This window comes from Macadamia integrifolia, chromosome 13 (genome assembly GCF_013358625.1).
Source record: "Macadamia integrifolia cultivar HAES 741 chromosome 13, SCU_Mint_v3, whole genome shotgun sequence".
NCBI lineage: Eukaryota > Viridiplantae > Streptophyta > Magnoliopsida > Proteales > Proteaceae > Macadamia > Macadamia integrifolia.
The window spans coordinates 3,555,655-3,617,333 of record NC_056569.1 but is presented as its reverse complement, the minus strand read 5'-3'; the positions used below and the strand labels follow the sequence as shown (position 1 = coordinate 3,617,333).

The 61,679-nt window shown below is 38.6% G+C and overlaps 3 protein-coding genes and 1 long non-coding RNA gene across 4 annotated transcripts; 1 reads left to right on the top strand and 3 right to left on the bottom strand.

Annotated features, from left to right (window-relative positions):
* Positions 1 to 7,467: 7,467 nt before the first annotated feature.
* On the bottom strand, positions 7,468 to 23,944 carry LOC122059488 (3-oxoacyl-[acyl-carrier-protein] synthase I, chloroplastic-like). The gene is made up of 7 exons (XM_042622274.1): positions 23,297 to 23,944; positions 21,855 to 22,286; positions 18,052 to 18,225; positions 8,408 to 8,521; positions 8,218 to 8,319; positions 7,891 to 7,957; positions 7,468 to 7,776 (listed from the first exon to the last, which is right to left on the bottom strand). The coding sequence occupies exons 1-7, from the start codon at positions 23,759 to 23,761 to the stop codon at positions 7,709 to 7,711; spliced, it is 1,422 nt and encodes a 473-aa protein (XP_042478208.1). The 5' UTR covers positions 23,762 to 23,944; the 3' UTR covers positions 7,468 to 7,708.
* A 1,070-nt stretch (positions 23,945 to 25,014) lies between these two features.
* On the top strand, positions 25,015 to 25,897 carry LOC122059486. The gene is made up of 3 exons (XR_006134065.1): positions 25,015 to 25,306; positions 25,402 to 25,625; positions 25,725 to 25,897. It is a non-coding gene; the product is annotated as an uncharacterized LOC122059486 (long non-coding RNA).
* Positions 25,898 to 28,284: 2,387 nt separating this feature from the next.
* LOC122059485 (3-oxoacyl-[acyl-carrier-protein] synthase I, chloroplastic-like) lies at positions 28,285 to 37,603 on the bottom strand. Its single transcript, XM_042622273.1, has 7 exons — positions 37,027 to 37,603; positions 34,861 to 35,292; positions 33,915 to 34,088; positions 29,174 to 29,287; positions 28,920 to 29,021; positions 28,734 to 28,800; positions 28,285 to 28,612 (listed from the first exon to the last, which is right to left on the bottom strand). The coding sequence occupies exons 1-7, from the start codon at positions 37,498 to 37,500 to the stop codon at positions 28,545 to 28,547; spliced, it is 1,431 nt and encodes a 476-aa protein (XP_042478207.1). The 5' UTR covers positions 37,501 to 37,603; the 3' UTR covers positions 28,285 to 28,544.
* A 5,068-nt stretch (positions 37,604 to 42,671) lies between these two features.
* On the bottom strand, positions 42,672 to 54,938 carry LOC122058942 (Golgi SNAP receptor complex member 1-1). Its single transcript, XM_042621655.1, has 5 exons — positions 54,668 to 54,938; positions 53,840 to 54,067; positions 53,535 to 53,702; positions 43,069 to 43,182; positions 42,672 to 42,948 (listed from the first exon to the last, which is right to left on the bottom strand). Exons 1-5 carry the CDS (start codon positions 54,704 to 54,706, stop codon positions 42,835 to 42,837), a joined length of 663 nt encoding a protein of 220 aa, XP_042477589.1. The 5' UTR covers positions 54,707 to 54,938; the 3' UTR covers positions 42,672 to 42,834.
* Between the last annotated feature and the right edge of the window lie 6,741 nt (positions 54,939 to 61,679).

Below are 61,679 nucleotides of genomic sequence, written 5' to 3'. Positions count from 1 at the left end.
TCAGTACTTGACAAAGAACAAAAATAGAATGGGAAGGAGAAAGAGAAAGTAAGGAAGTGAGTGGGAACGATGGGGTTTGGGAAATTGATTGGAGGAAGGAATTGGATCCTTGACTCTGATACCATTTGATGGTGGAGGGCCTTAGGGAAGAAAAAAATCTTTGAGAGAAATCAGAGTTGGAAGGAGAAGAGAAGAATCACACAAAGGGGAAGGGGGAAGAAGGTCTCACGACCAAGCAAACCACAAGGTTTCAACCAATTAATTAAATCATCATTCAAAATCTGTCTAATACCTTGAGTTACAGGCTTTTATATGATAAACTGAAATTAAAATTTGCCTAAATAAAATCTAAAACTAAATTAACAACTCTTAATTTGCTTCCTAAATTCTAACTAATGAAATTAGAAACAAAATAAACTCAAACTAGTAACTCCCTAATTGACTGAGAACTACCTAAAAATAAAATATTACATATATTTTCAAATAAAATAACTCATTATTTCCTAAATAAAGTAAATCCTAAGATATTCTACTAATCCCAAAAGTAAAATTGGATCCGATTCGTCTCGATTGGAATTGCCCGAAAGGTCAACCCGGTTCTGCCTCAATTTTGCATCAACATCATTGAGGGTTATTGATGGTGGGCTCTTCATACATCTTTTTCTTACTCCATTGTGCAGAAATCATTGGACTAAACAACCACAAATCAAATCCATGTCAAAGATACTTGAAACCTAAGATTTTGTTTTTACTCCTCCACCTTTGACTTCAATAAATTACTTTCCTATATTAGAATAAATTTGAGGATTCTAAACCTTTTGTATCACTTGAGACAGCATTATTTCTCGTTTTTTTTTTTTTTTGTTCAGCAGTGTTTCATATTCTTGGTTGATCATTGTATTCTAACTTATTGAATTAAGAATACTTGTTCATTTCAAACCCTCCCAATAAACAATTAAATAATAAGATAAATTCCAAGAATGGCTTGATGCAAAAGTTATTACCATGTATTTCTGGCCTTCTGTGATAAAGGAATTTAGTTGCAACTGAGATTTATGTACACCCTATGACAGTAGGTGCTTTTGTGCCAAGTCCTTCCAGGACAATGCGTATGATCTGTAGGGGCACCAATCCAGTGAAGAGCAAGTGAATTCTGGATCTCTTTGAACATAGGCCTCAAGGTTAAAAACCTTCTTACAGGAATTGGACACTCGTGAACTTGCTACAAGTGGGAGAAGCCATCAAGCACATGATGGCTTAGAATTTGTCAAGGTCTTGGATAACCTTTTTATAAACAAATCTTTTGCATATATCCTGATTGTGAAATTACCTGTTATCCTTTTTCTTTCTTTTTTAGAATTCGGGGAGCATGACAGGTCACTTCAGCTATTTTCTAGGGAATTAGAATAAACACATAAAGACTGATGTACCGGATGCTCTGATTTAGTCAATATTTGAATAGTTTTATTATCTAGCTCCATTTAATTGGGATAGGGCTGAGTTGTTGACTAGAGTTTATTCCAATCAGGTAAGGCAGTTTTTCTTTTCACAGGACTGCTACCTTTAATCCATGAATACTGTTTGATGATAAACTGATGTTGCTTACATATCACAGTTATTAAAGCTTCGAGACCTGCAGGTCTCAATTTATTTATTTATTACAATGATCTCCATGGATTTTCTTCTTCTTTAAACCCTGGATAACTTGTAATAGAAAACCTTCATATTTTAAACCAAAAACCCTGGATACCTAATACTAGAAAACCTTCATATTTTAAAACTGATATAATCTACATAAGCAAAAATACCACTTCTCCTTTTTCTTCTTAGTAGCCAATCATCATAGAACTAGAGAAGAATATCTGAGTGACAACTCACTTGCTCACTTGCACTTAATGCTGCCCAATTGTGGAGTCTTTTGTAATTACTTATTCTTTTTGGGATTTCCAGTAAAAATATAGTTTAGCAGGAGAGTTAGGTAATTACTTTCTATATGAGTAGATTGTGGTATTTCTGACTGGTATGTAACATGTGACACTACGTTCACTGATCTGCATAGTTGGAGGACTGCGTTGTCAGTGGGAGGCCAAGTGACAGTATCTTCATCGCCACGTGTGGTTTGTAATATCACACGCTTCAATCATCTTGTTTCCACGTTCAGTCGTTCACTCCCTATTTTAACCTCAGCTGCATTACTTGTCCATTCAGTTGGGATGAGCCAACCTCCTTGCCCGTAAATACCTCTTTCTTCTTTACTCCCAGGATCATTCGAGGGAGTCTGAATGAGAAAATGGGGTCGATGATACATGCTCCAAATAGCTCAACAAGGATATGGTCTGGATCTTATGATGCTCCAGAAAAGGCAGCTAGAGCATATGATGCTGCACTATATTGCAGAAATCAAGGCAATTGCAGCGAGGTTCACCTCCACTGGTTGTGCTTCAGCACCAATATCTTCTACCACTCTTGCATCACCAGATGCGCCAGCCATTATGTCAAGAGTTCAAAATTTTTAAATATAATGAGGGGAAGGAATAATGTGGCTACCAGAAAGAATCAATGGAACTTCTGTGATCTTTAATTAGAAATTTTTGGAGAAACTATTTTGTATTAATTGTACTCTTTTGTTAAGGTTCTTAATTCATGAGAAACAATCACATTAAAGGGCCAGCTAGGAATTACCATTGGTCTATATAACCTTCTCTACAAGATCCTTAGATTTATTAGTCTTTGCCTTGATGGCTAGCTGGTGGGCGATTGAGACCATACTTCTACATTGTTACTACAGAGGCTGAAGGAATAAAGTGTCTACAAACTTTAGAAATGTCTGATAAAAAATGTAAACGAACTCCAGGGCCATTGATCTTCCCATGACTGGATGATATGTACCAATTCTTCACAATCAGTCCAGAGGGCGATGGAGAAGAATTGCATTCAGGGTCAGCAATGATAGATTCATAAGATTTGAGACACATTTTTTCAGTTTTAGCACTCCAGCCTGTTAAGTTTGTCTCGAATTTTTGACCCGTTTTGAAGATTGACCCGATCCGACATATTTTGGTGGCAACCCGAATGGAAAATTTTCTGAGATCTATGATGGAAGCAGAGAGCTTGGAGTATATATATAATGTACTGTTGTTTGTTGAGAAAGTCATTGTATTCTAGGGTTTTCACGTAGCTAGGGTTTTAGGGTGAGTTTTTTCTCGCTGCTGCTAGGGTGTAATCTCTCTTCTGCATAGTGAATCATCTTCTTCTTCGCCCGAGGACGTAGCACACCACCCTGGTGTGTGAACCTCGTTAAATCTCTGTCGTGCGGATCTATTATCTCTTTATTATTCGTGTTTCTTGGTGTTTGATCTAACACAACCTATTTTCAATACTCTGCTTAACCTTGGAAATCTGTAGTCGGCAGCGGTACCTTCAATGGCTTCCATCCTAACATGTTCTACCTGCTATTTTTCTTCTTCTTCTTCTTCTTCATCACCCTAGTAAAATCAAGGTGCAACAGAGAAGCAGCCATGGTCACAGTACTTAGAAAAGAAATTATGTTTGTTCTTTGGAGGAGTTGGTGATAATGAACCATCAGGTCTACCTGGTGGGGCATTTGTTTGATTGGAATCCGTAGCTGCGGTAGAGGATCTTGCAGTAACCTCGTTTTTAAAATGAAAATTGAGGCTGAAAAAAACTGGTTTAAACTTCAATTTAAGTACCAAACAATATATTTTACTCAGAAGAAAATTGAAAAGCTATGCCAAACACTACATTAATGTAGTTTCAAAATAGTTAGTAAATGAATTCTACCAAAAAAAATAAAAAATAAATAGTTAGTAAATGAGCGTTTTTTTTGCCGTATCCGAACTTTTAGCTGTCGAATCTGTTTTTTAATGTATAAAATGTCATATACGGAAAAATACACCACCCCTGCAATGCCCTGTGCTTCTGCTCCTGCGCATCACATGCCCTGCCCCTGCTGGAAGCCAGCCTCCGTGTTTCTCCATCTTTGGATTTGGTCAATGAAGTTACCCTTTTTCTTGGGCTTAAATCGATAAATAAGGAAGCTAAAAGACGAGAATGACTAATCTCGCACGTCTCAAGCTAATCAAAATGGGAAACATTTTTTTAATAATAGTGGAATTTATAAGGTTTGTTTCAGATTTAAAGAGTAAGCAGATCACAATTCTAGGATGTTCAAACAAATAGAAGACTAACCCTATCTATTATTCATTTATTTAATTATCAAAACGCTATACAACGCCTCTCCGCCCAACCCCATCCCAAGCACCCCTGCGACCCAAAATCATCACCCTGTCCCTTACCCACCCCCATCTTGAATTTGGAGGATTGAAAAAATGGAGAAGTCGCAAGGTGGTTGCGATTGTGGGTAGCTTGCAACGCCGATGCTCTCACTAGGTTGATGATCCTTCTTATGACCTGAACCTTGCCAATTTGAAAGAAAAAAAAAAAGAGGTAGTAACGGAATACTCAGTTACGATTTTGCTCCACAAATTGAGATGGAATATATATATATATATATATGGTCGGGCCAATATAAGACTATCTTTCCATAATTTAGCCCATTTTTTCAAAAACATCATACTACGGGAAATTTACCCAGTAGCTATATTTTTCTGTCTTCTGTACCCTTTTTTCAATCATTAGGGGGTTCCCTAGAGATGTGCGTAAGGTCTAGTGGGGAGGTGTTAGATCACTCCCCACTTAGGCATCGAAGGTTTGAATCTTTTCCAGTGGTTTAGGCAAGAACTGTATTTGCAGGTAGAGTCATCCTTTCCTTCATCACGACAGTAGACTATCACAATCCAGAAGTCATTGGTGCTAACAACATTTTATGTGAGACTTATTACAAAGTTCAAATTTAACAGGATTAGAACACGGATACAACATTCAATCTATACCTATTTAACCTAATTTTGCTAATGATGGCTTTACATTCATCTGTTTTGGAATCTGACACATTTGGGTTGTTATCAAAAGCTTGTTATGTGAATCCAAAATCTTCTCATAGCCCTCAGTTCTTCTTAGCAGTTACATTGGTAACGATGCTGGTCCCAGTTGGAGTGATGCAAATGAGCTTCAGTAACCAACCTCTTGACTGAAGACCGGGTTTTTACTGTCATCCTCGTCACCTCTCCCACAGTCCCCAAATCTCAAACCAAGCCAAGGATTCACCTAAAGACAGTAATTGAACCGTCCATATGCAAAGGGTTTGCAGACAGTGATCATAATCTTCGCTTTCTTCCTCTCTTTTATTAGTCTAATAATTTAGTTTTCTTTGATTGGGTCAGGAGAGAGGAAACGATGGATTCATAGGTACAAAAGCAAGAATAATCAGAAATTTCAACAAAGAAAATAAAGGTAAGGAATACGATAGTGAAAGGACAGAAACCCGAAAGAACTGGAAGCCCATTTCATAGTTTAGCCAAAATAAAAATGGAATTAAAAAAAAAAGTCCTAGTTTTAATCAATATGTATGAAGATGGGTTTTTTTTATGTCTAGTATCTTCTTCGCTTCCTCCTTGATTTCTCACGATACTAATTATATTGATTTTTGCTCATGCATGTTAGAATTCTTATTGATCGGATTCAATATAATATGAGTTCGATCAAACGAATGGAGTTCCCTCTTGCGTTGATCGCTCCAGGGACTTTGATTAAGACAAGATCAAGCCCGAAAAACAAGTCAAGGAAATTGAACCTCAAAGAAAAGCAGTTTATTTCTGAGATAGATTCTAGGGAACAAACACAAGAGTCCACAATAGGGGAAACTCGTGGAGAACTACACCAAGTAATAAGTAACAGAGTCCTAAATTGAGTCTTAAACCATGAAAGAAATAGTATTGATAAAGAATTGTATTGTTGATGAGTTTGGGTTGTTGTTGATCCCCTCTTGGCCGAAATCCACTTCTTTAAATAGCGTCTTTCAAGTTTAAATCAGTTGGGTTACCGTTCCCACTAACTTGTTCCTTGCTATTTAAATGACATCTGTCAAAAGACCTCATTTTTCCTCAGCACGTCTTTGTGCTCTCTACGCACGAGTGGCATGTAACCACTTGCAAAGGGTTTTCAAAGTCTACCGCCAACACATGTCTTTGTGTCCTCTACGTATGGGTGCCACGTAATCTTTTGTACATGGATTTCAAAATTTACAGCCAACGATATAAAACCAATGCTCCATCACCACATTTTACACACTTCTTTTTGCAGGGTTGGCTGGGGCAGGGGAGGGTGGGGTAGGGTTGCAGGTCAAGGGTTAAGTGAGGGTGAGAGAGGGGGTTGGGGGGGGGGGGGAGGAGGGAACTAGGGGGGCGGGATTTGCCTTCCGTTGTGTTTGCAAATAGTAGTAGGAGGATGAGGAGAGAGAAAATTAATTAAAAAAAAAAAAAATTGAACTCTGTTGAAGAACCCATTATTTTATTTTTTTTTTTTTTTGAAAAAGAAGGATAGTCTAGACTCTAGACACTTAAAAACAAGGGGTAGGAGATGTGAAAGTTTAAATATAGTGGAGTGAAAAAAGAGAGAAAAAAAGGTTGAGGTGAAGAATTTTTTATAAATGTAGGTTAAGTGTGGGAGTGATAGTAATTAGCCCTTATTATAGTGTGTCAATCGATACAGATTTCTGAACTTTCTTTTTGTCTATTTAAGTTTGTTAAAGATTGAGAGAGTGACAAATTTCATGGTGAAATTGTACTTCTTTCTGTTTACAATCGGTAATTTGAAATAGAAGAAGTTTCTTAACATCATCACAATAGCTATAGGCTTTGCTTAGAAGCAGCAAATTGAGAGTTTTATTAAAAAAAATGTTTTTCACTTTGCCAATTTGTTTCTCCCATTTGAATATTAAGGATATTTCTCCCAAAAAGCCTTTTCTTGTGTGGACCAAGTTTTCCTTCGCCCATGATAAAGAGAAACTTTGCTTGGACCAATGAAAGGGGGAGCCGAGTTGATAGGAGACCTTTGCTTTAGGAAGCGTGTGATTTTAATTTCGGCTCCTCTTACCTCCTTAGGGGCAACTCACATGGGGTGTTTAGTGCTCTTCACTGCTTTCAATGAAAGTTGAATAGTTCTCATTCAATCCCAGTATAACCCGATCTATGTGATTATGGGGTCAGTATGGGATCCGTGGGACTAGTTGAATACCTGTCGTAAGGAAAATATATATATATATATATATATATTTCAGATCTTCATCAATCGGAGATAGGAGTTCATAATGAGATTTATTATTTTGGAAGTCCAATCATAGCACTAAATCACCATGGACGAAGAGATTCAAAAACTCACCTTCTTACATAATAAAAAATCTCAAAAACAGCAGCAAGAAGAGTGTCAAAATCTACCAGAGCATTATCCACCTTATTCCATTCTTGTATACGCATGAGCAAAGAGAAGCGTTCTAATATACAAATGATAATTTCTTTTGCTTCCAATAAGAACCAAAAACTAGAAGACTACCAAAAACTGTGCGGCTAATCTCTTAATTTCAAGGGAATTCCAACAAAACTATGGCAGGTAGTTGAGCCTCAGTTACATCACAACCTACAGAAATGCATCATAAGAAAACAAAAACCTACTCAAAGAACATTTGTAGGATTCCAAATATATAAGAAAAGAAAAAAAATGGCATTTAAGAAATAAAATAAGGAATAAGAATCAATGTTATCCTCCCAAAATTGAAAACTATAGGTTGGTATCAAGGCTTGAATGCTGAAAAAACCACAACAGAGTTGTGTCCTCCAAAGCCAAATGAATTTGAAATAGCTGCAATTAGTAGTGAAAAAAAAGAGTATATGATTATGGTCAAATGGAAAAAGTAACTTTTTGATCATGATTCCACTTCAAACCAAATATCAAATGCCAAGTTCAGTAACTCACCGACATTCACTTCATGATGTTTCTTTACATTTGGAACTGTATCAAACTCAACAGAAGGTTCTGGATTCTGCAATTACGCAAGGAACCTTGAGATTATAAAAATTCGGATGATGAGGAATGGAATGCAGATAAGATTTTCTCAAATAACCCCAAGGGGGTTGCTCAATTGGCAAAGACCAACACCTCAAAATTAAGAGGTCATGTGTTCAACTTTCCTTGGGGTCTATCCAAAAAAAAAAAAAAAAAAAATTCTCAAATGAAAATACTAGAAAAGTTAACTGCAACATTCTTTGTCCTTTTTCTCTTAAATCAATAGATAATACGTACAAACTGGTTTATCGTAGGATGCAGCCAACCGGTAGTTATGGCTTTCACTGTAGCAATGGCTTCCAGCCCCCCAGCTGCGCCAAGGCAATGCCCTATCATGGACTGTAGGCAACCAAAAGTAATAAATCATAAGTTGATAAATATCAGCAAAATATAATTCAAAACTTTCAAACATGCAGAGAGAGATTACCTTGGTTGCATTCATTTTGATCTCTGAAATGTTCCCGAATACCTTTTTAATAGCATTCACCTCAGCCAGATCACCAACAAGTGTGGAAGTTGCATGTGCATTTATGTAATTAACCTGGAATTAATACAGCCATGTGATTTGTTTATTCCTCAACCGACAATTTTGGAGTGAACTCAGTTCCCATTGGCTATAAAAGCTAATCAGAGAAAAAAAAAAAAATAACAAATAAATAAAACCATATCCATCCAGATTTTTTTTTTGGGGGGCGGAGAGGGGGTTAGAAATCCATGCAGTTAACATGTATTAGAATTTAAAAGTCAATGGGTCATTACTATCAAGGATTTAAGAATGGTATGGGAGATCAGATCTGTGAATGCCAAACACAATCTAGACTAGATTATCCAATCCATCCTGATCTCTGACCAATTTTCACAAGTATTGGCTAGTATCAGCTGCGTGACTAGTGACTACAGGTCCTGATCTGGATTGGGGCAATCCAGACGAATGGGAGACTAGATCGGCAGATGCCAAACCCAATCAGGATCTCATCCAATCCAGCCTGATATCTGACCAATTTCCACAAGTATTGGCTAGTGTCAGATGGTCAGCGACCACCGGTCCTCATCTGGATCAGGCAGCCCGCCCGATCCAATCTCAAAATCCTTGAATGTCTGTCTATTCACAATCCCAGGTCACAGGAAAAACTGTAAGGTTTTATGCCCAATGAAACCTAAGAAGAGAAACTATCTCGGAGAATCAATTTGGTTTTATGCTAAGTAAATAAAAAACAAAAGCTATTAATCTACTCAGGAGGCTCATAAAAGATTTAGAGTTTGCAAGAAGAATCTCCATATGATCTTTATTGACCTAGAAAAATATTATAACAAAGTTCGTAGAGAGTTAATCTAGCATATACTAGAGAAGAGAAGGGTGTCGAGTAAATATGTGACTAGTGTGAGAATCGTAGGAGGTCAAAGTAGTGAATTCCCAATTACAATTAGGTTACATCAAGGATAAAATTTAAACCTTTTCTTGTTTGCGCTTATCATGAATAATTTAACCAAGAACATTCAAGATGAGGTTTTGTGGTGTATGTTTTTTGCTGATGATATTGTTTTGGTGGATGAAATAATAGTAGGGATTGACGCTAAGTTGGAGTTATGAAATCAAGAGGTTTTAATACCAGTAGAACGAAGATGGAGTATATGGTGTGTAACTTTAGTCACACTAAGACGGATAACGAAACTGTGAAACTGAGAGAGATACTGTAAAGTGATTATTTTAGATATCTGGGGTCAGCATAAACAAGAACGGTGATATAGAGGATGATGTTCCTCAGAGAATTAAAGGAGAATGAATGAAGTGGAGAGGTGCATCTAGAGTGTTGTGTGACTGACGTATTCCTGTAAAGCTTCAAAGGAAAATTCTATAGGACAGTCATAAGACCGGAATGATGTATAAAGCGAAATGTTTGATAGTCAACAAGCGTAAAATAGATAAACTGGGTGTAGCAGAGATGACGATGTTGAGATGGATGTGTGGCAAAACTAGGAGGGACAAAGGAATGACCGTATTAGAGTTCATTTAAGAGTTTCCCCAACCTAGGACAAGCTCGAAAAAAGTCGTTTGAGGTGGTATGGCTATGTTCAACGAAGGCATTGGGATGCACCAGTGTTTAAATTCAAATTCAAATGGATAAAGCTAAAAAAGCTACGGAAAATCCTAAAATGACCATAGGAGAAGTATGAGAAACGACATGCAGTGTTTAGATCTTGGCTCTAGTATGACCTCAAATAGAGTTGTTTCGAGTGCAAGGATCCATGTAGTCGACCCCATTTAGGTGGGATTCTTCTGAGGTGTTGTTGTGTTCCTTCCTTTTACGTTTCTTATTATTATTTTATTCTCTCACGGATCCATATAGCCGACCCCCATTTAGTTGGGAAAAGGCTTGAGTTGTTATAAGAGTAAAAAGAGTAAAAGAAAGGAACACAACAACACCTCAGAAGAATCCCAAACTATTATCTCGAGGGCAAGGATAGGAAACACAATGCTTGATCATCTTTTCAACTTTCTTTCACCTATTACCGTCTTCCAAACTATTATCCACCAATAGGTTTACAGATAAATTAAATTAGATAATGTTTAACTTTGATGCTTCATAACCTCATTACCTTGAGGACAAGCATAGCCTCATCCAGAATTAAACCCATGATCAATACCCAAATTTGTCACCAAGGCCAACGCAATTTTTATTCCAGTTTAATGTCCTGATTGCAGCTGGTCTTCTTGTTCTACAGGCACTGCCCTAAGCCATCTACACAGGCTGTGGATCCTTCCTCCAATATTGCCCTCTACACAGCCTGAATCTTCGACTGGGATCCTTCGCATCCTTTTGCAACCACTGATTTACCTGTAGACCTTTAGAAAGGTACTAACTCATGTACTCACTTGTGTTCTAAAAATCCTTGGTTACTTATCCTATTGTTCAGTTTGTTTCAATTTCCCATTTCCATCTTCACTTCGTACTCATGCTTTGTCCTTGTCTGAGCACTCTGTTCTTAAAACTTATCATGAAGTGTCCTCTCACCCTGGGTGAAAATCGGCTATGGATGTAGAGATGGATGCCCTGCGTTATTGCCTAACATGGACACTGTTTGATTTACCTCTAAGATAATCACAGAATTATATGACTTGTACTAATAGTTTCAATTCAATTAGATTTGAATCACAGAATTACAACAGCGGAACCACTAGCCATCGCCACTTCCATAGAAGAAGAAAGCTCGGAACCATAGTTGTCATTTGTCAAGGCGTAGGCCACTGGCCACCACCACTTCCAGGAGCTTTGGTTGCCTTGCATTTGGACCCCCTCCAAGGCCTGGGGTTGCCTAGATGCCATGACAACTATGCTCAGGAGAATAATAAAATAATAAATAAATAAAAAATAAAAAATGAAAAGAAGAAGAACGGGGGAAAAAGTTACCGTAACAGAGAAGAAGATTCGAATCGCAGAATTACAACAAAAACAGTAGCCACTGGCTACCACCACTGCCATAGAAGAAGGAGAAGGAGGAAAATTAGAGAGAAGGGGAAAAGAAGTTACTGAAAGAAGGAAGAAACTTATCGGGGATGCAGTTGCAGTTTGTTGCCAAAGCCGGAGTTGCAAGGGAGTGCCAACAACCAATATTGAAGAGGTAGTAGAGACTCAAGGGTTTCATTCTTGGCAACTCAGAGTCACAACCCTCGTTTCTTTTCTGTTCTTATCATTTTTTTTTTCTTTTTTTTAATCATGATTCCATATAATTCTATGTTATGCAGTGTATGATAACAAATTACACAAGAGAATGAAATTATTACAAAACGAATAAAAAGTAAAAAAGACGCCTTATGCTACTAAGCAAGAGCACACCTTGAACCACAAAGCCTCCTTGTCTCCCAGGCAACGCCTTTACAACTATGTTGTCTAGTACTGTTGTGTGAAATCCTTCAAGTATAACCTTGTTGATTCTATTGATCACCTTAATCATATTTGTGTTCTTATTTCCCTAACTGTTAATCTAGATGGCCCTGTTTTAGTTTGATATCAAAAATGCCTTTTGTATGGTGACTTACTCGAAGAAATCTATATAGAGCAACCACCTGGGTATGTTGCTCAAGGGGAGAATGCACATGACGTGTTTAAGCTTTACAAATCCATTCATGGCTTGAAGTAGTCCCCAAGAGCAGGTTTGAAAAATTAAGCGAAAGTGTTACTATGGATTCACACAATGCTACTCCAATCATTCTGTTTTTGTTCATCGCAAGGGTTGTTTATGTTGATAACATCATCTCTTGTAGTGACTTAGCAGGTATTGCAGATGTCAAAGCTTACTTCTAGAGGTATTTTTAGATGAAAGACTTAGGTGGCCTCAGATATTTCATGGGGATTGCATTTATTCAGAGGAATTAGAGCAACAAGATCCTATCTCAGAGGAAGTATGTTCTCGATCTTCTTTCTAAGATTGGCATGTTAGGTTCGAATGTAGATACACCTATGGATTCTCATCATAAATTTGGAGCCTACAGACAATTTTTTAGTACACTCATTTATCTTACTGTCACCATACCTAAAATATATTTTGGTGTTGTTATAAGTTAGGTCATGGATAAATAAACCTAAGCAATCTCATTGGGAGGAAGCGTATATTGAGATATCTTAAATGTGCTCCAGGAAAAGGTCTTATTAATAATCTCACGGTCATACTGACATTATTGGCCATTCTGGTGCTGATTTGGCTGGTGCAAGTGATAAAAAATCCATTATTGGTTACTGTACATTTGTGGTAGTAACTTAGTTACTTGGAGGAGTAATAAACAAACTACATTGGCCAGATCTAATGTTGAAGCGGAGTATAGAGCTATGGATCATACCACAACATTTAGTTGATGAAGTTAAAGTCACTTTTTCATCAGCTTGGTTTTCCGATTATCAAGCCTGTGAATATATACATGTATTATGATAATCAGGCAGCTATTTATATTGCTAGCAATCCAGGTTTTCATGAACGGACCAAGCATATTCAAGTTGATTTTCATTTGTATAGGATACAATGTACAAGGTTTAAGATCTCGCTCTCGCCACCCATCTCGCTAATCCGAAAAAGAGAGATCTCACCAGATCTCACGAGATCTTTCCCAGTTGACCTGGTAGTTGGTACCTATTTTTAGGTCTTCGAAACACAATGGAAACATCAGTTTTTTAAAAATCAAACATAAAATTGTACTTTGACTTTGTACCCTATGTAAGTAGTCTCCGACTCTTCAGACCTTAGGCTAGTATGCTCTATTCTACAATCCACATTCCACAATCAACACATGACACAACATAATCATAAGAATTTAAAAGACATCATATATAGAAAAGTAACTCCAAATGTAGATAAGGAGGTAATATTCTCTACCCTTCAAGCTTCAATGAGTGTAGGAATGGAGATCCTCAAGCAAAAGCACCAAAATCCCTGCTCCTTGGTGTTTTTTCTTCAAAAAAGTAGAGGCAAGATTTGGCGAGATCTCGGTCGAGTTTTTGTACAATTTATATCTTGCCATGCATCTCGTCTCGCCTTTTTGAAAAAAATGAGATATTAGCGAGATCTCGCTGAGATCTTGAACCATGGCAGTATACGGAAGTTGATTTCTACTCCTTCTATTAGCTTCACAAATCAATTTGGTGACATGTTCACTAATGCCTTGTTTTGGCTAGCCATTATTCATGGGTGTTCCAAGCTAGGTATGAGTGATTTTTATACCCTAACTTGAGGGGGAGTGTTGAAGTATTACTATAGGGGGTATTTTGGGAATGTTTCTCCATATGAAGGGCTTATGGATAGTTATCTTGTAAGTAAGGAAGATATTATATTTCTTTATATTTTAAGTTTTATAGATACACATTGTAGCTGTGGTTAGGGATTTCAGGCTCCAACCTTATTGCCCTCTTCTCTTCTCTTCGCTCTTCCTTATTCTGTCTTCTTTTTCTTCTTCTCTTGGTCTAGGCAGGTGCTGATTGTATTGTTCTAGTATTATCACAGTTGACTCACAAAAGAACATTATAGAGCAAAAAAATAAGCTACTTGATTCCCTCACACCACAGATCTGAGTTCCGGTGTACTGACATGTGGAGAAAACATCAATTTCATGACGAATGTGTAAAACTAAGGCCTAATCTCCTTTTTAACAAATAGCAACCTAACCCATGGCATAAGGCGAATCTAGAAAAACAACAAACATCTCAACTCCTCTTATTTATGACCATAAACCCAGTGCATATTCCTTTGCAGCTCATGGCCAACATAGCAGCAGGAGGACAACAGCTCTAGAGTAGATTGCTGATTGGATTCCCTAATTAATACCCAAAGGATAGGACAAAATAAAAAATTAAGAAACAAGAAGATAAGATCAATTAAAATAATTCTAGTAGAGGAGAAACCAACTCGCCCTGATTTTCCAAGTCGAGACCAAAGGTCTGTTTTGCAGGTTATTTTCAACCATGCCAACCTGGTTCAATCTACTTTTGTCCTAAAAAAAATTAAATTCCTACTCAGGTAGAGGAAACAGGCTGTAGATAACCTTTGATGCCTTTTTAATACCAAAAGACAGAGAATCCTATATGGTAGTGCTTCTTAGCTTTACAACTTAAACAGAACCACTTACGCTAAACATCACCAAGACTTGCTAACTGTCACCACATGCCAAAAATAACCATGACTAGAATTCCAACAAGCTTCCAATTCAGGTATGATATACATTGATGAAAGTCTACCCACATAAAAACTGTGACATACCAATGAATAAAAACCATGTCTAGGTCTGGTTCCATATCTTGGCAGCAGAACTCGATTCCAGTGCCAATTATCATGCCAAACATAGGTACCTGTACCATCCTGAACTTGAAGAAGCTTCTTCATTAAGTACCTGCTCTATGAAATTCAGTTCCAATGCAGGAAAAATTAGTGGGAGAAGCAATTTCCCAGAAGCTTCCCCCTACGATCCGGAATTTACAAACCAAGCCATCCAAAGAGCATGAATTGCAACTTCCCAGTCCTGCTTGCAAATCCCTACTTAATTTAGGAATTCCACTCGATGCAAACCTACTCCCCTTCTTAGGGTGTGCATACATTTTGCCAGGAAACTTGAGGAGCCTTAATCAGAAAAAACAAGATCCAAAACCTGCGCAAAATTGCCTTCAAATAATGAACTTGTTCATCAAATTGATCTAGTTGTGGCAAGGGATCCTTGGTCCAGCCCTTAAGTCAGCAGGATTGACCCCCCAACCCTTTATTTATTTATTTTTCTTTTTTTTTGGGGGGGGGGGTGGTGGGAGGGGAAGGTTTATTGAAATTTAGGCATTCACAATCAACTAATTAAAGAAGAAGATAGTGCAGTTGAAGTGACACAGGACAACCATGGACACACCAAACTAGATGCAGGACAAGGGTTTCACGACATTAGTAATACCCAAAGAATGAAATAACTCAGCAATTTGTCAAATTAAGTAATTCACTAGGTTTAAAAACTAAGAAACAAATATTACTATGGAAATTCGAAGTAGCAACATTAGGTGGAACTAGAGTATATTTTCATAGGTCATATGGTGATAAGAGAGGAAAATATGATATAGAAGAAGAAAATCCAAGTTATATCTGATGTGCTTCTGTTTGTTGGGGAAAGGCCCACACTTGGTTTTGATGATAACAAACAGTAAGCAATTTAACAATTGTCTTCAAATAGTGTATTGTAGAGACTTGAAGCAAAGAGCCAAATTGATGAATGGAACACCTATTGAAGTCAGCAAATGTGGAGGATTAGAAGTCTAAGAAGTGATGAAGAATAAAGTCTTAAGATTGGAGAATGAAGACAAAAAAATGAAGAATTGTACTTAAGCACTTAGGCTAGTACACTTCATGTCATATTTGTATCTTGCATATCATTGGCATCACCATTTCTCCTATGAATTAAATGGACCTTAGGAGATGCTCAATGACCATTCAAATAGACTTAACTAATATTGGAAGGCTGTTAGGAAAAGCCCGGAAAGTACAAAGCTTAAATAGCTAAAAGTCAAGTAATGTGGTACATCATGTCAGTTGCTGCAGTTCATGTTCGGGGCATTTTGGTCATTTCAAATGGCAGTTTCAGAATGGGTTATTCTAGAAAGTAGTAGATCATCGAGTCGTGGATCCAACACAACTGGAATTGTCTTGATCCAAGTCTGAGTGAGAGGGTTATGCCCATTTCTATACAGTAGCTCTGAATTGGCAAAAGTGTTCAATCCAGCCTTTTCACCAATCGGCCGAAGTAGGGACTAGCCGCTATGCATCTAGTTGAACTCAGACACAAATTCTAAAGAGCTACCGGCAACAGCCGATAAGTCAAGAGTGAACCAGTTCATCAAACAGCTGATATACCGGCTAGCCGGTATGAGTCCGGTTAGTTCAGCATGTCTTGCAACGGCTACTTTAAGTGGCTAAACGATTGGACAAAAATATGCCTGAAAACAGATTTTTAGACCTCCAATTAAGCTTATATAAGGAGTCATTGTTCTTAGTTAAACATGACACAACCACTACTATTAAGATCATTTAATTGGGCCTTCAATTCAAGTCAAGTGAAGGTAGAGAAATCAAGAGCATCTAACTCAAGCTATATAAGTGATCTCAAGTTCGGCACTCCACAGATGCTCACCAAGTCTTCATCTTCAAGAGAAGTGATCAAGGAATTTTTCAAGTGCATCATTCATATCATATTACACTCACAAGGAACACTTGACACACTCTTCAATTGAGTAATATCATTCTTTACCACTTTTATTGGAATTATATTTTGCTCTTGTGTTGAGCAAGCCGATTCATGATTAGCTCCGAAAAAGCCGTTTGAGATGGTATGGTCATGTTCAACAGAGGCATGAGGATGCACTAGTAAGGAGGAATGATCTAATTTAGATTGAAGGAGCCAAAAGAGCTAGGAGCAATCCTAAAATGACCATAGGAGAAGTATAGAGGATAGACATGCATAGTTAGGTCTTGTCCCAAGTATGACCTCAAATAGATCTGATTGGAGGGCAAGAATCCATGTAGCTGACGCCATTTAGGTGAGATTTTATTAATTTGTTGTGTTTGTGTTCTTCCCCTTTTACTTCTAAATTTCCTTTCGCTGTCTTTGATCGGATCCATGTAGCTGACCTCACTAAGTTGGGATATGGCTGAGTTGTTGTTGTTGAGAATTGCATAGTCTACATTGTACTTAGACTAATGCAAGGACCCTTTCATCCTTTAAAGAGATTTTTGTAAAGGATCCTCTTATCCTTAAAAAGATTTGTAAAAGTAAATTTTCCCACCTATTGTATTGCAATGGAAATATAAGTGGAACTCTCAAGGTGTTCTTGAGGGAGTGGATGTAGACTCAAGGAGTTAAACCACTATAAATCTTGTGTTTCTATATTGTGTATACTTATTATTGTGAATTGATTATACTTATAATTCCTCATCATTTAGAAATTCACTGAACATTTTAAGAAATCGAAAAAGAGGCAATTCCACTAGTGATATCCAACACTTTCCCCCTAGAAGATTCCACTCTCCAAGGAGTTTGATGGTATAAGTTCAGAATTCATAAGTTAATAAGATAAAAGTTACTGAGACTAATGGGAATGTTTTTAAAAGGAATGTTTAGGTTGGAAGTTCAGAATTCATAAGATAAAGCTATTAATGAGACTAATGAGATGTTTTTAAAAGGGACTTTCATTAGACTCTTGTGTACTAGTTCAGACTGTCTTCTGATGGGTCCTCTTGCATGCTCAAAGGCATCAAATGCCTCCACTCTTCATTGCTTGTAGTAATCTGGGAGAGAAGGTTGGAGCATTTATTTATTCATTTTTCAACTGAATCTAAAACATTGCTGCTCTAATTTGTTATCAGGGGATACAGATAATAACAACAAAGGCATAGGAATTTGAGAAAAAAATATGTAGAATTGTAGACACAGTTTATTTTAAAGTACAACAAGATGAGTCAAACTATAATAAAAGAAAGAAAGCTCAGAACAATATTTCCATGCAAATATTATTGATACGACATGACTGTCAGCAGTAACCAAGCCAACAAAGAATGTACCTCCTCTGGTGTCACACCAGCATCCTCAAGGCTTCCTTCAATGCATGATGAAACACCAAGTCCATCAGCTCTGGGATCGGTCATATGATAAGCATCACAAGTTACTGCACCTCCCAAGTATTCAGCAATAATAGGTGCATCACGTTTCATTGCATGTTCCAAGCTCTCCATTACCTATCAAGACAATGACCAAACATTAAGAGAGAGAGAGAGAGACCATGTAGGATAAGGTATTAAAAAGGAATTGAGGTGAAACATTGCAATAAGCATTTTAAAAAAAAAAAAAAAAATCTAATATACCTTTTTTTTGGGGGGGTGGGGGGTGGGGGAGGGGATATTAGAATCACAAAGGTATGTGACATAATCAAGAGAGGTTCCAGCACAAGTATTCACATAGGAACAAGCACAAATCCTAGTCTAATGTCTAATAGGTTATATGGGTCATAGGCTGGGAACTTTTATGTTTTCTACTGTAATGGGCCTATTTTGGAAGCACATATATGAGGGATAAGTGGCCCTTATGATTCAACTAGTTAGTTGTATTTAGTGTGAAGTCTTGGGGATGTCAATAAGTTAGTTTCATTGTTAGTTGTGAGAGACCTTGAAAATGTAAACTTCATTAAATATCTTGAAAAATCCCAATGAGGGTCTAGAACCCTCCTAGCCCATCAATAAAAAGAGTTGCTTGCAAGAATTTTGAAGCAAGTTTATAAGTTGAATGAAATATCTGATTTTATGCCAATAGCTATGAGATGCAATGGAGCCTATTGAGATGCTTGGTTGCTTGGTGATGCCTTGTTTTGGCTTGTGAGATGCAAACCTTGGCTTTGGTCAGAATCCTTGGTCATATTCCTCTTATCTCTTACTTCTTCCTTCATTATAACAATTGCTCAATTCTGGTTGTATTCTCAATCTCACCTCCCTACAATCCCTATTGAGCATCTGATTCTACTGTAAGGACTAAACCCTGATTCCATTAGTATGTGTTCTCCCAAAAACTCATAAGACAACATTTACCATAAATTAAAGAAGACATGGGACATGGCTGGGAATATAGGGGCCCAGTGGTCATTTCACTACATGAGATTGGATATGAATTTTAAATGCTTGTACATATTAGAATTCATTCAATGTCATAGAAGAAGGGTTAAAAAGTAATTTGATACTCAGTTTAAGTACCACCCATGCAGATGAAGCAATTGAGGATTATTTACTTGCGAAAGAGAGTAAGGGTCTGTATTGTAACGTTCTGAAAAATCCATTCTTGTGTTTTTTGGTTTTTTTGGAATAGAAATAGGTGAAAGCTGTATGGTATGCCTGGTTCATTTTTCTATTTTTTTGAAATGAACCGGACACTTTTCATGCTTTAGAGCCCTTTTTTTGGCACAAGTTTTTGCAGCTTTTCAATCTCAAAATCGATTCTGAGCAAGAGGCGCAGATATGAATATATCACTTAAGTGGACAGGGGTATTTATGGAATTAGCCATCAAAACATAACAATCAAAACTAAGAGGGTATCACTACCCATTTGAGACTTCAACCACTGTAACGCTCAGCCCTGTGAATCCTCCAACCTCTCTGCTCACGGTGGGTGTTCATTATCTGTGGCCATCGTTGCTCATGCTTGGAACTCCATGTATTGACCACTGTGAAAGTTTTCCCCAGTCACCACTGCTCACAAATGTAAGGTAGATTGACCGCTTTCGCCTTGAGCCCATTAATGGACTTCAATTTCACTTGAAAGCGAAGAAATTAGGGATATGGGGGGGTGGGTAGAATGCTCAAATAAATACTATCACATCACTTTCTAGATGTCAAAGAAGTACGGTTATGTCTATTTCGTCAATTCTAGGTTTGTTCCCGAACCTTAATTTTCCAGAAGCTTGATTGCTGCTATCTCGTTTCATTGAGGGTTGGTGATTCAACTCTCTGACTTATGGGTTTCATCTGAAATTTGTTCTTTCCTTGATCTTCGTGTTCACTTCTGGGTATAATTTCTTCTTTGAGATCTGTTTCTTATTGATATGTGTGTTTTAGTTCGCTTGATGAGCTACTGAGAAAGAATCATGGAGTAGGTTTGGTGGAAGAAACTCAGGGCTTTGGTGATGGATAAACCCCAATTAACAAGTTGTCTCTTTCTAATCCTATTTAACCCTCATGATGAATTCAAGATGCTGAATTTGATTGCTATACGTCTCCATGGTGAATATATGTTACAGGGAGTTATAAGATATTAATACTTTAGCTTCGAATTATTGGGGTCAATAGATTGGTTCTAGTTCCTGAATTTTCTGGGTATCCAGCAGCCATTGGACCACCTTGCTGGCCCAACATGTAATACCGATCTATAGGTCTTATGTATTTGGCCCTTCTGCCCATTTGTGAGTTTCATTAATCACCGCCAGTTTCCAATAGCTGTGGCTTCCCGTTACTGTGCCTGGAGTACTGGACTTTAGAACTCCATTGAACTGGATTCCTTGTTCAACAGTTGGGGCAAAGGGGTTTAATTGTAATCATGAACTTTGATTACACAAGCTTTTAAGCACTCAATTCGCTTGAATTCTAAATTCATTCACTATGAATTGAGAACCAGGTCAGGTATACCTATTTTTAATCCATTGAATTCATTATTTCCTATGGTGGTAAGTGGCATTTTACGTAAATATTTGTTTCACAACAGAAACGATTTTGTCAAGTGTGAACCATACATGTTTCTATTTCTTCTTAATTACAGAAACGACTTTTTTTCAACGTTACCATACAACATTTAAGGCACAAAATCCCTCCAAAAATATAGAAATGCAAAAAAGTGTGCCAGACCCAGAATCAAGTTTAAAAAACAGAATCGTTACAGTACAGAGCCTAAATCTCTCAGTTTTCTGCAGGATTTAAACCTCTGTTCTCTCCTCCTAAGTTCTCATCTATGGGGGTGCTAACTTCAGCAAGCATGCAGCAATCAAGATGTGTCCATAATGATGCTCTATCTCAGCAGCAATGGTGGCAAAGATGAAACCCCAGAGAATCTTTTTGAGTTCTATTCAAAGAGTTGCAATGGTGTCAAAGACTGCAATCGCACCTGAAAGCTGAACCCGAATGTTCCGAATCAAATAGCTAGGATCCCGTCCATCTTCCACTATGTGTGCCACCTCCATTCCCAACTCTTCCAACATTCACACCACTGTTGCCAGTTGAAAGCAATTTAAATTCACAAATGTTTTCCCATGGTGATTACTATATCCCCCAAGTGCTCTTCGCCTTTGAGCATGATTTTGAAGGCGATAGAATCAAGGCCAACTTGGGTTCAATGAATTCCAGCTGGGCCTTCTCAAGCTGAAATACTATTTCTGGCCGCTTGGATATGTTTTCGCAGCCTTCTTCTTGTGTGAACAAATAACATTTGTTACGCCTCATTCAAATTGCCATAACAAATCTCAGAGGGGATGATATAGGAATTTGAAATCCAGGAAACACATAAATGGTTGTGACCTCAGAACAAACTCTTTTTTTCTAAATTAAATGTAATCAGGATTTGCTTTTGGTTATTACTGGGTGATGCAAATCAGAACCAAAAGGAGAAAACTCTATAATTACAGTTCGTGTCAATCAGGGCATAGTAGTCAGTGTATTCTGCCTTATGCTTATGCCATGCATTAAAGCTAAAACCATGTGAACATAACCAATTCAATACACAGATGCACTTAGTCTACAGTCTCACGGTCACCCTTGAAACAAAGGCACAATAAGAAGTTATAAGAGATCAAAAAATTGCATCTCAAGAACTTGCAAAAGACTCTAGAACATACCAACACTCCAGCACCTTCACCCATCACGAAGCCATCTCGATCTTTGTCCCATGGCCTTGAAGCAGTTTTTGGATCATCATTTCTCTGTGACAGAGCTCTACATGCAACAAAGCCTCCTAAGCCAATGGGAACAATTGCAGCTTCAGTTCCACCGGCAATCATTAAATCAGCCTCACCTTGTCGGATATGGTTGGCAGCAGCATAGAAGCAGTAATTGGACGTAGCACAGGCAGTTGAAATTGAATAATTTGGACCCATGAAACCAAGTTCTATTGCAAGCAAGGCAGACCCCATGTTTGTTATGGTGTAAGGAATGAAAAATGGAGTTATTTTCCTAGGACCTTTCTCAATGAGACTTTGAACACTATCAGAAAACACTGATAGACCACCCATGCCTGATCCTACAAGCACACCAGCTCGTTCCTTGTCAATCTGCCAAAAAGAACAATGGTAAGAAACAAGACATAGTTTCAGGGGAGGGTTCAGCAAAGCATGAGAGGCATGCAACTAAAACCCACAGCGACAACATATGTAATTTCAGACTTTTCTGTTTATTGGTGAAAATTTCAAAAATAATAAGGCTGAAATGCTTGAGGTAATGATACTAATTCAGCTTACATACTCCTACGCCTATAAAGTTGCACTGATGTGGCAACACAAATTAATGGAAAAGGAATAGATTCAGAACCAAAAGATTGTTGAGATTATTTGATTTTTGATTCAGTTCTTAGGTTTCCAAACAAAGAGGAAAAATCACTCCTGCAACTGAAAGACCACTGTACAGGTAAGTCACTCAGACTGGTTCCTGGCCTACACACATTTTGTTGGTATTCGTATTTGGTAATTTACTAGAATACTGAGAGGCGGAATTGCCCATGGTTTTGTGTAATTTTCAGAAGCATACCCGCTGAAGTGTGGGCTTCCCGTTGTCATTGAGGCCCGGGACTTCTTTGTTGATCGGGAAAATTGTTCGAATTGATTGGATATCCAACATCAGTTGTTTGGTTGATAACAAGCATCATCAGTCATTGTTTTTCTACTCCTCATATGAAACTAGAACAGTCCATAAATCCAAATAACTGCATTTGTGAAGCAGAACATATATTCATTAATTTTCCAAACCAAAATCAGGTCGAAATCACCGTAATCACTCGCTATCCCCCCCCCCCCCCTCCCCACAACACCCAAATGAATCGAGCATTTGTCAACATGAATTCACATAAAGAACGCGAGAAAGAATCTCTTCTTCAAACCATTATTCACACTCAAAAGCAGAACCACATTCTTAGATTTGTAACACATCAACTGGTCTCTCTCTCCCCTCATGAAACAAATGAGAAATGAGACGAGCCCATAATTAATATCCAACATGCATAGACACTAGCGTATTCATTCGGATCGAAGAGGGGGAAAAAAAAAAAAAAACCAAAAAAAGCTCATACCTTGGAGAGGCTATCGCCACCAAGGGCAGCATCCTCAATGGCCTTCTTGCCAGCAACAAGACAGTATCTCAGACAGTCATCAAGACGACGGTCGTTCTTGCCATCAATGTAACCATCAGAACTGAACTCACGAATCTGGCCACCGAAACGAGTAGGGAACTTGGAGGCATCAAATCGAGCGATGGGTCCGATACCACTCTCACCAGAAAGCAAGCGATCATAGTAGACATCAACATCGTTGCCAAATACAGAAACAAGGCCCATTCCAGTAATAACCACTCGCTTCTTTGGGTCTTTCTCTCTCTTAGGAGCAGAAGATGTTGTCGAAGAAGCAGAGATGGGCTTCAACATCCATGGAAGCTTTTTCTTGGAGTTACTTCTGGAACTGGCTCTGCCTGAATTGGAATTACTGCGGAGTGGTTCGAAGGGAGAGATGCGAAGGGCTGGTGACTGAAGCGCCTGCATTTTCTGCTCCTTTGCCCGCCGGTGACAAGTGATGGGGTGATGGTCGTGGTGACTGGTAACGCAGCTCACCTTATTGACTTGTTCTACTGTTCAGTCTTTAGAGTTTAAATGTCGGGGGAGGTTCGATAACACGGCCATATTAGCCTGTTAGGTTTGCGTGATGTCGTTGACACCCACTAGATTTCGTCAAAGGTGGATTGATTGTTTAAGTAATTAAGAAAAGGGGGAAGGTTCCTTGAAAGGGAACGTGGCTTCTGTCACCAACGTAGGGATCAATGGTTTTTTTTGCCTTTCTTTGTACGGGGCAAGGAGGTCATTTTGTCTTCCCATATGTCTTGGTGTATTCTTGCAAACACCACATCTTATCACCCAGAAGAGTGTAGCAATGATGAATCAAGAACTCCCTTGAGACGCAAAGTGATCTTGTATTTATGGTCAAGGTTTTTTCTTAGCCATAAATAATAAGCTTTTGTTTACATAGTGTCATAGGATGGTTAATTAATTGAGCATAATTATTTTTAAATAGGCATGATTTTTTTTTTTTTTTTTTTTTTTTTTTTTTTTTTTTTTTTTGTAACAATGGCATATGACTTTTGACACACTTAAAACTGAGTAAAACCACCTAAGAAATCATAGATTGGTCTCCAAAATTGAGCTAAAAATCCAATTGGACTAAACCCACTAAGTCAACTCAAGCTAGGCTCATATTGAATCATGCCAGCACCAAGTGCACTCTGGCCGACGCTATTTGCATCCCAGTTTGACATTGGCCAAATTAAAAATTGTGCCGACCCTATATTTTGTAGGGATTTTGCATATCTTCAGTCAAATCTCGTAATTCCCCCCCCCCACACATTAAGACATTTGTGACACCTAAAAGATTCTAGAAAAAACTATGTGACAAGTGTGAGCATTTGTCCACGCTTTGGGAGAAATTTACTTTCCATAAATAGACATAAAATCTTTCTCCAATGAGGAAAGAGATCACCTCACACATGAAAGCATTCCACACTTGCCTTGCTTGACCAAGAGACCTTCAAACTATAAACTAGGGGTGTCAATTCTGAGTCCGCACCGGTAGGGCCGATCGAGCTGACTCACTTAAGGCCCGACTTGAATTGGCCAATTTATTAAACGGGCGTTCATGGCATAGGCTACTAGTCCGTTGGGTGCCCGTCTGACCCGACTCACTTAAGAAGCCCGCTAGAATCGACTCATTTAATCCGACCAACCCGACCCCCTTACAAAAATGCCTAAATACCTATTTTACCACTAATACTATAAAATATGAGTAAAGAATATATAGTAAATGGTAAATTCCTGTGAAAAAAAACCCTAAAGGCCTAATTGCCTAAAGAACTACGGGTAGTAAACTCATCCCTCTTCGGCTCTTCCTTCTAGTCGCCGCCGGTTGCCGGTGCTTTCTTCCCTCTAGTCGCCGCTGCTAGAAGAAATCAGAAGAGCCTCAAGAGATCATCCTCAAAGTTTACATGCATTGCGAGGCTTGTGCAAGGAAGATTGTCAAAGCCCTCAAAGGATTTGACGGTTTCCTCCCCTTTTACTTAATTTCTCTCTCTCTCTCTCTCTCTCTCTCGCTAATCTTTCTCTCTCTAAAGGTATTGGTTAATTGATCTTGACAGGGGTTGAGGAAGTGGTGACAGACTACAAGTGTGATAAGGTGGTAGTAAAGGGAAAGACAACTGCCCTTCTTAAATTGTAAGGACTCTGATCATTTTTTTCTGTTTCTCCACATCATACTTGTAGACCTTGGGACTTGAGATTTGTACCGATACCATGGTTGGAGATCAAACGTTGAGAGGTATATCCGGAGGACAAAGAAAGCGTGTCACAAGACTCACAACAGGTGGAATAAAACTTTTAATTATATCATCTGATTCAATATTCTTCTTCACTTATTATGGCATTCTGATTCTTCTAAAATTCTTTACTGTCTATGATGCAGGGGAGATGCTGGTTGGACCAACAAGGGCACTTTTCATGCATGAGATATCAACCGGTTCGGACAGTTCAACAACTTTTCAAATTCTGACTTCACTTAGGCAATACATTCACATTTTAAATGGGACATTCAACGGTTAAAAATAATGTAATTCTTGTAACTTAGATTATATTTTAAAGACATGATTCCCTTGGATATGGTTTCGGAATTGTGAATGTTATCCTGTAGTAGTTTTAAAGCCAATAGTTTAATCCCCTTAAAAAAGAATTTTAGGGTAGGCACGTTTAAAGCCCGTTTAGAATTAAATAGGTCCATAACCCATTTAAGGCCCGTATAAGACCGTTTAAGGTAGCCCGATTAAAGCCCGACATCGACCGGCCTGATTGCAAACCGTACCATGCCACCCAAACCTAGGCCCGTTTAAGTAAACGGGTGTTCATAGTGCAAGGATTTCACACCCTCAAGCCTGGTTAGGCCCAATCGAGACCGGCCTAACCCGATTGATTGACACCCCTACTATAAATACTAGAACCCTTCTACGTTTTGGAGGATCCCGCGTAGTTCAAGCCACGATTATCAACAAGATTTGTGCACTGGAATCACGCATAAGAGTTGTTTTGTTGTACTTGGCATTAGTTATGCGTCACGGTTTACACTTACAATACGAGCCCATGCCCTTCCAGCCATTAAACACCTTTCACAGAATTTGTAGAGGGAATAAGTTTTATTTTATTTCCATTTTATGGCATTGCATTCCAAGTTTTATGCATTCAATTATCATACTTTTACTAAGCATAATTGTTAAACCCCTACCCAAAAACCTGAGATTGAAACCACTGGGGACCTATGAATTGCTATGATCTATTGCTCGAAAGGAAAGAATGTCCCTTGTTGTCAATGCAAGTAGTGTTGATCGAATCAGAGGAGGTTCAGACAGTATAAACCTTAGTGGTAAGTGTTCTTGATCCCATGCACACAAAGACCTCTGTGGAAACCACACCACATCTGAACATAGGCACCAAAAGAAGATAGGGTGAACCACCAGAATCAGGTTATTTGACTGTGGGGCTTGGGGTTTCGTACCCATGTACTGCAAAAGCCTTTAAGGTTTGACTCACCATCTATGATTGGTAATTAAGCTTTATAGTCCTTAAGAGGATGGGCCCACACAGGTTTAATTCATTTATTGGAAAATGCATTATTTAGCCAAGCATGCTTTAGTGTGATAGCTTATGTCTATAATGTACAATTCTAATTCATTTCCTCATTCAACAACTTAACAAAGGAGGAGAGGAAAAAAGAAGAAAAACAAAAAAGGAGAAGAAGGAGAAGGAATAGGGAGCTAAGGAATCAACCATGGCCTCCAAGAATTATTAAAGTACCAAAGAAAATTAAAGGAATGAAATTTATTAAATTTCATTTTACTTTGCATTCAAAACCCGTTGCTATAAAATGTAAAATAAATATTACATATAAATATATCATTACTAAATATGATAAAAAAAAAAAAAAATTAACTCGTTCATACAATCACAGGGGATCATATAAGTAATGATTACAAAAAGTTTTCTTTTTAAGTTTAAAAATTTTACTTTCCTTCCCTTTAATTTTTTTTTTGCAATTAAGTATAACCTTCAAAAATTATTTATTGTATCAAAAAAAAAATTCAAGAATTATTTAGACTTTAAAATTTTCAATCGCATGCATTTTCCACCAAGTGATAATATACATCACCGGTCAAACTTTATGAATATGTCCACATCATCACTTAGTTGTATATATTTTGATATTTAATGCAATCCGACATTACTAGTCAGACACTAGAATAATGCATTGAAATTGATCTAAACAGTGATTATTAAAGAAACAAAAGAAAATGTCTCATACATGCTAATACAATCTGCTATTAAAAATCATCAGTTAACCTGGAGGCTCTGTTTGATTGTAAGGTGGAGGCTCTGTCTGATTGTAAGGTGGGGTAATGATTATAAAAGTTTCATTTTTCAAGTTTGAAAATTTCACTTTTATTCCCTTTAAATTTCCATTGCAATCAAGTAAAATCCTTTAAATTTTCCTTGCAATCAAACATAACTGTAAATAATAGGCAAATGCTGCAATGATCTACCGTCTACGTTTCTGTTTCTTTTTCATTCTAATAAATAATTAACTAATAAAATTTCAATTCTTTCCAACATGGCCCGGATAGGAAGGCTTTCATTTACGGCCTTTCACATGTCAAGTTTCAATCTAATTGGTGTTCAACAACCTGACAAGATACAACAATAACAATCCACCAGGAAAAGGCATATCTTGGAAACCAATAGAAATCGAATGACAATTGAAAAGTACATCAGAAAATGTCAATAAATGGAAGAGCATAAGATTGAATTTGACTTTGGAAATTGAAAGATGAGCGATGCAGACAACATCCCCATTCAACAGTTAGAGTTGCCACATCAGCTTTTCATGTAGCACAATTAGGTGGACTGCGAAGATTTTACCTTGGACTTATATTAAAAAAAAAAAATGAAAATTTTAGAACTGAACAAAATGCTTCTTCTACTGACTTCTTAATTTTTTTTTTTTTTTTTAATTTCACCCAAAAAAAAAATCCTCAAAAATTCTAATACAAAAATGGCAGGTAGCCAAATCTAAGTTCCATTACAACTTATAGAACTGCATCGTAAGAGAAGAAAAACCCTAATCAAAGAACATGTGTAGGATTCCAGGAACAAGAAATGAAGAAGAAAAAGATTGTAGAACCCAACAAAGGAATTAGAAGTGAGCCATACTATCCTTCCAAAATTTCTAAATGTTGACTGATCAAGGCTTGAATGCTGAAAAAGCCACAACAGAGTTGTGCCCTCCAAAGCCGAAAGAATTTGAAATGGCTGCAATTAGTAGTGAAAGAAAATGTCAGTTTATTCTTAGTATTCAAAAGATGGGAGTTGTCTTTGTGCTTTATAATTCCACTTCAAACCAAATCTCAAAAGCTAAGTTCCAGTTACTCACCAACATGCACTTCATGTTGTTTCTTTACATTTGCAACTGTATCGAACTCAACAGAAGGTTCTGGATTCTGCAAGTGCACAAGGGATCTTATGAGTTTAAAGATCCAGATAATAAGAACATTTAAAAGCTTTCTCCAACTGCAATTTTCTCTATCCTTTGCTCTCAAAATCAATAGATAATACATACAAACTGGTTTATTGTGGGATGCAGCCACCCAGAAGTTATGGCTTTCACTGTAGCTACGGCTTCCAGACCCCCAGCAGCCCCAAGGCAATGCCCTATCATAGACTGTTGATGACCAAAAGAAAATATCTTAAGTCAAAGACAAACAAGAACAAGATATACAAAGCGAATAGAATATCAAATGAATCAACCTGGAAGGAGAAGTAGAGATCAAAGATACAACTAAGATAAATCAATGGACAGAAGCACACTTTTACCTTGGTTCCATTCATTTTGATCTCTGAAGTGTTCTTGAAAACCTTCTTTAACGCATTCACCTCAGCCAGGTCACCGACAGACGTCGAAGTTGCATGTGCATTTATGTAATTAACCTGAAATTAGGATACACCCATATAATTTTCATGGTCATGAATCGATATATTTAGATGAACTGAATTCCCATTAGCTATAAAAGCCAACTGGAGAAACAGACAGGACCCATAAATAAATAAAACAATAGGCACACATGAAAGAATGAATAAGAATTGAACGGTCAGAAGACCATTGCAACAAATTTGAAATTTATTCACAATCCCAGGCCACTCAATAAATTGTGACGATCATCACTGAACAACTAAGAGTTCTAAACGGCGGTAGGGATTTGATATTCCTTGTAACATCAAATGCATAAGATTTTGGTCTAAGACATCTATCAAACAGAAGATTAATGATGATGGGACTGTAGACCGAGAAGAAATCTTTCAACCGGTCAACTAATGAACAGTTTTTCAAAAGATGTACAATCATTTCTTCACTTCATGTACGAAATGTAAAGCTGTCAATAACTTGGGTTGGTTCCCAAATCTGACACTGACATAGACATGACAAGACCATTCAAATCCTACAAGTTTGTGATTGTAAGGCACAGGACTAGATCTTACAGAATAAATTATTACTATTTCGTTGCCACAAATTTTAAGACAACTCCCGGTTCAGCAAAATAAAGACTTCATAGCAATCAAATTTTACATATTATCTGGCCCAAAATTTAGTGTTTTGGCTAAGACGGCACGGGAATTAAAACTATTTAGTCATTTGAGATTTTTGGAAAATCCATATATCGGAATCAAAGGAATGACACAGGAAACAAGAAATACACTTAAAAAGAAATGGGTACAGATGGATGGAAAATGAAGCCTTTGCTGCTTAAACTACAGCAAGAGAATTACAAGACCAGAGGAGAAAAAACTGATCTTAAGCCTATTAATAGAATAGACACTTCAATCCAAAAAACATATCAACACCATAAAGAAAAATTGCTGAAAAACTAAAACGTGCTTTTAAATAATCTGTTTATGTGTTTCTTATACCACTAGAACAGACACAAGCAAAGAAAAGACATTCACTTGAATCCAACCTCCTTTGGAAAAAAAATATACTGAACCCTATTGGAAGTAATCCTCTGTGTTGATTTTTTTTTTCAGTCTTCATCTATTTCTCAAAGAAGCCGAGAAATGCAATTGAACTGAGGAATACCATCTGTTATCCATACCACTGTAGCATAATCAATTCCACCTCCACTCTGAGCCTAGAATATACATGTTGTGCCTTTGGTGCAATTAGTTTTCATAATGTAATAAGCCTAGAATTTAGGGTAGAAGCTAAGACTACGAGTAGGATTAGTTCAGTCCAAATTTCTGGGGTTATTTTAGACCTTTAATGTTAGTAGTTAGCCAAGGTGGTCAAGGGTCGAAACAGCCTCTCGACATTCTTGGGGTAAGGCAGCGTAGTTCTCACCCAAGTACACCCTTTATTTTTACTGTTAGAAATTAGCTAAGTTAAGTCCCAGAATTATTAGGGATTTGAGTCCAGATTTCATTCCAAGTTTGATATATTTTAAGAGTCTTCCTGTGAGTAGGAGTGTCAAATTCTAGTATATTTTGACTATTCCAAGCCATAATTTGAATTCCAAATCAATTTACGACTGTTAGAGAATCAGTTTATGAAATTTAAATATAAATGTAGTGGCCTATGGATTCACCCATGAAATTATGATTGCTATTGTTGGAGATTTCTTCAAGTATTCTGGATTCAATTCTGTTTTTTTGAGTGGATTCTCCAGTTCAACTTGGAGGATTCCAAGGGGTACCTTTCGGTAGATTCCAAAACCGCAAAAGGTAGATTCCTGCCCTGTTATCTATTCTACTTTCAATCTTAATCTCTTACAAACTACAGGTCAGATTATTCTACTCTTATAGCACCTGTGATACCCAGTTTTCTTCTGATTTTCAGATTGCATTCTTCTTCAATTACTCTCTAGCTACTGGTATGAATTTCTCAAATTAGTATATCAATTTCCGGTATATTTCTCTCAGGAATTCAGGCATCAAATTCTGATTCCAGCAACTAGAATTCTTGATCCAGAATGCATTCCTGTTTTCCTGGTGCCACTAGGAATTTTCTGTTTTCAGAGATAACTTGTAGAGTTATTTTACAAGTTCAGATCAACATCCCACCTGATTTTGTAATCCATTCTGAATTATCTGTACTGAGATATACACTTTCTCCCTCTGCTGTTCTGTTTCTTTTCTATTTTGTGATCCTCTGAACTAGTCTCTTGCTGAATTTTCTGGTTCGGAATTAGTGTACATTACCTAGTTGAGGAAGGATCCCCACGTCTTCAGCGCTTAAATCAGTCACTATATTGAACAGAAGAAAGTCATTCCAAGATGAGGTAAATTCAATGGATTTCACAGTAACTTCAAGCCCAATCTATGGGCATATTTGAGGTAGAGGGCAGGGAAAAAGAGCATCACCAGCAAGCTACATGTTTATCCTCAATCTCATGGTAGAACAATTCTATCTGCATTCCTTCGTCGGATACAGAGTCTGAATTCTATAGCTTCTTTAGGTGGCAAGACCTATCATAAAAAGAGAGGAAGGTACACGATGTGTTTTCCAAGATGGAGAGTGCAGAAAATACAGTACTGGGGAAGATAAGTTGCTACGAATCAGAGACTTGATTATGTGCTGTTGTTACCTGTTAGAATGATGGAAGAAAAAAAGGATAATATGTTCCTACTTTTAGAATACAACAATGTATATATATATATATATATATACATTGTATGTATATGGTACATTGATGTAAAGAAGCATGAACTTCAAGTAGGCAGAGTAATGCATTATCCATGTAAGCTGCATTTGACAGGAAGAGGAAGTTCTCATTTGTTTGCATAACCAAAGAGTAAAGCCTTGAATGCATGCTGGTTCCCCTTTTCAGCTTTGTTCCTTTGACAATGCTATCCACATGCCATGCAGATTGAAGAGGTAAACTGTTCAGTGGAGTTTCTCATGGGAAACATGGAGGTATCCAAGCAACCTCATAGAGGTATTTTTTCAAGTTCATGAGAAGCACTGAATTGATCATCAATGGAATCAGATTTAATGTGCTTGCGATGTAACAGATAGAGTCATAATTCATCTCACGCCCTGGCTGAAAGGTCATACTGGTGCAAACAGAGTTGTCTAGGTGTTTCCTAGGCATCCATGCAGTTTTCTTGGGGTTTAGGCAACTGTCGTCTTAGTGCAAGGTGCCTTGAACTATCGGACAAGGTTTGGTCCTTATTTATACCAAATATCGTTTAAGTAAACAATCTACTGACGATATTATTCATTATTCATTAATATGCAAACAGCCCCCTTTTTTAATCCAATAAAAATAGTTTAAAACTCAAATTCCAAAAGGATAAAAGTCAACTCCCCACCCTCCAATTCAAGAACAAAAACTGGATTTTAGTTGTAGGGGCAATCTTCAACTTTAAATGCTAGGTTTTTCCCAAATCTGAAAATTCCATTATCATGGTAAAACATTGCTAAAAAACAAAGTGCGGTAAAATAATTTCTTGTTTTGATGTTCATAACTTTATTTTCATTCAACAGATTTTTAACAGCATTCACACACCATAAAATAAGTTTGACTGAAAGATAAATTTGTCAATACAACTTGGGTTTAAGCAAATCCTGGATTTGTTGAAAAGCTGGTTTTTGTGCTCGAACAAGACATTTCTCTAAATGTTGATTTTTTTTATAACATGTGACTTAATGTTGATTTTTCATGACCTGATGTGGTTTAATGTTGATTTTTTATGATATAAGGTATATGTAGGAGTAGGATACTAAATAATGTTAGAAAAGAGGGGAATTAAAAAATAACACTTAGGCGCCTTGGTTGCCTTAGGCAACCCTCCATTCCACTTTGACAACTATGGGAGCAACTCGTAAATACAGAACCTAAGCATGATTTGACAAATGGTGTAATTCTTCACCAGTTGATCCATAGCTAAGGAATCATGCTGATTACAGGGTGAGAAAGCAATGAAACAACTATTGCTTGTAAGTTGTGAGAAAAGAAGCCTAAAGTTTCTATGATGTAAAGTGCGTTGGCTGTTAACTGGTCAAAATTTGATGGAAGGATAAGTATGATATAGAAGAACGAAATATTCAATTCAATATTTTTTACTTGATTCTTTTTCAATAGAAGACTTCATTCTCCAAGGAGTTGGGCTGCATTGAGTTCAGAGTTGAAAAGCACTGAGATAAAGATATCTCTAAGAAAAAACTGATTGGGGGATGCTTTTGAGGGGGTTTTTTGCTTAATCTTGTCTGGCCACTTGAACCTTGTATTTTGATAGGTCCTCTTTTCATACTCCAAGCCATCACATCTCTCCACTTGTTCTTGGATCTAATGACATTCTTCTTAACTCTCAAAAAGGATAAAAGGTCTGGGCATCTATTATTGAGATGGAATCTTGTAGATTGCAGCTCCAATTGTATATTAGGGGTAAAGAGTAATAACAAAAAGGAGGTAGGAATTTAAGAACATTAAATATTTATAAACGAAAGTACCAAGTACAATTTAAAGGATAATGAGAATATTAACATACAGAAAAAGCTCAGAATTATATTCCCATGCAAAACATTTGTACACCATGATTGCAAATCCAACAAAGGGTATACCTCCTCTAGTGACACACCAGCATCTTCGAGGCATTCCTTAATGCACGATGAAACACCAAGTCCATCAGCTCTGGGGTCGGTCATATGGTAAGCATCACAATTAACTGCTCCTCCCAGGTATTCAGCGATAATTGGTGCATCACGTTTCAATGCATGTTCCAAACATTCCAGTATCTATAGAGGCAATCACCCAAACATTCGAAAACAACAAGATTACAAATTTATAAACAAAAAGATAAATGTTATATATCAGAAAGAACTGAGGCAAGGCATTTTATATGATACTTAAATATTTCAAGAAATAAAGATTAACTAGATCCAGTCTAGGGTGTTTTTTTCCTTTAATAGTGATGCGCTAGATCTAATCAATGCTTATACTAATCTGAGAGCTGGTAAATCAGAACCAGAAGGTGAAAAACTAACATTATCTACCTTCCAAGAGAAAGCAGCATGATAAAAGTTATACAAAGAAAGTTTTTCTCCTCAGAATCAATGACCTCATCGTGATATCATACCTAGTCATTAGCATGGTTCTAAATCTTGGATTTCGACCAGGTTTGGTTTTGACCCGAAACCTGATCGAAACCAGGTATTTTTTTTATTTGGGCTATTTCTAGAAATCTTGGTAAAAATTTTCGAAATTTAGAACTATGGACTCATTAGTTGACTTCTATTTATTAAGAGAAATCTATCATCACTATATGCTAAAGACATTTGACCAAAAGACTATTAAATATGAAGATGTACAGGCTACAGTCTGGCAGGTCACCCTTAAAGTTGAGATTCAATAAATGGGAAAGCCTCAAGTAGATGCTTATCCTCACTGTCAACCAATTATCAATAAAAGCTACGAATGTGCACTATGATTTATGTAAACCAACCAAAAAAAAAAAAAATCAGGTCAAAATATTCCATCTTCAATATATGGAAAAGACTGGATACATACCAACACTCCAGCACCTTCACCCATCACAAAGCCATCTCGGTCTTTGTCCCATGGCCTTGAAGCTGTTTTTGGGTCATCATTTCTCTGTGACAAAGCTCTACATGCAATAAAACCCCCCAAGCCAATGGGCACAATTGGAGCTTCGCTTCCACCAACAATCATCAAATCAGCCTCACCCCGTCGAATATGGTTGGCAGCACTATGGAAGCAATAATTGGAGGTAGCACAGGCAGTTGAAATGGAATAGTTTGGACCCATAAAACCAACGTCCATTGCAAGCAAGGCAGAGCCCATGTTCGTTATAGTATACGGAACAAAAAATGGAGATATTTTTCTGTAACCTTTCTCAATGAGAGCCTGAACACTATCAGAAAACATTGATAGGCCACCCATGCCTGATCCTACAAGCACACCAGCTCGTTCCTTGTCAATCTGCAACCAGAATAATTAGCGGCAACCGTGAGGAAAGATAGGCAGCTTACAGGAGTATCAGAAAAAGCATGAAAGGAATGTCTGTTAAGAAGCAGTGTAGACGACATATATTGCACAAACTTTGATTTTTCACCTTGGGAAAATCTAAACATTACTATGCCTAGTTTAGTGCTTCACAATCTGCCACGTGGAAGACATGGTAGGATCATGTGAAAAAGGACCCCACATCTAGATGACTGGAAAAAACTCTAGTCCAAAATGAGCAAAGGGAGTAACTCAAAATGAAAAAGACAACTTTCAGGTGAAACTTTTTATTTTGTACATTTCCCTCCTGTGGCAATTTCATACTTTTATGAATAAAGGAACCAGGAAAATCATTTCTTAATTCAGTTCCATTAGTTTTCCAAACTATGAAAACAATCACTACTCCTGGAATGCAAAAAGCAGCTGAACATCCAAGTCAGCCTAGAGGCTCTAGACACATTTTTATGTTCTCGGATTTTGAATCTTTTCGTTAAACTGAAGGTCAAATTTGTGTAATCTTCAGAAGCATACCCACAGAACTATGGAATTATGCGCTCTTTTTTATTTTTTATTTGGATCTGTAGGCCTCGAGGAGAGTTGAACTCATGACCGTTTAATTTTGAAGTGTTGGTCCATAACAACTAACCTTACCTCCTTGGGTCTGGAATTCCATTGTCTGTTGTGTCCTAAGGACTTCTTGAATTGAGGCCTTTGTTCCAACTGGTTAAGGATTAAATTTCAGTCGCCGGGCCCATAAATGACACCATCAGTCACAAATTTTGTAGGAATCATAGGAAGCTAAAATTATTTACTCCAAGGGGGGTTGGTCCAATGGTGATTCATAGTGGGTAAAGCATCTCAGGAAGCGTCTTACTTGTGGGTTCGAATCCCCTTGGCACCACCCTTGTTTCTTCCTTAGGCTCCCACCCTCTTCGGAGTGGAAACGGCTTGTGGGGGCCCCGTAGAGACTATTCCCACTTCAAAGGATGTGGGGACACCCTTCGTTATTAAAAAAAATTAATAAAATCATTTATACATCCAAAACAACTGAAATAGTTGACCTATTCTGCTTATGTTTACCTTTCAAAACGAAATCTGTTTGTGCAAACATAAATAGTGTGTATCCACAATTCTAAATGGTTACACCAAAAAGGAGTTTGATTTTTAAAACCTTCAGAAGGAAAATCTGTTTGTCCAAACAAAAGTGGTGTATGGGTGTATCCACAATTCTACATGGTTACACCAAAAAAGAGTTAGATTTTAAAATCTAGGGTAGAGAGGGATGCCATAATTCAGTCCATAACTTGTAACCAGCATATATAAAACCTGAAGCCAACAATTTATAATCCATAGTTTGTCCAAAACAATACCAGATCTAAATTACTCACTATTCCTCATTGAAGAAAGCATTCAGTACCATAATTCACATGAAAATTTGGAACACGAAGCACTCCTTTAATTCAAACCATGATGTATCACTCATGTAGTACTACAATTCGCATAGAAATCGAGAAACATAATTCGTACTCAAATGCAGAATCATATAAGAACATTCTTGGATCCATAACACATCAATTCTACTGCCCCTTGGGAAGCAAATGTGGGATGAGAAAAACCCAGAACATTGAAAGTTGAAAAAAGCAACCATGCATAAGCATCCAAGTAAAGGATGATCAAAATAGAAACAAATTAACCCTGGGAAGCTCTCACCTTCTTAGAGATGTCATCACCGCCGAGGTCAGCCATCTCAAGGGCCTTCTTGCCAGCAACTAGACAGTATCTAAGACAGTCATCAAGTCTACGGTCGTTCTTGCCATCAATATAACCTTCAGAGCTGAACCCACGAATCTGGCCACCAAATCGAGTGGGGAACTTGGAGGCATCGAATCGTTCGATGTGACCGATACCGCTCTCACCCGAGAGCAAGCGATCATAGAAGACATCAACATCGTTGCCGAAAACGGAGACAACGCCCATGCCAGTGATGACCACTCGCTTCTTTGGGTCCTTTTCTCTCTGGGGAGTAGAGAAAGTTACTGAAGCAGAAGCAGAAATGGACTTCACCCATGGCTGTTTCTTCGTGGGGGTTCTAGCATTGGAGAGCAGAGGGGATTGTTTCCGGAGGGGTTCCAAGGGAGAGATGCGAAGCGCTGGACCGGCTGGGGGCGACGAAAGGGTCTTCATTTTTTTCTGGTTCGGCCGCCGGAGACCGGTGATGCTTGTGATGCTGGTGGCGTAGCTGATTTCTAGTTTAAACTTTAAATGGAGTACTGTAAAGAGATTAGATACACTTGATATGCACAAAAGTTCTATAGATTCCAATCCTCTGGTTCATCAAACGGTTACTGGAGAAAGCAAAAGTGACGGGTGGCAGTAAAAGCTGGCAACCTGGCGGTGATAATATGAAGTTGTCTGCTAGTGCCCATCACTACTAGGCAAGCGTTCTACAAAAAAATAATAATAAATAAATAAAAGAAAAAAAAACTACGCAAGCGAACTGCTACTGCCGCCGCGGCCGCCGCCGCCTTCTTCTTCTGCTGACCAGCTTGTAACAATTCTCCATAAATGTTGCATGCAATATAGGAGTCCACATCATCTGCAATTGGTGAGGTGCTATGGTGCATAAAAGGTCTATGTTTATCAAGAGGTCTTGAGGCTCGTTTGATAACAACAACTAGATAGCATAGTTGGTGGTAAAAAGTCCTTCGAACCTCTTGGTTGTTATGAAATGAGAGAAGAGGGGGGGGGGGGGGTTAGGGTTTAGTGTTCATCATTTTACCTGTCTTGTGTCTAGAGTCTGTAGTGAGTGCATCAAGTGTATCAAATCTCTTTATAATATTTTTTTCTTTTTTGATAGGTTGAGGGATCCAAAGAAATTTGTGTCCACCGAACGTCCGTCTGATAGTAATAAAGATTATGCATTGAAGGTCCACCCCTCCCACTTCAAAAAAAAAACTTTTGTTGTTCGCAGATTGAGGGATGTTTTTTAGGCCTTATGGGTATATTAAACAGTTGTTCTTTGCATGGATTTTTTTATATTAAGTACATGTTTCGTATAAGGTTATATAATATATTTATTTAATTAATGTATGGTTTTTTTTTTTTGGGTAATAATATTCAATGAATAACCACCCACGATAAGATTGAGTATTGTTGAAAAAATCAGATTTTGACTCAGGTGAGATTTTCAAGTCAAATAAAGAAAATAGAAAATCTAATAAAAAAATCATCTTTTATTAACGTATAACAAGACTTGGTCCAAGTCATATTAGATCACTCAAGATTCTTTTGTTTTGACCAAGTCACGAAATACGATTGTTCTTATAAATTATTTTTTTAAAAAAAGATGAAGAGTCTTGGATTTTGAACATTTATTTGAAAACTACTTATATTGGTTTTAAATTTTCTTTTTCTGATGTTGAATGTATGTTCTATCATTAAAAAAAAATGTTGAAGGTATCCATGTACTTTGTCAGCTTTTGTCAATGATTTTCAATTCAAAATCATTTTTAATGGTGTAAAATGTCTGATGTCTCCTTTACCCTAAAAATAAAAAAATGTCTAATGTCTAACCAAGGCTCGATCACCTCTATTTTTTTTTTAAAAATTATATATATAAACGATGATTGTTACATGAGTTGAAAATTGTTTATAGGATTAAAGGACCAAGTTTTTTTGCACCCATGGTGAATGAATATCTATTCATCTTGGATGATGGATGAGTCGTTAGAAAGTCATTGTTATTGGAGAGGATCTTTTTCTATGTAGATGGGTTTTTTCTAAGTTGTTGTTGTGTCTCTTTCCTTTTCTTTTTACGTTTCTTTTTTTATTTTCCATGGATCTATCATCTATGTAGCCAATCCTATTTAATTGAAATAAGACTAAAAATACTCCGCAGCGTGCATCTAGTGCAATGAGCATCCCGTGGTTGGGAGCACGTTAGGGTGTGTGCCCGGGTACTCCCAACCATTGGATCCTTATTGCACTCAGTGTAGGGAATCCGGGTCCCCACAAGGTCATATAGTCCCTTACAAAAAGTAAGGAGATTGGAGACTATAATTTGAAGGGTTAATCGGTTTCTCACTTTGGCTGTTACAACTTATGTTGTAACCACTCTTTTATATCCATCAATAAACAATTGGTATTCTTGCCCCTCTAAGGATTAAATTGCCATTTCACTTTTTAGTGAATGGGAGGACATTTATTAATAGGTTATATTTTATAACAAATAAGGTAATTTAATATCATGAAAAGAGTAGAGGAGGTCACTGTTTAGTGGTTACTCACTTGTCATCTCTAACGCCTGCTCTACCTTCAACGCTCTGTTGTGATACAAAGGCATTCAATCTTTATCGGACTTGGATCCTCTGAGGTGCAACAAGGTGCCTTGGACTGCATGTGATCACCTTAAATTCCGTGTATAAGCATTTCTAACCATTGGATGTGTGCCAGACGCCCTATTGTGAGGAATTCAATCTCAATCTTGCAGCTTCAACTGATCACAAGGGAAAAAATGGCCTGGGGACGAGATTTGGCAGAAAGGTCTTTGGCTACTGACACATGGCTCTCAACCAATCCAACGGCTGAGGTTGAAGATATTACATTTGGGTCTTAGAAGTTGTGGATTTCGGGTCATCTCCCTTCCAAACCCTGCTCCGACATAGAAAAAGGAATCAAATAAGCAATCTCAAGCTTATGGTCTGGAACTCCTCACAGGTCAAATTGGAAAACTCTGTGAAGAAATCAAATAACCATCAATTAAACCCTATAAGGGAGGCCCTTTCTGTTGGTGGATCTGATCATGTCCAGGTTCTCGACAAATATTCTAAAACGAAGCTTTCTGTTTTGATTACCGATATGGAAGTAAATATAGTGGAAATGAGTGTCGCCGACGGTGCGGAGGAGGGAGGATTGGAAGTTTAGGAAGCCGTCAGATACCAATCGGATGGGGTTCTTCACTTTCGAAGGCGGATCTGGTATATACGGCGGCGCTCAGCAAACCAAGAGCAGTGAGAGAAGGGACAAGAACAAGGGTGAACTCCGGATTGCAGGTTAGAAAGGTAGAGGATTTCGGTTTTGACCCGAAATCCATACCTTTTAAGACCCAAATGTGATATCTTTATCCTCAGCCGTTGGATCGATGAAGCCACGTGTCAGCAGTCTTAACCCCCTCTGTCCGTCTCCGCCGGATCTCGTCTCCACACACAATTTTTTTTCCTGATCACAAGCAGTCAAACACGGTTGGAACGACCCGGGCCATAAAGTGATTCCACGGTTGGGTGGACCCATGCACACGTCTTGAGGTCACCTCAGTTGTGAGATCACTCTATGGTCCATGGGCTCTATGGAGAGGAATCCTATCCATTAAGCACCTAGGCTGGTGTGTGGTAGTCATTCAGTTTAAAAAATGACATTTCAAGTCAAAAACATAATTTTCAGGTTCTATGTCAAAATGTCATTTTAAAACAAAAAAGTAGTGTTTGGTGAACCTGTTCACTTTTTAGTTTTTGGAACGACACTGAAATGATGAAACAAGGTTTTGTTGTTCCATCATTTTGCGTTTTTAGTCTTTTTTTTTTTTTTTTTTTTTTTGTTCCAAAATCTGAAAAACACCAAGTTGACACCAAATGCTTTATTTAGATTTTTTATTCTTATATAACAAAAAAATCCAAAAATATTTTTCTTGATAACTACCAAACACAGCCCTGCTCTCTCTCCCTTCACTTCCTCGAATCTTCAAACCCGTGCCCTCACGTCCCACTCACTCCTCTGTCTTGCGACTCCACTTCAATAAAATTGTTCACATAATCTTGTCTCAGTTGATCTTAATATTCCGTAATTGTTAAACGATATCTTTATGCAGAATTCGTCTCATTGTACTCTCTTTATGTAAATATTTTCAATTTTTCATTTTCGTCCATTAAACTAGGGTGACTTTTGCAATCAAATTTTCAGGAGATTGCTCGATAAAACTGGAAATTTAGTTGCAGAATCCAAACAGATCAGTTTTTTTTACCAAGATTTGGAAATTGGATCAGCGAATTGCATGATTTGGATTGGAATCAGTGGTCATCAATACTGATTTCTGACGATTCTTTACAACAGATTCTAAAAGATAAACAGAATATCAGCAACTCCCGAGATAACTCTCATGCCCATCTTTTAGGATGTATTTGGTTACATAATTCGTTAGAGTTTTATTTCGGATTAGACAATGAGTCCATAGAGAGTGTTTCTGTCGAATCGTACTTATTTTTAAGATTTTCTGAAAAATTGTTTGGTTATCCATCCCAATTTTTGTGATTCTTTTGAATCACCACTTAACGTGGACTATTTATATGAGAGCTAGGATTATGTGTCAAATATGATTTGCTATTTACCTTATTTCTCAGCTAAACCACATTTAGTTTTACAAGGTGTTTCAAATGAATTAGTATTTCTAAGTAGAACCAACTCAAAAAAAATCAAACAATTTAATAAAATGAGAATCACGTTTTACTAGAAAGACTTTCTAACGAATTATGTAACCAAACACATCCTTATGGTTCCCTCCCATGGCCATCCTCTACGTTCCCTTGAGTCAGCCATGTTACTTAGATCCTTCAAACTTAGCCACAATTCGAGTTTGCTGTCTAAAGGGAAGTCGACTCATGCAGTCCAACACATGTTGAGTATCATGGATTATGGAAACTACTAAAACCCCTTCCCCCCTACACACCCCACCACCCCCTATAAAAAAAAAAAATATATATATATATATATATAGATAACATATGAACTGGATTGTTTGATGTTGGGGAGCTCGACCACGTACGACGATATAATCCAGTGAATGCAAATCCATGAACTGAACAAAATTATGCACAGAAAAATCAGTTGCAGATCTTTTTTACAGTCTTGCAACTGTCACAACACAACAGAGAAGGGAATTTAGGCTGGGAGGCCCCTGCCTATAAACTCTTTCATCTCCTTACTTAACTACTATATTTAGTAATAATTAAAAAACACGGTTTTGTAGAACTTAATCTCCACCTAGGTAGGTTCAAAGATAATGACTAGGGTTCAGCCAACAAAGGCTTGACCAAAGAAAAAAAAATGGCTGTTACTGCTGTTTCTACTTGTAAGAGTAAAACAAGCCATTACCAAATGAGTAAAAGTTGTGTGGGAAAAAACCAAAACAAAACAAAAGAAAGGAGGACCTAAGTAACATGGCTGACTCGAGGGAATTTGTGACTCACCTGCATCAATAAGTCAGATTGCACTTTGTAGATGTAGGCCTGACATGCCAACCTCCATAAGCTGTGTGCATTGACAACTTTTTGGCTAATTCAGGTTTACCCAATTTGCGAAGGTAATTTGAAAACAAGGATGCTGAAACTTCATTGGCAATATAAGATAATTTTAAGAAACAGAATGCTTACTTACAATATGTATAGAGAGGAAAGTTGGTAACTACAAAAGAATAGAAAGAAGCCACAATGGTACAATACACTTTTCACGGCAATCCAAAATGCTTTCCTACTTGGTCAACCAGTAAATCAAAATAAGAAATGTGCAGACAGACGCAACAAGGGAAAGAATGATAGTATCCATGGACTTTTTCTTTTTTATTGCTGAGAGTATGTGATTCACCTGCATCAATAAGTTGAAGCAAATATGTTATTGTTGGCTTCAAGGGAATAATCCATCGATCACTGTCACTGACTCAATGTTTTCAGATATAATTGATCTTAGGAAACTTAGTTCTCATACCGTTGGAAGACGACTGCTGACATTGCTTATCTTGGAATTGATGCCCCCAAATGTTGAACGCTGAAAAACAAGAGTGCCAAGAGTAGCTTGTGCTTGAGAAATCACAATATCCATCTGCATAAGAAAACATTCCAACACCTTAAGATGGATATGATTTTTCCTTTTAAACAAACAGTAGTATCCACAATTAACATTATTTTCCTAGGGGCAGCACAAGTAGAAGTAGAACACACTTCCAATAGATTCTAGAAGACTTTAAAAAAGAGTATCCATTTGTTCAAGATCTAAACAAGACAGGCATTAATAGTACCAACAAATGATATGATTTTGCAAGGAGGATATCATTCAAAGAATAATTCTAACAGATCATGGATCTGGAAAGGATTTGAGCCATGTAAATTTCAGTGCAGACTGCAGAGATATTAGAGACTGGCAAGCAGGACAGCCTAAAAATGTAAGAATATGGGTTTTTTTTTTTTGGTTTAAGGGGGGAGAGGGTGAGATTTGGAGGACTAAAAATGCATCAGCTGTGGAAGAGAAGTCATCCTTGCTCCTCTACAGCAAATACACATATGAATGATCAGATATAAAGGCTTCAACAAACAATTTGGTTGACCCTACCCAACTAGATTACAGTATATGTAACATTTAAGTGAAGGACAGAAGTAGAAAAAATGGTCAGACTTGAGAAAAATGATAGTATCAAGACTCGAGTGAAAAAGGGACGTTATTCTTGATTCTTGCTCCCTCTCAGATACACCAAGCACACATATATAAAAAGGTGTCAGAAACCAAAAGTTGAAACAATAGGATGGCAAAAAATATCAAATGAAGCCCATTCCAGGTCCTATATAGCTACAACCATCTGATTAGGTTAGCACCCAAGGATTCTTCTGGGTAGAAACCACTGGATGCTTGATGCTGGTCCCATTGCATGTGCCCCACATACTATATGTGGAGAATCAGGTCCAGATTCCAGAAAAATAAGACATATAGCCAAAGAATGCATAAACAAATTCAACAGAACCCTGTCCCTGTGGCCAACCACATTCAGCACATTTGCATTGAAATTTTTTCAAATTACTAAAGTTCGACGAAAATAAGTACCCTGAATCATCTATCTGACCATTTAAGCAAAAGAATCTACATGTCAATGTAGTACTGTAATTGAAAGAACAAAACAGTAACAAGCAGAATCTTTTCCAAGAGAATAAAAATCCAGAATTAGGAGAATGATTAATAACAGCAAATCAGATGGTCAGATCTGATGGAGATTTTAATCTATTGAGGCAAAGGATGCCATGAGTACAATCTTGATTATATATGGCTATTATGTTTTGGTTATCGATCACATTCTATTTTTGTGCGGAAAAGCTATAATGCTCTTTCTAATGCTTTAATGAGTATAAAGGTTCCAAGCACTGTGAAGCATGTGAGCCATGAGCATCAAAACTGGAAGATTTCAGCTGCTCAAGAGACTGTGTCATGGAGTGGTGGAGTTCAAACTAGAAGATCTAAGTCAAAGCCAACCATGAGGATTTATGCAACTTGGATAAAGAAATGGAAGATAAATATAGTTTGCTTGAATGTATCCTAGGTGTTGGTTTCATCTTGTATAAATGTAAATGATCCATATGCTCAAGCTCAGCCCATCACTTATGGACTTAAACTGGAATACCTAAGACAGGTGGACTGACTAAGTCAACTGGACCTAAATGGTGACACATATCATGAATCTTATCTTAGCCCAATGGTAACCTGAATGACATTACTTTGGTTCACTTGGCATGGTATAAAGACCATCTGGAAAATATGTCCATGTGACGTGCTTCAAAAATGTGATAAAGGCCATTGACAGCACTGGCGGTCGATGACATGGCTGACCGACTATCAGTGGAGCGGTCCACTAGTGTGCACATTGGCGGTCAACTGGTATAGGATCCACTGGTAACCAAGAGCACCTTATGATAGACAAACTATGGTTTGGTCAACTGGTATCATCGACCGGTGGTTCCTGAAGAGGTGTTCTTCAAAATCTATAGGCATCCGCCGACTGGCTCTGGTTTGCTGTCGAACAGTATTGAAAAATTATTCCGTTTGAAATCATAACGGCTAGTATTTTTATTGTTGGATTGAGCTCTAAAAATAGAGGAAAGGTCTGAGTTTAAAGATTAATGATCGGACATATTGAGGAGAAACTCTCCTAGGTTAACATAAGAAAATCCAATTGTCTATGTGCTAGAACTTAAAAAGATCATATGAGATAAAGAGTAAGAGGCTGAGAAGAAAGAGCTACAACTTGAATATCTATTTAGCCATTAAGCATAAGCTGCGGTGCAATGGGATCAGATCGAGTGCTGTCATTTGTATACTCGCCTATTGAGAGGCAACTTGTGATTTGGACTTGAGTCATTGTGTATCACTTTAAGTGATTGTGGTGGTAAAGGGTATTGAGGACCAGATACTTTGGTTGAGGGTATTGAGGCCCCCAATCTGTGGAGTGTTTCTCCTACTTTGCAAGGAGTGCGGATTGCGAGGAGATTTGTGTGAAGGTGTTTTTCCTACCATTATAAGGAAATAATGTTACTGGAATTCCAAACTCGTGAGGGCTTTGGGAATGGACGTAGGATTGTATTGAGGCAGTGCCAAACCATTAAGGATCTTGTGTGCACTCTCTTCTTTTCCTATCTCCTCCATCTACATTATTGTGTTTTTGTTTATCTAACAATATGATAGGCAAATAGATAAAAATTGGCTAAGTTTCCGCATTACCCAATTCACGCCCCTTTTGGGTTGCCTACACATTCCTACAAGTGGTATCACAGAAGGTTTTCTTCAAAAAGGAATTAAAACTCCAAAGAGTAATGGCAACCGGATTGAGTCTATCAGAACAAGTTTCAGCATCTTACCTCCTCTATATTCAATGGAGAACTGTACATTTTCTAGAAACAGAGGATGGAGATCTTTTTAACAAGCTTTCGACCCAAAGGTGTGATACCCTAGTAGAGAGTGGTTTTGTGCTTCCTTCAACAACCAACGAACAAGGAGAAAGAGTTCTAGTTGAAGAGGAAAAGTGGTCTCAAGAGCAAAAGAAGGCTACTCACGAAAACAATAAGGCAATCAATGAACATTCTATATCGTGCACTAAGATCTAATGAGTACAGTAATGTAGACGTAGGTTACACTAGGCAACAAACTCTCATTTTGTTAAAGCCCAAACCAATTCAGATCTAACCCCAAAATCTGTCTTAACAGAATCCAGAAATAGGAATAGAAACAAAAGAACCAAGTACCAGAAAATAATCCCAACAATCACTTATAACAGCAGAGAACAGACAAGCAACAGAAACCAGTAGCAGAAACCGATACCCTAGATAGAACTGGGTCTCGGCCAGGGCAGAATTTAGGGATACCTGCGGTTGGAAGTGGAAGGCTCAGAATGGGGCCAAACATGGATCGAGTAGAGGGGTTAGGGTGCTGAACAAAACCCTAAAATATCTTCATATTCTGCTGGTTGGTTTGGAAGATCTGAATCTTATTGATTTCAGGTCCTTAAACAATGAAATTAAGAGATTCTTCAGGAACAGCAGCAAACACCTCAGATGCCCACCAAGATTGGATTGAGTGATCCTCTTGGAGGCTGGAACAAAACCCTAAAAGGGTTTCCTGATCATACTTCAGTCTTAGGAGATGTCACCAATTGATGGACTTCAAAAACCTAGCTTCCTTGCTGAAATTGATTCTGGTTTTATGCTCTCAAATAGACCTGATTAATCCACTCACTTGATCCTCACAACAATCAATAACACAGAACAGAAAAGAGAAAGAAGAAGAGATTCAACAAGATAGACGTGGGTGGGAATGGCTATCTCAGCCTGGGCATCTCACCCACAGCTACCCCAACTGTTAGTCTTCCTATCTCAGGAGAAGGAGCAAGTAACTGCAATAAACTTTATTAATTCAAATCTGATTTGTGTCTACAGCAGTTCCTCTTTAAATAGAGGACTGAAGTTACAATAATAGCAGTTGGACTCAAATTAAGTGTTGGACTCCAATTAGGAAACTAAGACAAATTAGAAACTAACTCTAACTTCTAATTTAGGAAACAAATAATAGCTACTTAAAACTTCCTATGCTGGGCCAATGGGCCATCTAAGCTAGGTGGATGGGCCTTTAATAAAGGTGGGTCGAACTCAGCCCAATAGCTGGTTCGATGGCTGCTTTGGTTGGATCTTTCCTCCTGTGATAGTGTAGCCCATGATGGGGATCTACATCAACTCCCCGCTCTTAAAATCTTTTGTCTCTGAAGAATAGATGAAGGACATATAGCGCTCGTAGAGATCCGTATCAAGACGCTGAAAATCCTCCACATGAATCCAAGTGCAATCTTTCTGAGGTCGTCCTTTCCACTTGGCTAGGAATGAATGGTAACCCTTACCACCACGAACAGTAGTAAACTTCTTGTCAAGAAGATCTTCAATAACATCATCCCTAGGGTTCACAAATTGGGGAAGTCTCAATGTATGCTCTGTATCTCCGTCATCAGAATGATGGCTCACATAGAGTGCAAGATCAGAAACATTGAAGGCATTGTTAATCTTCAGAGTAGGGGGCAATTCCAACAAGTAGGCATTTGGACCAATACGCTTCAAGATCTTGTATGGACCCATATTCCGAGGATGAAGCTTGTGCATAGTACCAGGAGGAAAACGCTCAAATGGAATTCAAACCATAACCATGTCAACAGACTGAAACTCCACATAACAGCGATGTCCGTTAGCATTTTCCTGATATCCATCATTACTACCAGCTATGCGACGGCGAACATCAGCATGTAGCTCCATGATATGCCTAAGGAGCTCATCCGCTTCAATAGTAACACGGGCATGAGGTGGCAATGGTACCATGTCAACCAGTCGTCGTGGTTGTCGACCAAGAACAATCTCAAATGATGTACGAAGATGGAATGCTGTACGAACGGTGGTACGGTTGACGAAACTATTGTATGCAAACTCAGCTATGTCTAGAATAAAAGGCCATGTCTTCTCATAATCATGAACTAAACAACGGAGCAAATTGCCACTACTTCCGTCTGACCGTCTGTCTGAAGATGGAATGCTGTAGAAAACCTTAACTTGGTGTTGGTTTTCAACCATAGGGTCTTCCAGAAATAACTCATGAATTTTACATCCCTATCAGAGACAATCGACTGTGGCAAACCATGTATGCATGCTATCTTTTTAAAAAAGAGCTTGGCTAGGTGATTTGCATCAAGTGTCTTCCTGTATGGGATAAAATGTGCCATCTTGGAAAAACGATCCACAACAACAAATATAGAGTCATACCTCTCCCGTGTAGGTGATAAGCTTAGGACAAAGTCCATGCTTATGTCTAGCCAAGGTAAATATGGAATGGGCAACGGTGTGTACAAACCCACATTCTTCTTTTCTCCTTTAGCAAGTTGACAAATACGGCATCGTTGGATGACAAGCTGAAAATCCTTTTGCAAGTGATGCCAATAGTACAAATCCACCATCATAGAATATGTCTTGTCCTTGCCAAAGTGTCCACCCATTCCTCCTCCATGTAACTCTCGAACCAAGTGATGCCTTAAGGAGGTATTTGGAATACAAAGTGTGTGCCTTTAAATAGGTATCCATCATGAATGGAATATTTGTCATCACGACCTCCTTGTAATTTTTTGAACACTTCTGCAAAATCAGCATCATTAGCATACGCATCTTTGATGTGTTCCACCCATGTGCTTTGTACGGTAAAGGTATTCATGATTAGCACCTTACAACTAAGCGCATCAGCTACTTGATTCTCTTTTTCAGCCTTGTACTTGAGAGCAAACACATATTCTTGCAAGTAAGAGATCCACTTAGCATGCCAATCGTTAATGGTCTTTTGGGAATGCAAGTACTTGAGTGCTTCGTGATTTGAATAGAGTATGAACTCCTTGCCAATCAAATAGTGTCGCCAATGCTTGAGAATTTGAATAACGACATAAAGTTCCAAATCATATGTAGAATGTCTTCTTTTCACATCATTCAACTTTTCACTGTAGAAGGCAATCGGATGGCCAGCTTGCATAAGCACTCCTCCTATCCCAATATGGGATACATTGGTAGCCACTTCAAACATGAGATCAAAATTAGGTAGCCTAAGCATCGGGGCTTCCGTCATCTTTTGTTTGATCAAATCGAATGCTTTAGTGGCAGCCGGGGTCCATTGGAGTGATGATTTTCCTCCTTTTGTGCACTCCATGATAGGTGCCACAATAGCGCTGAAATTCCGTATGAACCGTCTATAGAACGAGGCAAGGCCGTGGAAACTTCGAACCTCCATCAAAGTCTTAGGAATAGGCCAATCTACCACGCTCTTAACCTTCTTGGGATCAGCTTCTATACCGTGAGAGGACACAAAAAAGCCAAAGAATACAACCTTGGGCAGCATAAAGGAACACTTTTTCAAATTGATGTAGAGCTACTCTTCCTGTAGCACCCTCATCATACGTCTCAAATGTTCAAGATGATCATCTTTTGCCTTGTTGTAAATTAATATGTCATCAAAGTATACCACAAGTAACTTACCAATAAAGGGGCGTAACACATGAGTCATTACTCGCATAAAGGTACTATGTGCATTGGTAAGCCAAAGGGCATAACCTTCCATTCGTATAGCCTTTCCTTTGTCTTGAAGGCTATCTTCCATTCATCCTTAGGGCGGATCTGAATTTGATGATACCCATTTCGTAGATCAATATTTGAAAAGAAAGTGGCTCCGTTAGCATGTCTGAATGGAAAATCTGTATTTTACTGTGATCTTGTTGATGGCACGACTATTAATACACATACACCATGATCTGTCATTTCTTAGGTGTCAATAAGGCTGGTACGGCACACAGACTCATGCTTTCTACTAGATATCCCCTTCGCAACAGGTCATTCACTTGTCTCTTGAGCTCGGCATGCTTGGTGGGGTTGAGACGATGAGTGGGCAGATTTGATAGTATTGATCCATCCACTAGATCACTAGTATGTTGTATGTCCCTCATAGGTGGTAGTTCATCCGGCAGCTCATTTGGTACCAAATCTGAAAAATCAGCTAGCAAGTCTCTGATGGGTCATGGGTTGAGAATGTGTCACCTCTTTTACCAATTCAGCTTCCTTTGTAACTAGGGCTAAGATCAGTCCGGTTTCTTCACTTGTAGCCAAGAACTCTCTGTGGGGCAGCACACACAATTTCTTGTCTATCATGTGTTTCTTGTTTGTGTTTGCTTTGTATGGTTACTTCTTTGGTTCAGTAGTTTCTTTGGAACTGGAAGCAAGTGAGTTAGATGATGATGACAAGTGAGGAATGCCAAATGACACTCCATGTAATTGAGGAACCTCTAACTGTTGATGAGGTTGAAGTCTCAAATGAATTTCTTGAAGCTTATCATGAATTGGGGCAGCTTCCAAATCAGCTTTAATATGGTCATTTCTTACTTTATCCTTCCTTGTTTTTCCGCACATTCATCTCAACATCCTCATCTTTGCTATGCATAGCTTATCTATAAGACGGTTCTTAACTACCCAACAATCTGCCTCGTACGACTGTCCCATAGAATTTTCCTTTCAGCTTTAAAGGAATACATCAATCACACCGGAAGCACCTTTCCGCTTCATTTCATTTTAAACCTCTATAAAACATCATTTTCTATATCACCTTCTTTATTTATGGTTGACCCCAAATATATAAAATAATCACTTTACAATATCTCTCTCGCCTAGACAAAACAGGGCACCAAAAGACAAGATTATGGTTATTTTCAATAACTCAGCAACCACAAGCCAGATGGACCAGTAACTTGAATCAAGAGGGATGTGAATTATATCCTAATAGCAAGTTCCAAAAAAGGAAACCAAATATTCTCCTAGTACAATAGTTTCTAAAATGGTTTCACTAATGGACAAAACCAAATAAGCCAAAATAAAGAAACCAAATACTAATCCCATGTGCAACCATACCATACAACAACAACAAACTAAGCCCTATCCCAACTTAATGAGATTGGCTACATGGATCCAAACATATTAGTAATGGAACATGACAAATGAAAGATGAAAAAATGCAATATGAAAAGTGAGAGGTGAAAGATGAAAGATGAAAGTAGCAAAGTAAGAGGAAAGTGGACACAACCCAATAAGGTAGGAGAATCTGAGCTAAATAGGATCGGCCACATGGATCCTTGCTCTCCAATAGGCTTTATCCGAGGTCATACTTGGTACGAGGCCTAAACCGCGCATGTCATTCCTCACAACTTCTCTTATGATCATTTTAGGCTTGCCTCTAGCTCTTGGAGACCCCTCAATCTGAATCATATCACTCCTCCTTACTGGGGCGTCACTAGGCCTCCGTTGAACATGACCATACCACCTCAAATGGCTTTCCCAGAGCTTGTCATTGATTGGGGCCACTCCCAAATCTACTCTAATATGCTCATTCCTTACTTTATCTTTCCTAGTTTTTCCGCATATCCATCTTAACATCCTCATTTCTATCACACATCTTCTCTATATGACACTTTTTAACTGCCCAACATTCCGCTCCGTACATCATGACCAGACGCACAACAGTCCTATTGAAACCATAATATCCCCTATTTAGACCCCATAAAAGTGGCCCATTACACTAAAAAACCATATGGACTGAAAGCCCAACACATAGACAATGCAACCCAAGAGTTATTACTAATAAAACAAGTCCAGTTTGGTGAAGAATCTTCAACAAGAGGGGCTGGAATGGGTCTTCAAATCTTCAACCAGTAACAGAAGCAACTTGGGAGCTCAATGGAGATCTCAGGTATCAAACAACAGCTTGGAAAGAGGGCTTGGTTGATCTCTTGGAATACAAAAGCCTCCTCTCGCTCCTCCATCTGAAGAAATAATGGATTGAAATAGAGATCTGAAGTCAGATATGATCTCCGGAAAAAAAAAAAAGAGTCAGATTGGGGGCTTTCTCACCGCTCTCGGAGGCGATGAAGTCGGAGCTGAAGTTGTTGGTGTTGGTGTATGATGTCTTGTATTCCGTCGCAGTTTAATCCAGGGAGTACTGGTGCAGCACCTAGACAGGCAGGACGGCGGTCCCGCTAGCCGGTTAGCGGGCCGTGGGGGTTGCAAGGGGGACAGGAGGCCCCCTGCATAGCAAGGGGTGTAGGGGAGCACAGCCCCCCGCTCGAATTTTTTATTTGAGGGCAATTGTGTACTTTTCGAATTAGGGTGGCAATTGTAGTTTAATCCAGATTAGGGTTTTTTTTCCGCTATATATTTGTAGCGAGGGTTTCTTTCTCTGTAATGCAAGCAATACTGAGAGGTGTGAGGACGAGCGCTGTAACCTTATTCTCCATTGATAGTGAAGCAGGATCTCATCTCACCGGGGACGTAAGCAACCTTGCCGAACCTCGTAAAATCCGTGTGCATTGTTTATTTTGTTTTTCCATTATCTTCTGCATCTTTTTAGGGTTGCGTTTCTACAATTGGTGGCGGCTTTGAGGTTGGAAAGTGAAAACTCGGAGAAAGGAGGAACTCCAGCAGCAATGACAGCAGGGTCCGAATCTCCGGAAAAGGAGGTGCTGGTGGTGGTGGTGGACTCCATAAGAAGAAGAAGAAATAGAAGCGAACGAGAGAGAGAGAGAGACAAGATTTTTGGGTAGGAAAGCTGTGATATATCTGTTGTGGGGACATTATACAATTTTGACCTAGAGATTGATCGGTTGCATGCATATTAAAGTTCTCCGCAAAAACAGTTCAAAACCATTTTCAGCGAAAACCATAAATGACTCTCAACACAATTTTTATTTCTGTTTGTTCAATCTTTTTAAAATAGAAATAGACTCCATAAACAATACCAAATGCAACCAGAAACCTTTTTTTCTTTTTTTTTTTGGGCAAAATAAAAAATACAAATGATACCAAAGAGGGCCTAAGTTCAGCAGGCAAACTTACATGACCTGCCTCAAGATGTCCCCAGCCTCGAAGAACTGATGGCATTTAGTTTGGATTGTAACTCCGAGTTCATAGTCCTAACTCTTTATCTCACAAAGAACTAGTTGGAAGACAAAGCTAACAAACAGAAATAGCAAAGGCCAACAGGACATCCCATTGATAGATTATTTGAATTGTAGCTTAACAAGCCAAGGCAGTTTATCCTAACAACCAACTCAGAGACAAAACTAGAAACATAAAAAAATTAATAATTGATTGTACAAATAAGGTTTCATAATTGAGAAACTGATCGAGCAGTAAATTAATAAAAAAAGCCTATCCAGAAGTCAAGGATAAGTCCCATCAGCTGATAACTCCTATTGGACCAAAATACTATGTCATTTCATTAAATGATCCATTCAGAATTTCCAACAGAAACAACAAACCATTAAATGGAAGTTCAGCATATAAATGAACCTAATAGCATTCTAGTACCTGTCCTGTATTCCTGCTGATATCTGCATGCTCTTTAAGGAGAGCCTGCTCCCCAGAGCCACCTCCTTCCTCCAAATCTAGTCTTGTTCGATCAAATTCCCGGAAATCCTCAAGAAGTGAAGCATGTTCCCTTTTAGCTTTAAGGCTAGAGCGGAGCCGATAAAACTCCTGCACTTCAGTCATGTTGGACACTGAGTCAATGTTTCACAGATGCATGTTCTTTGATAACCTTTTCATGACTACACAAAAAGCAAGCTGAGCTTAGGCTTTAACAGTATAATTTGCTACTTGTGGGGGAATAACACCTGAGTAAGATCCTGTAGAATTTCTTGGTGCCGAGTCAGAGTATGGGAAACCATTTCGGAGCCTCCTGATGATACCCAATCTTGCATCTGTGAATTTACTTGCTGAAGCTGTTTGAGCAGTCGTTCTATCCCGGACTCAAGATCATTGCCTGTATCATCAGATTTTGTAGAAACCAACCTACGATATGAATTCAATTGCTCATCCAACTGCGCTTCAAGTTTCCTTGCCTGAATCCACATAACAAAAACAAGGAGAGATGGATCAAGGTTTAAAAAATTGCAATACTTGTAAGGTAAACAGATCATAGTTGAGAAGCAGAGAGCAACTAGAATTTGCATACTTTTCATTGCCACCTGATTTGGAACTAAGTTCTCACTTAAATTCATAATGGAAGATAAAAAGGGTTTCCCTTCAAAATCGAGAAACTCCAGATGTGGCCATTTACCAATTGCGGTCAACTATCAAATCCCAGATACCTAAGGGAATCTCCCCAACACCCAAATACTAAAAGATAAGCTGACCATCAGTGTTAGAACTAAGGGGGGAAAAAGAAGAGTTCATGGACCTCAAAATTTCGGAACTTCAAAAAAGCATATACTTCTGAAATCAACAGAAAACTCCATTGCATCCTAATTTTAAATCATCTCTTTGAATCCAAAAAAAAAAAAATTGCCTTTAGTGAAAATTATCGATATTTATAAACATATCGACGGTTACTAAACCGGCCCTCCATGGTATCTTATTTCGATTCCAAAACCCTAAGACGAGCCGAAGCAATCACAAAGGCAAAACTGAATTAAACAAAAAAATGCGATCCGAATGGGTACCTGTTTACGCAGGGCGTCCCATGAGGTCGGCGACTCCATGGTTCGCTTATGCCTCTATTGAAACTTCTCTTCTCCTCGAATCGTCTTCTCTTTCCTCTCCTTTTCCTTCTTCTCAGGCCGGCGATTACCTAGCTTCAAGTTCAACGGTAGTCTATTTCTTTATTGGTTATTACTTTTGCCTTGTTGTTTTGGTCGAGAGGTTGCTTAAACACCAAATCTTTCTAAAATACGCGGTGTGCGCAATGATAGTGACCGGGATCCAGGAGTTTCACAACAACCGTTTGTTCAGGGGTTAGGGGTGGCAGTGTGTGGGCACCCAGCATACACATTGTCTCCACTAGGCTAAGGCATACGTTCTGAATACCATACCATATCCAATCAGCCAAATCCATCAGGATCTCAAAACTGTAGGCTAAGGTACAATTGCACCAAGATCACTATTAATCACTTCACATAGTACAAAATCGTTTCCAAGAACTCATATATACACAAAATGATCAAAATAACCACTGAAGTCACTCAATAGTCCGGTGCCGCATAGGCATGGTCATCGGATCCACAATCAAGATTGTGCTCCGTTTCGGCTTCAGAAACCCACCAACTGCCAATGGCAACCCGCAGAGGTCTCCATGCAAGTACCAGCCTACTCATCGGTGTCACCATCTAAACAAAAATAGAAACAATAATGGGGTGAGCTTCACCGAACCCAATGAGGGGTGAGGCCAGACAAGCACATGCAAGTCGAATAATGCAATGAATGCTCCACAACAATTACATGATACCATATGAGTCCATTTGATCACACTACTTCCCTACATCCATTACTGAGTCCATATTTAGTTTTTAATGCTACAACAACATAGGTGGTATCCCCTCCTTCGGAACGAACCTCGGGCATTGGCGATATGAACTAGTTGCAAGCAAGAGTCAGTCGGTCATGAAACCTCGATCCTCAGCCAACCCTTAGGTTAATAACCCTAACAACCATGGGTACAGTATGTCGTACCGTGCTATGTCCGCCCTCGTGTAAAATACGTCCTATCAAGGATGTGTGTGGATCAGGAAAACACAGATGGGATTAGTCAATACATCACCCCCTATTGGCAAGGGGTTGTAGCACCAGGGTTTGTGATGACTTAACCATATGCAATCTAAATGATGCGGGTACATTCACCATACATCAAGCATAGTATCCACATACACCGAGCACAAGGTAACAGAATCCCCTTTTAGTTTCACCATGTCTCGCCTCACATATCCATCTCCACAATTCCACAATAATTGAGATAACAAGTAAAGGAAATACACAAAAAAATTCATATCATATGATCATACAAAATATAAAATTGAATGTTAAACATTCTGTAAATTAATTCAACACCCACTCACCTTAAAACCCAAAATCAATTTTGTTCGGTAAAATTCCTTGATCACGTACCCTCACCGTTTAACTTTCCTAATCAATTCATGTGTAGTATAGTCAGTTAATAAGTGCATCTAAACCTCTAAGCAAAACCCCCTCTACATACCCATTCTGACCCCACACACAGACCCTCTTTACAGGACTTTGTAGGGATCACCAATAGGTGACAGAACCCCTACCGGTGGGTGGTCATTGGCTGCAAAAACAGTGGCCAAAAGCCATGTCAAAATCATCATCGGTAGGAAGGCACTGACGGGTGAGGCACTTGCCGGTGGGAGTTTCCAGTAGGCTCATAGCCAGCCGCTAGAACCCCACTTGACAATTGATACCCTTGCTTTCCTAGGCTTGTGTATGTATATCAGTGATCGTATAGGGACCGCACCAATTTGATATGAATTTTCCTCTTGGATCATGGATGGGAGCCCTTTGCTCTTTGAGGACTAAATCATTCACTTGCATTCTACGAGGTATGACCTTCTTGTCGAAAGCTCTAGCCATGCATTGTTGATATTTTTTTTATGTTTTCCGTGGTGCATAGCCTCTTTTCATCGATCAAGTTGAGTTCTTCACATCTTGACCTTTTCCATTCTACTTTTGGAAGTTTGCTGTCCATGAGAATTCTTAAAGAGGGGATCTCCAGCTCTACTGAAAGCACAACCTCCATGTCGTAGACTAATGAGTATGGGGTTACCTCGGTAGATGTGCAAATTAAAGTCTTGTATGCCCATAACATATATGGTATCTTGTCTGGCCAATCATTGTTTGTCATGGCCATTTTCTATAGGATTCTCTTGAGGTTCTTGTTGGCTGCTTCGACCGCTCTATTGGTTTGAGGTTGATATGGTGAGGATCTATTTCTTTGGATCTTTAGACTCACATGGATTTTCAACTTCTCCATAGAAGTGGTTTCCTTGGTTGGAGATCATCTCTTGTGGCAATCCATATTTGCAGACAATGTTTTCTATAATGAACTTGATCACCTTGGCCACTGTGATCTTGGAATATGGTTGCGCCTCCATCTATTTGGTTGAGTAATCTACTGTAATGAGAATGTACTCATGTCCTTTGGCAGACTTAGGGATGATTTGACCAATAATATATATGCCCCAAGTTGCAAATGGCTATGGTGAGCTCAAAGTGTGTAACTCTAAGGGTGGCATGTGGATAAGATTTGCATATATCTGAAATTTGTGACATTTCTAAACATATTCGGTGCAATCGACCTTCACGATGCTCTAGTAGTAACCCAAGCTTAGGATCTTCTTAGCCAACATTCTGGTATTCATGTGGGCTCTGCATATGTCTTGGGGAATGCGGTCTATGATTTCTTGTACTTGTTCTTCATCAACGCACACCAATTGTACTCCGTCATATGATCTTTTACATAAAAGGCCTTCGCGGAGTATGAATTGGGTAGCCTAATGAGCACATTTATGTATGAAATCGAACTAGTAAAGCATGCATTTTTACATATTTAGATGGAGCTACCTTGGGTTTTACTCTCTTTTTGCAAGTTTTGTATTTTAAAGGCCTTAAGCATTATTGGGCGTCTAGTTACGCAAGAAGAGAAAAAAAAAAGGAAAGAAAAAAAAGAGAGAAATAAATCTTGTCCAGATCTTTTCTTTCCTCCACATCATCACCAAAAGATTGTCCAAATCACACAAAGTAAGAAGGAAAATCGTCCAAGGGATAGAAAAAAAAAATTGGCCAAAACGGGTTGTGCGCAAGATTTGAAGGGAGGGAGGAAAAGAAGAGAAAAATAAATAAATAAAAGGAAAGAAAATAAGCAAAAAAATTATGGAAAATTTCTCCAAGTTTATTTCTCTCTTCTCTCTCCTCCACCTTAGCACTTTTGGTCTCAAAAGATCTCACCTACCAATTGCGAGTTTCTCCCTTTTAAAAAAGAGAAATTTGTTACCCTACCTCCTCATTCCTTATAAATACAACTCATGTAAGAGGAAGAAACACTTCATTCTTCTTCTAGGGGTTTTTTTTTTAAATTTCTTTCTCTCTCTCTCTCTCTCTCTCTCTCTCTCTCTCTCTCTCTCTCTCTCTTTAGTTTTAGTTCTTCTTTGTTTTTGCTTTCAATTAATGCAAGTATTATTTTATTTTTATTCAGCCTGTTATGTTTATGATTTATGCAATTGAGTTGTAATTTTTAAGTTCTAGTTCTAGGCTTAGATCTAGGTGACAAGATCACGAGCTGCGGAGCATCTCTTTTTCAAGTTCAGTTTTTTTTTCAAGATTTGTTTTCTCCAGGCCTAGAAATTTCAGATTTGGTTCATTCCAAATCTGGTTTTTAGTGTTGTTAGTATCTCAAATCACCCAAGCTTTCAAGTTTAAGCGTTGATTCAGGTAGATACGCTTCTTCAATAGTCTTCTCTCCCCTCTCTCATTCCCTCTTCTGACTACCCTTTCTTTCTTAATTTATGATTTTAATTTCAGTCATTACATTATTGCTTTCCCTTTCCCTTAAGGTATATGGCTAGTGTATGTGTTGCTTTTGCCCCTCCTAGCCATAGAACCATCATTTTATTGTTTATATTTTAATTACCTCCATTTCCCTAGAACTAAGTAGAGTAACCTTTGTAAAAGTGACTCTCTGGTCAAGTAGGGAAGCTCATATTATGATGCATCTCTCGGGCTAAGTAAAGAAACCTACTTATGAGCCTCTCTCTAACTTTATCCCCTTTCTTTTACTTTATTTTTATTTCAGCATTTTTTTCCTTCAATGCTTTTTAATTGCGTGGGTTGTTTATTTTCAGTTATTTATTTATTTAATTTTAATTGTGTGGCTTGCATATTTAAATTCTTAGATGACGAATGGTTAGGATATTATTTTAGATACATATTGATGAGGCAAAATATGTCTCTTTCCTCAGCACGGCTGAAGCGTGTATGCAAATCTGAACATGACTGACCCACTACCTCGCCCCTCCATCAGGCCCTGCTGTCACCTCGGCATCTCATCAGGTCGTGCTACCACCTCCGCCCTCCTTCAGGCTGTGCTACCAGTCACCTTGGCTCGACCAACCTGTCACCTAGGCTCGGCACAGTCAAGTAATGCACCCGGAAACGTGCACACATCCACTCCTACATTCAAGGGATGTGATCACTGATCATGGGGGCAGGACTTTATCCACTACACGTTATCAGAGGCGTCCACCCCTCTCACAACTTGCACCTCCGAGATCAATGGAGAATATTCCCAGAATGTGCCCTGAAACCCAGAATATTCTCAGAATCACAGTGCCACTGTGATACCCTACTTTTTAAACCCGGTCTAATTATACGGTTGACTCGGTTTAACCATGCAGGGCCCGAACCAGAGAGGGTTAAGGTGGGTTCCTTATGGACCATGATGGCAAGGGTGACTTTGAACACAGGTTGGCCAGACAAGTCCGAGTCAGTGCCAGAGGAGATGGGTGTGCCCAAGCTGTGCACATGCACGTATCATAAGGCCATGTTCGGATAATGCTGGTATGTAGCCGTATCCGAAAGCGCATACGTATAATATACCATGTGCCGAGAGTCGAATTCCATCAAAATCCCACTTGTTGGCCAATTTTCGACCCTCAGGTGGGCGGTCACAGGTGGGCGCATCCGCCCACCTGAGCGACCCACCCATGTGGTTACTAGTGGTTTTAAGGAAATATAAATAGCATTATTTTGTGTTTTTCAATATCTCATTTATTACATTTAGAAGTTGGTGAGAAGATTAAAGAGGAGAGAGGAAAGAAGGGAGAAAAGAGAATGAAGAAGAGGAAAAGGGAAGGAAGAGGAAGAAGAAATGGACTTAGGTGGTGCCAAGGTTTGATCTTCCGATTCCGACATCGGAAGAGTGATCCCCAACACGAAATCTACGATTAGAGGTGAGCAAAGGCTATGTTTCTTAAACTTTCACCAAACCCAAGTAAAATCCTTAATTTGGGTAGAGTCCCTTGAGGCCTTGTAAATTCCCCTTGAGATGATGAATTTAAGGTTTGATAGATGGTCTATGTGTTGATTTTGAAGGATTTGAAGAAGTATTTATAAGGTTGGAGAAGCATTGGTGATTTCTTGCGCTAAGAAGTGATTTTGGGGTTTTGAAAGAGTTCTTGAGCAAAGAAGGTAAGATGGCTTCTCAATCATTAAATCTAACTTAGATCTAGGTTAGAATCATCTTATGAGACCTTGAATGTGTGAAAAATGGGTTTGGAAAAGCCCCATTTGATTCCCCAAAGGTTGGGAAAATTTTCAAGGAAAAGAGCATTTTTTCGCTCTCAGGTGGGCTGGGACCGGTGGGCCGAACGGCCCGCCTGAGAGGACAGCCCCTCAGGGCCGACCGGTGGGCCCAGACTGGTGGGCCAATTAGCGGGCCAACCTACTCGCCGATCATGACCGGTGGGCCGATCGGTGGGCCAACCTGCTCGTCGGTCATGGTCGGCCCTCGGTCCCCATCGACGGGCCGACCTGCCCATCAGTCAGGACCGGTGGGCCAACCCGCCCACCTGTGAAGACCGGTGGGCAGTGACAAGTGGGCTGTCTGACCCACCTGTGAGGCCCCTACGTGATTTTTGTGTCCGAATGGACCCAAAACGGACGTGCGACCTTCTTTTATGATTCTAAACATGATTTTATCATCAAATCTTGTTAGTTTGACCCCAAAGTGGTGAAATGCTAACCCCTTTCACTTATGAGAGGTTCACCAAAATTTACGTTTCTCGCATCGGATCTCATCCGTACCGGGCGTGAGTCTTTGTACACGACAGATAAGTGGAGAGAGGACGTTTGGCCTTATTTTAAGACTTGTTTGGCATTCATTTAATTGTATCTAGACTAGCCATGTCATCATGCAAATTATGTGTAGCTTAGCCATCTTCATATGATTATGACATGTGTGTTGTGTTTTACTTTCTCAATGCTAAATGATGATGTGCTTATGTGATGAATGATGAGATCATTGTGCACGATGCATTATTAGACTAGATGCCGTAGTCAGCTTGGAAACGAGTGCATTGGTGGCCCGTGGAATGGGACGCGGTGGCACTATGTAATCGTATTATGTGATATAGGAGCATGCGGCTTAGGATTATCATCTTCCCGTGCTACGACCCTTCCCAATAGGGGTTGAGGTGTTGGGTTACCATTTGGGGGGAAGCAGTGGTCGCGGTTATCGGGTCACTGTGGCACTTAGGCATACGCCCGACTGGTCATTAGGACAGTCAGCAACCTCGATGGTATATTTAAGAGGGCCAATCGTACTGCTTTTAAATTGTTGGAGTCAGCACCTTTATTTTCTGTCATTTACTTTTATGTTGAGAGCCGGTAGTCGACATGCTTTACTTTTCTGAGTACTCACGGTGGGCCTTCTTCGATAGCCCTATGGGCGTATCACGGGATAGAGTTCGTGGCTCGTACCTGGAGTACACGCGCACTGTGGTTGTAGTAGCACTAAACCAAAGACTTAGTAATGTTGTTTAGGGGGATGTGATTAAAAATGAATTGCATAGCATATAGTGCATATGGTTGTGATTGTTGTGTGGACTGTTGTGTGGTCCTTCTTCACTTACTGAGCTAGTGAGCTCATCCCACGTGTACACCTCTTTT

Excerpts from the sequence above, each read along its gene's own strand:
- LOC122058942 (XM_042621655.1), bottom strand. The coding sequence starts at position 54,706 with ATGGAGTCGCCGACCTCATGGGACGCCCTGCGTAAACAG. Across the intron at positions 54,068-54,667 it reads GGGACGCCCTGCGTAAACAG|GCAAGGAAACTTGAAGCGCA; the intron begins GTACCCATTCGG and ends ATGTGGATTCAG. Across the intron at positions 53,703-53,839 it reads TTCTACAGGATCTTACTCAG|GAGTTTTATCGGCTCCGCTC; the intron begins GTGTTATTCCCC and ends ACTGAAGTGCAG.
- LOC122059488 (XM_042622274.1), bottom strand. The coding sequence starts at position 23,761 with ATGCAGGCGCTTCAGTCACCAGCCCTTCGCATCTCTCCCTTCGAACCA. Across the intron at positions 8,320-8,407 it reads TCAAAATGAATGCAACCAAG|TCCATGATAGGGCATTGCCT; the intron begins GTAATCTCTCTC and ends GGTTGCCTACAG. Across the intron at positions 7,777-7,890 it reads ACATCATGAAGTGAATGTCG|CTATTTCAAATTCATTTGGC; the intron begins GTGAGTTACTGA and ends TACTAATTGCAG.
- LOC122059485 (XM_042622273.1), bottom strand. The coding sequence starts at position 37,500 with ATGAAGACCCTTTCGTCGCCCCCAGCCGGTCCAGCGCTTCGCATCTCT. Across the intron at positions 34,089-34,860 it reads GTGAAGGTGCTGGAGTGTTG|ATACTGGAATGTTTGGAACA; the intron begins GTATGTATCCAG and ends TTGCCTCTATAG. Across the intron at positions 29,288-33,914 it reads CTGGTGTGTCACTAGAGGAG|GTTAATTACATAAATGCACA; the intron begins GTATACCCTTTG and ends TCCTAATTTCAG.